General features: G+C 36.7%; 1 protein-coding gene and 1 long non-coding RNA gene across 3 annotated transcripts; both read left to right on the plus strand.

Moving 5' to 3' along the window:
* Positions 1 to 24751: 24751 nt before the first annotated feature.
* On the plus strand, positions 24752 to 32826 carry LOC110928124. 2 transcript variants are annotated; one of them, XR_002586155.1, is made up of 3 exons: positions 24752 to 24841; positions 25475 to 25540; positions 32698 to 32826. It is a non-coding gene; the product is annotated as an uncharacterized LOC110928124 (long non-coding RNA). The 2 variants fall into 2 exon arrangements; XR_002586154.1 differs by lacking the exons at positions 24752 to 24841; positions 25475 to 25540 and adding exons at positions 31396 to 31521; positions 32016 to 32081.
* A 26247-nt stretch (positions 32827 to 59073) lies between these two features.
* Positions 59074 to 61751, plus strand: LOC110930181 (pectin acetylesterase 8). The gene is made up of 12 exons (XM_022173417.2): positions 59074 to 59229; positions 59343 to 59425; positions 59547 to 59676; positions 59763 to 59842; positions 59988 to 60074; positions 60177 to 60301; positions 60391 to 60451; positions 60563 to 60616; positions 60696 to 60773; positions 60881 to 60986; positions 61201 to 61346; positions 61429 to 61751. The coding sequence occupies exons 1-12, from the start codon at positions 59124 to 59126 to the stop codon at positions 61534 to 61536; spliced, it is 1164 nt and encodes a 387-aa protein (XP_022029109.1). The 5' UTR covers positions 59074 to 59123; the 3' UTR covers positions 61537 to 61751.
* Positions 61752 to 72089: the final 10338 nt, after the last annotated feature.

A 72089-nucleotide genomic window follows, 5' to 3' on the forward strand; every position in this document is an offset into this window, starting at 1 on the left:
TGTACTTACAAAAACAACCGTTGGGTTATGTTTAATAAAACTATTTACATATTTATTTTATGCTTTTCAAATTATGCAAATATAACGATTGGGTTTTACCTAGCCGGTCACAATGTGTCGCAAACCGCCAACCACACCACTATATATAGTTTAAATGTAGCTTAAACCAATTGACCCGCTTATAAAAAAACCAAATTACTCTAGCTTACTTTGATTTTCATTCTACCTTTATATATAAAAGAGGGGATAATACAATATAGTAGGGTGTATCCTTGAAGGTAAAAGAAGTGGGAGAGTACTATTGCACACCTTGATAGGGTGTATCCTTGAAGGTAAAAAAAGTGTGGGAGTACTATTGCACACCTTGAGGAGGAGTCAAATCCACATGAAAAAAATAGTACTTGAAAACTCATAGGCGTGCTAGGTTGGAAATTACACTTTCAAATCAAACTAGCACCCCACTCACTCACCCACCCCACCCCACTCTTAGGGGCCCTAATTTATGATCTTCACTATTCAATACCATATTGGACTATCAAAATGAAGTACCAAAAATCATGTTAGCATCAAATTGGGGAAATCACAATAACTTTTTTCCTTCAATTTTGTGTTTCTTTCTAGTACTTTTAACTTTTTTTACACCAACCGGTTTAAATGCATTTTCTATTATTGAGTGAATGCAATTACCTAATTGTACATCATAGGAGGACGGTTTGAACATGCGTATGTTTGAAGTGATTATATGAGATAGCTTCGTCAAATATTTAGCTATTTAAGTAAAGTACAACGGACTGAAACATAGTAGAACGGAGTAAAAATATAATGTTGAAAGTGTTTTACATGTTTCAAGTTACAATAATCAATAATTAGTTGTTTAAATATGGGATATGATACATACGCAAAAAAAGTTTAGCTATACATGATGGAAAACTTTTTTTTTATTTTTGGGAAAATGATATTCGTGTAAGGTCCTAAATGTCAAGTTAATTATAAATTGAAAATGTTATATCTATAGTGTTTGGTAAAAGTGTGCTTGAGATTGCATTGTGGACATGGTATGAGATGATTACAACTAGAGAACTAGTTGGAATAAAACACCTTGTGACTTCACTATTTGATATCATAAAAAGTTAATTGCTTATATATTGTTAATTTATTGAAGTATTTAAGAAATAACAAGGATTATGATTAACCAGTTAATTGTTCATTTATACATAAACACATCTCAAACTACCTTTACATCTCTATTACTAACTAGATGATGAATGTCGTATTTCCTTCACTTAAAAATATTACACAGTCGAATGACACGTTTGCAAAAGCAATCCCAAACATCATAGAGTTGCTTTTGGGTACAAGTTTATGATGTTTGTGCATAGTGGGTTTGTACATGATGCTTAATGAGTTTTTTGTGTATAGTTGTATTGTACATGATACTTAGTGGTGTTGTACCCCATGTCTTGGGGGGTTTTTAAAAAAAAAAAATTGATGTTTCACTTTAAACTCAAAACTACTCGATTTTGTACTTTTAACCCAAAAGTTTTTAGTTTTTCCAATTTAACCTCACAAACTTTTCACTTTCAACTTTGATCCCCTATGTTTTTCATATTTTGCAAAATTTTTCGTTTTACGTTTAGATATAAATTTTGCGACTTAACATGACACAATGTGTGTGTGTGTGGTTCAACGATTTTACGTTTTGTTATACGCTTCGCTCTAAATTTTGCGAGTTAACATGGGGCAACGTACGTGTGTGGTTCAGTGTGTTTACGTCGTCTATTTTTTCCCGTTTAATAAGTTCGTCATAACGTGCGAGTCCTAAATCGCTTTAGTTATTATTTTCTATTTTTATATGTCGGTCTAATTTTTCTATGTTAAGACGCCGCAACTTCAATGTTGGTGGTCGTTGGCTATAGTGTGGCATTGGTGCTATTTGTCATGGTTTTACACCCCCGCCGCAACGTGGGGAGCTTAATACGATAGGTTATTTATATGGATACAAGTCATGTAACGTAGTAATTATGATACCATTAATTGTATTGAGATTATTTGGTGAATTACTTATTTGTATAAGATAGTAATGCAGACTTAACCGACAAAAACATCTTTAACACATTATAAATGTGAACTGGTCAAACAACATGTGAATTTCATTGGCCGCGACGCAACGCACGCAAATCAATCTTCTAGTTAAGATTAAATTTATAGCAATCACATACATAATTTGTATACTTGTTTCAATAACATATGAACATTTTTCATATATCTATTCTTCACGAAAAATGTTTTTATATGCAAAACTTTTTTCACGGTGTAAATGAGTCAAGTCGTTCGTAAGATACTCAAGATTAACAAATTAAAACCCGAATCAAGATCAAGCCTTAAACTAAAGTTGTTTAATAAACGTGCATGGTGCAACCGGATCTCGGTATATGCATAAACACCTCAGGTACTTGTAGTGCAAAAACCAATTCGATAGTTCAATCAGTATCGATTTGGTACTCCGTATAGTGTATCATACAAAAAAGAACATTTTATCTTAATTATAACTTTGTCTTTGTTTATGTTTTCAATCAGAGTGTTAACAAAGAAAAATGATCAGGTACTAGTACCGAAAATACAAAAACAGAAAATAAGTACAAATACAAATCGAACACCGTACCTATTATAGCGGTACATTACTAGTTTAGTAGCCCGGACAACTCAATTCGGTTTAGCGATATCGGTACAGTACTAGTACCCGATATAATTTATGATATAAATAAAACAATTTATTTTAAAAATAAACTTCGTTTTCAATGAATTTAGATCAGAATCTTAACAAAAGAATATGAAACATAACTATGTATTTAGCTTCTAATATATTATATTATATAAAAACTATTATTATCAATGTATATATAAATAATTTTATACGTATATAACTTTAATTAATAAATAACAAATTAGTCGAGCCCGAGCAAAGCTGGACTTGAAAGTTACTTGAATTTGCAACCAAAACCCGACCTATATTATTATTATTCGTGTCAAATATTTTTACTTAGTCCCACATACACAAATTCAGGTCAACCTAAACATGACCCGTTAAACACATTTTTTTTAAATGAGTCAAACATCTTAACTAGTTGTAAGTGGGTTGTTGGGGTGTAAGCACATTATTAGTAATGTGTTTAATTGGACGAGTATAGGTGTGACAGGTAAATAATGTGGCGTGACAAAACTAGCATTATTATAACATTATCTGACATAGTAAATTTAAAGGTTTTTTTAAAAACAAAATGGAAATAATTTAGAGTTGATAGATTAATTGAGTGATATGAAGTTTGTTTTTTTTTCTTAAATATTGAAAATGGAAATGTATCTTTATAAAAACAAATATTAATTTTTTATAAAGTTAAAAGAACCTAAAGAGGTTAACGGGTCAACTTGTTTTTTATATAGGTCAATCCAAACCTGACTTTTCTTTTAGTGGGTCAACCTGTTTTTTATATAGGTCAATCCAAACCCGACTTTTCTTTTAAAATGCGTTAACCCAATACGACCTGTTTTTTAAACGCATTGTGTTAATCGACCCAAAAACCTGTTGTTTTTTCAGGGATCATTTTCTGATTGTGACAAAGATTTTGCTCGTAGAAATAAATTACATTAGTATCAATTGAGTGGTGGTCCATTGACAATGACAAAGTAGGGATGCACATTTGGTATCGGGTATCGGTATTGAACTGGTATCGTATTGAGTAAATTCGGTACCGGTGCCCATTTTCCTGGTTTTTCTGTACTGGTAAAACACTTGTAAATACCAGTATCGTACCGGTATATTCGGTACCGGTCCCTATTTTCTCTGTTTCTCGGTACTAAACCAGTACCATGTAGGGGTGTTCAGAATTCGTTTCGAATTCGAAAAATTCGAAATCCGTTTAAATTCGATTCGATTATCAAGAATTCGTTTCGATTATAAGAATTCGAATTCGAATCCGATTCAATTCGAGTCAAGTAAATCGAATACGAATCGAATACGAATTTACAATTTCAAATTCGATTCGAAATTCGAATAAAAATTATACATTTTTATTTATTATTTTTACATATAATACATATATAACTTTTATTTGGTTATACTACAAATTATTTTCAAAATTTATTCCCAAGTATTAAAATTACCCATTACCAAACTAACTACATGTCACACCCCGATTTCCACGTGTCACCGGTGGGCCCGGTGTGGGGTACAGTGACGTAGTTGGCATCGTCATAGACAATCAACACAATATAATAATGCACAGCGGAAGCAGAATAGAAACATTTCAACTTTTAAATAAAGTGTAATAATAATATCACAGTAGTTGAAATGGATCCACAGGCGGATCAAATAAAAATAGAAATAAATAGTTCAACAGATAAATGTCGTCCGAGTTTGCGAGACTATTGTGGACGCTCTCTAGGAAACAGCCAGCCTATTTCCGTATAGTACCTGCACTTAATCTTTTGGGAAAAATACGTCAGTTTACACTGGTAAATACAAATCAACCGACTCATTTTGAAAATGATTTAAAATTTATTTAAATGCACAAGGCATAAATATTTTATTAACTTGGGATAATTATATAATATAAACTTGTGAACGATTTACATGCACTTATATCTCTGGTGGCCCGGGATCTACTGTCCGGGCTAGAGATTTAATTGACACACCACATCAAAGAGTTATACACGACGGGTGTACGCCTACACCCCGTGCTCTGGTCGTGGCCATCTCGTAAGATAATGCCAAGGATATCCGGGACATGGTCAATAACCCCCCAAAGCCTTTAAGTAAGACAAGACTGTTTAAACGAAATCACACAAGCTATTCAAGACTGAACACCCATAGGGAGCAGGACTTGTGCGCCCGATCAAGCGGTATTTTAAATACCGTACCCCAAGCCCGTATAGGGAAAATAAGTCAAAATGTATTTACCTGAGCAAGTATAAGTCACAAACGATAAGTGGTGATAGCTTTTACCGGGCTTCCTAATCTGGAACAAAGGTTTATAATTAACCTATTAGATTCCTAACGGCCTTTTATTTAAGCTTAAGCTTTGACCGGTTAGTTTTAGGAGTGATACGGTTTACGCACGATTAAGCGAAAGACCGGATAGAATGTGATTTAGACCCGACAAGTTCGAATACTTGTATAATACGGGTATACTAAATACATTCTGGATTTTGAAGCAAAAACGATATCGTTTGACCCGTTTCGGTCAATTTACGCAAACTAGTTACGTAAGCCGAACCGAACGCGAAAAGGGCGATACGGGTAGCCAAAAGATTCAAATGCAAGTTTCCTGAAGTAATATGCTTAGAATATGATATTATATCAGTAAGTTATGTCCTATATTGCCCGGGATAATTTTAAACTCAATTTATGCCTTAGAAGGGCATTTTGGTCATTTAAAAGATAATAAAAGGGTAAAATTAGAAATCTGAGTTTCGGATCTGGTTCATACAGTAAATACACTTAATATATCATATTATATCAGTAGGGTATGACCCATATATCAAATCTACCATTTAAAACCAAACTATGCACCGTAGGGGTATTTTAGTAATTTCACAAGGGCTAAAAATGCCAAAACTGGAAACCTGAGTTCAAAATATTATACTTACTGTTATTATATAAAAATATGTGATTTACATCAGTAGGTATAAGTTTTGTGGGTTTAAAACAAGCACAACGCTTACTATGCGTTAAAATGCTAAAAATACGGTTTAAGGGCGTTTTCGGGTTTTCACAGTAAATCTGAGATTTTTATATTCCCAGAATACTTAAAATAATTTATTCATCATATAAAATCAGTAGAAAAAGGTTTCGGGTCAAACGGAGGTGTAAAACTCTTTTTATGGCTAAAACGGTCAAAACCGACATAAGCCGAAATGGCTAGGTGATCTAGGATCCGTTCAGCCAAAAATTAATTAAAAATCACCAAAATTCCCAGAATATTATATATAATCAGTTGGTAAAAAGTTTCGTGTCAAAATGTGGCCAGAAACGGGTTCTACGCAAAAAGGACCGTTTATGTAAATTTATAATATAGTTTTACGCTAATGGCCATAACTCACAATCTGGACCACCAACTGATCCGAAACTTTCGGTGCAAGTTTATATAATAAAAATAAAGATTTCTATCCTTTCACTTTTCCAAAAATCCCGTTTTAAATCAAAAAGGGCAAAATAGTCAACTTTATGCATAAACCGGAAACAAGCATTCGAATAGGCTAAACATAGACTCAATCAACGAAAGTTCCAGAAAGTTTAACTAAAATAATAATAGTCAAAAATACTTTCCAAAACAGATCTTGAACATGCATGTACGAATCCGAATCGATAGTCTACGAAATAATCGTTTTACAAGACTTTCGGTTCCGATTCGTGGCTATACTATAGAGTGTCGAGTTGATGAGGATTAAAACACATTTATATATATGTTACAAGTTATTTTCAATGATCAATCAGGTTGCATGTCATCTATATCATTAATCATGTCATTTTTCGCAAAAATCACTTCTGTTGACTTTTTAGAATTAGGTTTGACTCGACATTAAGCATGCATGTAGTGGGAATCAGTTAGTACCCTTTAGAGGGTTTGTTTCCCACATAAATACTAATCTATAACAAGTTTCAATTCGAGAAATTACTGAAAGAAATCCGTTTAATCAGAAAGTCAAAGGTTATGAACACCCAGTTTGACTTTTAGCAATTAACACAACAAGAATGGATCAAAGAACGAATTGAAGGCTTACAAGAGTCCTATAGATGTTAAATGGTCACTAGGAGTCGGCCTTGTTGATCAGAATCCCTCCAGAAAGCTTGCTTGAAGTGTTCTTGAGAGCTCTTGAGAGAATGCTCCTTGTTCTTCACTTGCAAATGATCAAAATGAGATCAATTCTTGTTTTAAATCAGTATTTTCGAGCTTACTGTAGTTGTAGGCTTGCATGAAATGTTATTGGTGATTGTGGAGGCAAGTTACAGCTGTTTGTCACTCAAATTCGGACCCAAATCAACCCAATTTCGATTTTCTGCACCTGATAGTCCCACGCGGCCCGCCTGGGTCTGTCCAGGCGGGTCGCCTGACCTGCTGTTCAGCCAAACATCTTTCAAACATTGACAGCTTTGACCCCTGAACTTGTACGTGATGTTTCGGCTACTTTTCTCGACCCGTAAACCCCCAAACTTGGTTTTTAAGGACCTTAGGACTTTTACCAACATGGTAATGCCCTCGGATAACTTTGCGCTCAACCGAAAAGCCCTAAATTCGACGTTGACGCTTTTAGTCCCTTAAGTACGGTTTTGGCCATAACTTTCTCATACGTTGACGAAACTTCATGAAATTTTAACCACATATTCTAGTGAGTATATTTTAGCTATACAAAGCTTCGGGTCTGCCAAAAGTTCACTCAGAGGTATAAATTAAACATGTTGACACTTTTGGCCCCTATAGTTTACAATACTTCACTTTTGGGCAATTTCCGCGTCGTATGATCCATGAACCAACCGTTAAAGGTTATAAACATTATGTGGGGTTATCATAGAGCCTATTTATCCATTGTTGACACTTTGGACCCTTACGTTCCATAGTTTTCACTGTTTGTCACTTTTAGTCCCTCTAAAGTATGTTTTCACATAACGGAACCTTATGACACGTGTCAAGACATTATTGGACGAAATTTTTCGAGGTGTTACATCCTCACCCCCTTAAAAGAAATCTCGACCCCGAGATTTAATCAAACAAATGGGGATATTTTTCTTTCATCGTGGATTCCACTTCCCACGTGTATTCGGGACCTCTACGGGCATCCCATTTGACCTTTACAATAGGCACGTGCTTCCTTCGAAGCTTCTTTACCTGTCGATCCTCAATCGACAAAGGTTTTTCAACAAACTTTAGACTTTCGTCTATGTGTATATCTGTATGCGGTATAACCAGTGAATCGTCAGCGAAACACTTCTTCAAATTACAGATGTGAAACACATTATGAATGGCACTAAGCTCTTCTGGCAAGTTTAACTTGTAAGCGACTGCCCCGACACGTTCGATTATCTCGAAAGGTCCTATATATCTCGGGCTCAGCTTGCCTTTCTTTCCAAATCTCATCACACCTTTCCAAGGCGATACTTTGAGCAACACTTTTTCACCCACATCAAAGTGAAAATCTTTGCGCTTAGGATCCGCATAACTTTTCTGCCTATCCCTGGCAGCTTTCAAACGATCACGGATCTGAACGATCTTGTCTGTCGTCTCAAAGACGATTTCTGGTCCAGACAACTGGACATCTCCAACTTCTGCCCAACAAATGGGCGATCTACACTTCCTACCGTATAGGGCCTCAAAAGGCGCAGCCTTTATGCTGGAATGGTAGCTATTGTTGTAGGAGAATTCAATCAGTGGTAGGTGCTTATCCCAACTACCACCTAAGTCGATCGCACATGCTCGAAGCATGTCTTCCAGAGTTTGAATAGTACGCTCACTCTGACCATCAGTCTGAGGATGATAAGCCGTACTGAAATTCAAACGAGTGCCCAACGACTGTTGGAAACTCTTCCAAAAATGTGACGTATATCTAGTATCCCTATCAGAGATGATAGATATAGGTATACCATGTAGCGCTACTATCTTATCGACGTATAATTGAGCTAACATATCCGAGCTATACGTCTCTTTGATGGGTAGAAAATGAGCTGACTTAGTCAGTCTGTCAACTATGACCCATATGGTATCATTTCCCTTTTTCGTCTTTGGCAACTTGGTGATGAAATCCATTGTCACCATTTCCCATTTCCACTCGGGAATTTCAGGTTGTTGAAGCAAACCTGACGGCTTCTGATGCTCAGCCTTGACTTGCGCACAAGTCAAACACTTGGCCACATACTCGGCCACGGACTTTTTCAAACCAATCCACCAGTAGTTTGACTTCAGATCCTGGTACATCTTATCCGCTCCAGGATGAACGGAGTATTTAGAGCTGTGGGCTTCCTGGAGGATAACATCCCGAAGTCCTCCATATACTGGAACCCATATTCGTCCGTTTAGTCGTAACATTCCATCTTTGTCGTGGGATAACTGCTCCTCAGTTACTCCCAACTTTTCTGCAGGATAGTTAGCTTCCAGCACAGCTTCCTTCTGTGCAGCTAACACCCTTTCATTCAAATTATTTCTTATTTCAATGCGCTTGGCATTGATTCTGATCGGTTTAACCCTTTCCTTTCTACTTAAGGCGTCGGCAACCACATTTGCCTTGCCTGGATGGTATCGTATCTCGCAATCATAATCATTTAGAGTTTCCATCCATCGCCTTTGACGCATGTTCAATTCCTTCTGATTGAACAAGTGCTGAGACTCTTGTGATCCGAATAAATTATACACTTGGTTCCATACAAGTAATGTCTCCATAGCTTCAAAGCAAATACAACCGCACCCAATTCCAAATCGTGGGTGGTGTAGTTCTTCTCGTGCACCTTGAGCTGGCGAGAAGCGTAGGCAATGACTTTGCCTTTCTGCATGAGTACGCAACCCATGCCAGTGTGTGATGCGTCACAGTACACCACAAATTCATCTATACCATCGGGCAATGTCAACACTGGCGCATTGCTCAGCTTCTGCTTCAGAATGTCAAAGGATTCCTGTTGCTTAGGGCCCCAATCAAACTTAATCTTCTTACGGGTCAATGAGGTTAGGGGCGCAGCAATCCTTGAGAAGTTCTCGATAAATCGCCTATAATATCCTGCCAATCCGAGGAAACTACGAATCTCGGTAGGCGTCTTCGGCTCCTGCCAATTCATGATTGCTTCGACTTTAGCGGGATCTACTTGGATACCACGCTTGCTAACAACATGTCCAAGGAACTGGACTTCACGAAGCCAAAATTCACACTTCGAGAATTTGGCATAAAGCTTCTCTTGATTCAGAAGTTTGAGAATACAACGAAGGTGTTTCTCATGATCAGCTTGGCTCTTCGAGTAGATAAGGATGTCGTCAATAAAGACAATGACGAACTTATCTAAATAAGGCTTGCAGACGCGATTCATGAGATCCATGAATGCGGCTGGTGCGTTGGTGAGCCCAAACGGCATCACTAGGAACTCGTAATGTCCATAACGAGTCCTAAACGCGGTCTTGTGTACGTCTTCATCCTTGACCTTCAACTGATGATAACCTGACCTTAGGTCAATCTTGGAGAAATAACTTGCTCCTTGCAACTGATCGAACAGATCGTCGATCCTGGGTAACGGATACCGATTCTTGATAGTGACCTTGTTAAGCTCACGGTAATCGATGCACAGGCGCATCGAACCATCCTTCTTCTTAACGAACAAGATTGGCGCTCCCCAAGGAGATGAGCTAGGTCTAATAAAACCTTTAGCTAATAGATCATCCAACTGCGTCCTCAACTCCTTCATCTCCGTTGGTGCCAATCTGTATGGTGCTCTTGCTACAGGTGCAGTGCCTGGAATGATATCTATCCGAAACTCTACTTGTCTATCCGGTGGCAATCCGGGTAGTTCTTCAGGAAACACTTCAGGATATTCCGAGATAACAGGAATATCTTCAATCTTCGGCTTCGGCTCATCTATGGTAACTTGTGCCATATAAATGACACATCCCTTCTGCATGCACCTGGATGCCTTGAGCATGGACACTCGCTCAGGCAATCCATGCTGGGTATCTCCTTGAATAGTAAGTGACTCACCAGACGGAGTCTTAACTATTACTTGCTTTCTATTGCACAAAATCTGGGCTTGGTTACTGGACAACCAATCCATGCCTATCACTATATCGAATCCAGCTAACTTAAAGGGAAGCAAGGATAGCGGGAAAGAATGATTCCTAATGGATATAACACATCCATCTAGGACAGTTGAGGCGGTTTCTATGGTTCCATCGGCTAATTCCACCTCATATTTCACACTTAAGGTTTTAACAGGAAGGTTCAACAGTTTACAAAACTTATTATCTACAAACGACTTATCAGCTCCAGAATCAAACAAGACTCTAGCAAAAACATCGTTTACAAGAAACGTACCGGTAATGACGTTATCGTCAAGGACTGCTTCCTTTGCGTCCATCTTGAAGACTCTCGCATTAGTCTTCTTTCCTTCCTCGGCCTTCTTTGCAAACTTTGGACAGTTGGGCCGAATGTGCCCTTTCTCGTTGCAACCAAAACACGTTGCATCCTTCATCTTCTTGCAATCCACAGCCTTATGGTCGGTGGACTTGCAGATCCCACATCGCTTCTCCGAAGACTGGGATTTTGTTTCAAACCGACACCTCCCAAAGTGGTGTCTCCTACAAAACTTGCATCTGGGTTTTTCACCCGACTGATGATCACTCTTCCTGGACCCCGACCCTTTCCTGTGGTCGTTGTTCCCTCTATGTCGCTTTTCAGATCTTCGTGAGGTGTCATCCTCACGTTTTCGTTTGTTCTCCTCAGAGCTCTTCATGGCTCTCAATCTGACCACGTCTTGAGTGAGGGAGAGGGATAGATCCGCTACGGATCGAAATGTTGTAGGTCTTGAAGCTTTAACACTCGCCTTTATTTCCGGTGCCAGACCCCCGATAAATCGAGCAATCCTACGCGGCTCCGGGGTCACCAAGTAAGGCACTAAACGAGACAGCGTGTTGAACGTAGTAAGATACGTTTGACAGTCGAGGTTCTTCATGACTAAGGATACGAAATCCGATTCGATTCGCTCGACCTCGTGCTGCGGGCAGAAGTTCTCTTTAATCAGGGCCACAAACTGTTCCCATGACAAACCGTACAGTGTGGCCTTACCAGCAGCTTGTAGGAGTGACCTCCACCATGCTAACGCATCTCCTTTGAATGACTGGGACACGTACTTAACGACGTCCCTATCAGCACACCCGCTGATATCAACTACAGTGTCCATCTCGTCGATCCACGTCATGCAGTCGACGGCTCCTTTTTCCCCAGTGAAATCTCTGGGCTTGCAAGATACAAAGTATTTGTACGTACAGGACCTGTTGTACGTGTCACGCTTCAGCTCAATCTCCTGCTTCGGGACGCTGCTGTGGTTGGAGGAATGATTATCATCCTCAACCTTCTTTGGCTCACTCTTTTTAGACGGCGGCTTACTATGAGCCCCAGAATGAGTCTTAGCCTTGACATGCGTCACTGAGCGGGTTCTACTCTGAGTACCACTAGATTCTCTGAACTGCCTATCCATAGCCTTGGCGACAGCATTATCAATCAGTGCTTGCAATTCTGCACCGGTAACGTGAATCTTTGCATTATCTGAGCGTTCCCCAGAATGACTGTTGGTTTCTTCCGATTTGGCCATCGTAGCGTTAAGCTACAATAAAGGACAAGGTCTTATTTAGAACCTAACAGTATTATCGTCCTAGACGATTTATTAACCATGGTATCAAAAACCTTAGCAGTTAATTTAATAAATTTCATTCAGGCTCTGATTAGCAATCAAGGAATGAAAATATATATATTGGCACCATAGGCCTAGTCACAAGGACAATCACTAAATTATAAATTTAGATTTTTATAGGACTATAAATTGTATAATTAAACAAATAATCCTTTACTAGACAGAGAGTCATAAACCACAACTGTCCTTATATAACATAGTTATAACCCGTAGGTATCAAGCCATTAATAGACTTGTGTACAGATATAATCTGTAGATAATTCTTTACTAGGCAGGGAGTCATAGACCACAACTGCCACTTTATGACCTAGTCATAACCCGTAGGTATCAAGCCATTAATAGACTTGTATACAGATATAATCTGTAGATAATTTATTAAAAAGGGTGGCTTGTGTGATTCTACAGATCACGCTTAGCCAGAATGCTAACATGTTCTCAGATGTTAACAGGGAGTTGAATCTTTTCAACCAGGTTTTACCATCAGGGCCAGGCCTGTTAATAAGGCATTCAGGCTAGGTTATACCTTACTAAGATTCTTATAAAATGGCAAATCAAATAAAAATTGATATTTTCCATTATTTTAATATTATTCATGCATATAAATAAAATGATAAATTCAAATTAACCATTTAAATTTCCAATAAAATACCAGTACATAATTGCCCTAAACGGGACTTTGAAATAACATAACTAGCATGAATAACATGCCCGCGCAGGGGCTAAACTAGTACAACAATAACAAAACAAAATAAAATAAAACAAACCCACGCAGGGGTCAACAGAATAGCATACCCACGTAGGGGTAGAATAAGATAGATATACCCACGCAGGGGTAGAGTACTGGAATAAATGTCCACGCAGGGACATGAGTACATGAAATGGTAATCGAAGGATTCAACGATCCTTCTTGCTCTTACCCTTGAGCAAATCGAATACCTTCTTAAACATGCCACTGGTGCGTCGGCGATCCTCTCGCATATTGTGCTGAAACTCGCGTCGCATGCTATCAATCCCCTGCAGGATCTCCTGAACCTGCGGCGGCGACATCATAGGCGCCGGTGGTGGTGGCTGGTAGTGCTGCGGCTGCGGCGGCTGGTAAGGCTGCGGCTGCGGTGGCTGCTGGTAACCCGGAGGGTAACCAAAAGTAGATGGGCCAGCAGCCCAAGGGTCTCCAAGTGGACCACTATGTGGGAGTGAGCTGTAGTTCACAGCTTGCCAATAAGGGTCTCCCGTGTAATCATAACCCTGAGGGAATACCTGCTCGAACGGGTTGAACTGAGCGGCACTAGCATAAGCCGGAATCGGCTCTCCAAAATTCTGCGGCGGCAGAGGCGGGATCGGAACAGAAGTAACCTCCGATACTGGATGCTGAGACTCCCCTGTCTCAGACTCCCCGGGTAGGGACGTGTAGCGGCTGCTACTAACACGTGGAGGGGTGCCTATGCGAATCCCTCCGCGCGTAGACATGCGCGCATTCCTCCTAGGCCTCTGAGGCGGAGGAGGTAAGACTGGCGGCGGCGGTGGTGACGGAGTGATCACGTCACGCCACAGGGCCTCAGATAGGTCCTGCGGTAGAGGCGGCTGCTGCTGGAGCTGCTGCTGCTGCGAGTGGTGCTGTGAGTGCACCGGCGAACCATGGAGCGATTGGAGCATCGGAGTACCATGGAGTGACTGAAGCATAGGAGAGTTGTGGCTAGGGGTGAAGTACCAATCATGCTGCTTGAACCTCTCCTGGAAGCTGTCCACACCATTAAATGGTGATCCTGTGTATGGCGGCGACCCATCCGATATCTCAATCGGGTGGTTTGGTGTACCTGATGGTGGGAGCGAAGGGTCCGTCTCCTCGTCCACGTCCATCCCGTGACCACCAGAAAAGTGGTCCTCCTGCCCAAGTGGGTTATGGCCCACTGGCTCCTCCACATAAGCATTAGGGTTATACAAACCCTGGTAGGCTGGCGCTGGGTGCTGGTGCGGTGACTGGTGCAACGGTATGTATGATCCAAGCGAATCATGGGGCCCGTTCTCCGAATGGGGCCCAAACGAGTGGGGTAATGACGGAGAAGTGCTCGCGGAAACCGAATGCCTAGCAGGCTCGGCAAAAGACCTCCAAAGGTCGTTAGCGGCTGTGTGGTGTGTAGCAGATGGGGCCCGCCTATGCGAGGGACCAGCCTCATGATCGTGCGATGTAGGAAATCCTCCACGACCTCTCATCCTTGGCGGCATCCTGATCCTGTCAAAAATCAAACAAGTTGCACAACATATATATGTAAGACAATGCAATAATAATTAAAAATAAATTAAACGAAATGTTGAACATTTCCTAAGTTCTTTGTCTAGACTCGAAAATCGAGGAATGTGCAATTGTGTAACTGAGATTAAACACAAAAGACTAGTGTTTAATTCACTCAGCGTTGGCTCTGATACCAACCTGTCACACCCCCGATTTCCACGTGTCACCGGTGGGCCCGGTGTGGGGTACAGTGACGTAGTTGGCATCGTCATAGACAATCAACACAATATAATAATGCACAGCGGAAGCAGAATAGAAACATTTCAACTTTTAAATAAAGTGTAATAATAATATCACAGTAGTTGAAATGGATCCACAGGCGGATCAAATAAAAATAGAAATAAATAGTTCAACAGATAAATGTCGTCCGAGTTTGCGAGACTATTGTGGACGCTCTCTAGGAAACAGCCAGCCTATTTCCGTATAGTACCTGCACTTAATCTTTTGGGAAAAATACGTCAGTTTACACTGGTAAATACAAATCAACCGACTCATTTTGAAAATGATTTAAAATTTATTTAAATGCACAAGGCATAAATATTTTATTAACTTGGGATAATTATATAATATAAACTTGTGAACGATTTACATGCACTTATATCTCTGGTGGCCCGGGATCTACTGTCCGGGCTAGAGATTTAATTGACACACCACATCAAAGAGTTATACACGACGGGTGTACGCCTACACCCCGTGCTCTGGTCGTGGCCATCTCGTAAGATAATGCCAAGGATATCCGGGACATGGTCAATAACCCCCCAAAGCCTTTAAGTAAGACAAGACTGTTTAAACGAAATCACACAAGCTATTCAAGACTGAACACCCATAGGGAGCAGGACTTGTGCGCCCGATCAAGCGGTATTTTAAATACCGTACCCCAAGCCCGTATAGGGAAAATAAGTCAAAATGTATTTACCTGAGCAAGTATAAGTCACAAACGATAAGTGGTGATAGCTTTTACCGGGCTTCCTAATCTGGAACAAAGGTTTATAATTAACCTATTAGATTCCTAACGGCCTTTTATTTAAGCTTAAGCTTTGACCGGTTAGTTTTAGGAATGATACGGTTTACGCACGATTAAGCGAAAGACCGGATAGAATGTGATTTAGACCCGACAAGTTTGAATACTTGTATAATATGGGTATACTAAATACATTCTGGATTTTGAAATAAAAATGATATTGTTTGACCCGTTTCGGTCAATTTACGCAAACTAGTTACGTAAACCGAACCGAACGCGAAAACGGCGTTACGGGTAGACCAAAGATTCAAATGCAAGTTTCCTGAAGTAATATGCTTAGAATATGATATTATATCAGTAAGTTATGTCCTATATTGCCCGGGATAATTTTAAACTCAATTTATGCCTTAGAAGGGCATTTTGGTCATTTAAAAGATAATAAAAGGGTAAAATTAGAAATCTGAGTTGCGGGTCTGGTTCATACAGTAAATATACTTAATATAACATATTATATCAGTAGGGTATGACCCATATACCAAATATATCATTTAAAACCAAACTATGCACCGTAGGGGTAATTTAGTAATTTCACAAGGGCTAAAAATGCCAAAACTGGAAACCTGAGTTCAAAATATCATACTTACTGTTATTATATGAAAATATGTGGTTTACATCAGTAGGTATAAGTTTTGTGGGTTTAAAACAAGTATAACGCTTACTAAGCGCTTAAAACGCTAAAAATACGATTTAAGGGCGTTTTCGGGTTTTCACAGTAAATCTGAGATTTTTATATTTCCAGAATACTTAAAATAATTTATTCATCATATAAAATCAGTAGAAAAAGGTTTCGGGTCAAACGGAGGTGTAAAACTCTTTTTATGGCTAAAACGGTCAAAACCGACATAAGCCGAAATGGCTAGGTGATCTAGGATCCGTTCAGCCAAAAATTAATTAAAAATCACCAAAATTCCCAGAATATTATATATAATCAGTTGGTAAAAAGTTTCGTGTCAAAATGTGGCCAGAAACGGGTTCTACGCAAAAAGGACCGTTTATGTAAATTTATAATATAGTTTTACGCTAATGGCCATAACTCACAATCTGGACCACCAACTGATCCGAAACTTTCGGTGCAAGTTTATATAATAAAAATAAAGATTTCTATCCTTTCACTTTTCCAAAAAATCCCGTTTTAAATCAAAAAGGGCAAAATAGTCAACTTTATGCATAAACCGGAAACAAGCATTCGAATAGGCTAAACATAGACTCAATCAACGAAAGTTCCAGAAAGTTTAACTGAAATAATAATAGTCAAAAATACTTTCCAAAACAGATCTTGAACATGCATGTACGAATCCGAATCGATAGTCTACGAAATAATCGTTTTACAAGACTTTCGGTTCCGATTCGTGGCTATACTATAGAGTGTCGAGTTGATGATGATTAAAACACATTTATATATATGTTACAAGTTATTTTCAATGATCAATCAGGTTGCATGTCATCTATATCATTAATCATGTCATTTTTCGCAAAAATCACTTCTGTTGACTTTTTAGAATTAGGTTTGACTCGACATTAAGCATGCATGTAGTGGGAATCAGTTAGTACCCTTTAGAGGGTTTGTTTCCCACATAAATACTAATCTATAACAAGTTTCAATTCGAGAAATTACTGAAAGAAATCCGTTTAATCAGAAAGTCAAAGGTTATGAACACCCAGTTTGACTTTTAGCAATTAACACAACAAGAATGGATCAAAGAACGAATTGAAGGCTTACAAGAGTCCTATAGATGTTAAATGGTCACTAGGAGTCGGCCTTGTTGATCGGAATCCCTCCAGAAAGCTTGCTTGAAGTGTTCTTGAGAGCTCTTGAGAGAATGCTCCTTGTTCTTCACTTGCAAATGATCAAAATGAGATCAATTCTTGTTTTAAATCAGTATTTTCGAGCTTACTGTAGTTGTAGGCTTGCATGAAATGTTATTGGTGATTGTGGAGGCAAGTTACAGCTGTTTGTCACTCAAATTCGGACCCAAATCAACCCAAATTCGATTTTCTGCACCTGATAGTCCCACGCGGCCCGCCTGGGTCTGTCCAGGCGGGTCGCCTGACCTGCTGTTCAGCCAAACATCTTTCAAACATTGACAGCTTTGACCCCTGAACTTGTACGTGATGTTTCGGCTACTTTTCTCGACCCGTAAACCCCCAAACTTGGTTTTTAAGGACCTTAGGACTTTTACCAACATGGTAATGCCCTCGGATAACTTTGCGCTCAACCGAAAAGCCCTGAAATTCGACGTTGACGCTTCTAGTCCCTTAAGTACGGTTTTGGCCATAACTTTCTCATACGTTGACGAAACTTCATGAAATTTTTACCACATATTCTAGTGAGTATATTTTAGCTATACAAAGCTTCGGGTCTGCCAAAAGTTCACTCAGAGGTATAAATTAAACATGTTGACACTTTTGGCCCCTATAGTTTACAATACTTCACTTTTGGGCAATTTCCGCGTCGTATGATCCATGAACCAACCGTTAAAGGTTATAAACATTATGTGGGGTTATCATAGAGCCTATTTATCCATTGTTGACACTTTGGACCCTTACGTTCCATAGTTTTCACTGTTTGTCACTTTTAGTCCCTCTAAAGTATGTTTTCACATAACGGAACCTTATGACATGTGTCAAGACATTATTGGACGAAATTTTTCGAGGTGTTACATTTAGCCGGTTATTATAGACGGTTTATTAAGGATTTTTCCAAGATAGCTGTACCATTAACTAAGCTAACCTGTAAAGCCACTAAGTTCGAGTGGGGACCAAAACAAGAAGAAGCCTTCCAAATCCTAAAACAGAAATTAACCAATGCGCCAATCTTAGCCTTACCAGAAGGAGCAGAAGATTTTGAAGTATATTGCGATGCTTCCAAATTAGGATACGGATGTGTGTTAATGCAACGCAAGAAGGTAATTGCGTATGCCTCCAGACAATTGAAAAAGCACGAAGAAAACTATACGACTCATGATTTAGAATTAGGAGCTATAGTTTTTGCCCTTAAGATTTGGAGACATTATCTGTATGGAAGTAAGTTTACTGTGTATACAGATCACAAGAGTTTAAGGTATATATTCGGGAAAAAAGAGTTAAACATGAGGCAAAGAAGGTGGATGGAAGTATTGAGTGATTACGACTGTGATATTCAATATCACGAAGGAAAGGCCAACGTAGTAGCCGATGCCTTAAGTCGTAAGTATCATGAAAAGCAAAGGCGAGTCCGTGCTCTCAGAATAGATCTACAAGTAGATTTAAGAGAACAAGTGAAGAAAATCCAGAAAACGGCAATCAAGGATGATGCCGAAGGAATGAAAGGTTACCTAAAAGAATTGGAACAAGGAAATGATGGAATTTGGAAATTCCACAAAAGCAGAATTTGGGTACCTAAACAAGGAAATTTAAGATCGAAAATTTTAGAAGAAGCTCATAAATCTAGGTATACGATACACCCAGGAAACAATAAGATGTACCAAGATTTAAGAAAGAATTTCTGGTGGATAGGAATGAAAAAGGATATAGCAGAATACGTATCTAAGTGTTTAACCTGTTCACAAGTTAAAGCCGAACACCAGAAACCCTCAGGTTTACTACAACAGTTAGAAATGCCTGTATGGAAATGGGAACTCATAACAATGGACTTTGTTACTAAGCTACCCAAAACCAGAAAAGGTAATGATGCAATTTGGGTAATTGTGGATCGATTAACCAAATCAGCTCATTTTCTACCAATAAAAGAAACCTTTAGCATGGAAAAATTAGCCAAGCTGTATGTGGATGAAATAGTATCCTTACATGGAGTCCCACTCTCCATTGTATCGGATAGAGATAGTCGTTTCACTTCCCGATTTTGGACAAGCTTCCAAGAATCAATGGGAACCCGACTCAATCTAAGTACCGCATATCATCCACAGACAGACGGACAAAGTGAAAGGACGATTCAAACTCTAGAAGACATGCTCCGAGCATGTGTAATTGACTATGGAGGTAATTGGGATAACCATTTACCATTAATTGAATTCTCTTATAACAATAGTTATCACTCAAGTATTGAAGCCGCTCCATTCGAGGCACTGTATGGACGCAAATGCAGAACACCTGTATGTTGGGCGGAAATAGGAGAAAGTCAATTATCAGGTCCGGAAATTGTGCAAGAAACCACAGACAAGATAACTCAAATCAAGGAAAGATTGAAAACAGCCAGAGATCGCCAGAAGAGCTATGCAGACAATTGTCGCAAACCACTTGAATTCCAAATAGGAGACAAAGTACTACTGAAAGTATCTCCTTGGAAAGGCGTTGTAAGATTCGGTAAGAAAGGGAAACTGAGTCCCCGATATGTTGGACCATTTCCAGTGATTCAACGAATCGGACCAGTTGCTTATCGCTTACAACTACCAGAAGAACTAGCTGGAGTACATGATGTATTTCATGTATCCAATCTTAAGAAATGTCTATCAGACGAATCCTTGGTAGTACCTCTTCAAGATGTAGAGGTAAATGAAAGGCTGAGATTCATAGAGAAACCTTTACAAATAGAAGATAGGAAAATCAAGTTTCTCAAACACAAGCGACTGGTACTGGTGAAAGTCAAATGGAATTCAAAAAGAGGACCAGAATATACTTGGGAACTGGAATCAGAAATGAAACGCAAGTACCCTCATCTATTTTAGTAAATCTCGAGGACGAGATTTTTCTTAAGGTGGGGAGGATGTAACAACTATTATTAAAATCAATAACTACAATGATAATTAGTCAATAAGGAAACCCTAATTGAAACACCCAAGTAATTCTGCACTAACCCTAAAATTTTCGAAACAATCAGAATCAGGATCAGGGCCCCTAAAACTCAGGGGGGGTTAAACCCTAGTGGACGTTTATCATCTAAATTTGCTGTAGAATTGAAATTAATTCGTTCAAATTACTCAGCAAGGCTATCTAGGACACGAAACAACCTAGGCTAGAAAATAGACCCGTCGCGCCACGCGACGGGTACATATGTCTTCTTCGCGTGGCGCGAGGGAGGACAAATTTCAGATATAAATAGGGGGCAGTGGCACTTGAATTTTGCTGGAAGTTCGACGTTAAAACTCGAATTATACACTGAGTTATAGCAGAAATAGTTCACACACCCACTAATATCGAATCATTGCTGCGGAACAGGGTAATTACTCGATCGCTATTACGATTCATTTTCCGGGATCAATATATCCAAAGAATGTCTAAGTGCCGCCCACATTGGGTTATACTTTGTCGTTTGTCGTTAATTCGATAAATGAGTTGAAGTATTATACTTTGTCGTTTGTCGTTAATTCGATAAATGAGTTGAAGTATTGCACTTTGTCATTCATTGTGAGAATTTGATCTCGTGAGTTATCGTAACTGCTGTATTGATCACTAACCCTGTTTTGTGTGCATTATTGTTGAAATTAGGTTAACAGGGCTAAAATTGTATTCTGTCAGTACTAAATCTGCAATGTGAGTTATTCTCTTTTATAAACTTTTTCTCACCGTTTGTGAGTTGTTAACTGTTTTACAATACTCCAAATTATTTTCAGAATTATAACTTACAGTGATTAAGTTTATGTAATCACCAAATTACAGCCGGTATGTGGGGTATTGTGCACATTATTTGATAATCTTCACCATTGGGGCAGCCATTGGGTTATATGACCATAATCACAGACACCATTGGACAGATGGGCCAATGGGTCGAGTGGTAAAGTACTGTGGGTAGATTGGTTGATATCAGAAACATTGTAAAAGATCTTACCACTGTGAATTATAATAAACGTGTCATTTTTCAATAACTGGAATAATTCACTCAGTATTTCCCCGCTGACAAAAATCTTTTTCAACATGTTTCAGGTGATCTGCTGTAATTCAGGAAAAATGCAGGGGAAGCATTTCAAGCTTAAGATAGTGGCTCAATATAAAATAAAGAAATATGTTTTATCAGTAAAATCTTGTTATTGTAAATTATCGGGGTTTATTCCGAATTGTGAAATAAAATAATCGGGAAAAGTTTTAACTTAGCCGATCCTGTAAAATAAATTTTCCGCTGCTAAACTCATAATCAATCAAGTACCGCAGGATTTCTGTCCCGCGGCTCCTGGAACGGGTCAAACCGGGCCGGGGGCCGTGACAAACAACCTCCACACAACCACACCACCACCTTCGCATAACCACCACTGCACTGCACCTCTGTACCAAACCAACCACTGTCCTTACTTAGCCAGAATCTGACATTTCATCCCCCAACCCCAAACCCCCTCTTTCACCCTTCGGATCTGAGTACAAACGTCGCCGCATCAGATTAAGTACTGTAACATCCAGGAAATTCGTCAAATGAATATTTAGACGAAACGACTACCCGAATTTATCTAATGATCCGTTGACGGGTTTAAAGCGCGTAATCTTTTCAGGTCAATAAAAGCTTTTCTTGGTTTAAATATGTTAAGGGACCCAAGTGTTATTATTGAAAGACGATATGAATACTTTGGAAACAACTTGTGATGTTATTAGGTTACTGTTGTAATTGATCAGTTCCCGAACTTTTGAGTGTAGTTCTTTAGAATTCGAATTAACTGGTGAATGGAAATGGAATCATGGTTTGGGTGTCATGGTATGCATCCCCATGGCAAAAATAAATAAATTAATGATGGTGATGCTTGTCTGCCAAATCTAAGGTGTAAGGGGCACTCCTCTAAGTGGGGAGTGACCTCTCTTACCCACAGCCAATCAGCACGCGCCACGTCAACTCCCCACACCCTCAATTTGATGGCGGCACTCCTCACTTGGGGGACTTTGTTTTTTTATTTATTTAATTAAGTAAATATCGTTCAAAAAATCAATTTGATGTGTGGTGAACCAATGCCGCTCCCCACTCCCCGCTTAGCCTCCCCGAGGGGTCGGCGGCGGTATTCCCGAGCGGGGAACTCACTCACCGCACCCCTCCCCGCAGACGCCCCGTTCACCCTAATAAAAAGCATGATCGCGTGATGATGGGAACTCATGGGATTTTGTTGTTGTTTGAGATGCACGCATGCATGGGGTTATGCAAATTGATAAAGCAAATTACTGTACGAGGTGGTCAAGGTTTGGAAAATAAAAATAAAAATAAAAATAAATACTCCCTCCGTCCCACTAAAAGTGTCATATTTTGAATTTTCAAAGTCTTTATTTATAAACTTTGACCTTAAATAATTTTGTTTGTGTTAGATAATACTTGATGAAAGTTATATGGTTTGAGTGTGTTTTACAAGTGTTTTTATTGGGTTAATTTTCATCAAGTTTTATATAACACAAAAATATATAATTAAAGTCAAAGTTTATAAATAAAGACTTTGAAAATTCAAAATATGACACTTTTAGTGGGACGGAGGTAGTAATAAGTATGGTGAAGATGTTGACTATAGTAATGTGCATGGGGAAGTGTCATGGGTATCATTATAATAATCTCTGTAGAAAATTTAAGACGCACACATGATGGTGATGATCATCTTATGCATAGTGGCGGACTCAGGATTTTTGGACAATGGGGTCCCATTTTTCCGGTGTTCAAATTTTTGGGATCGGTCGTTGTTCGGGTCAGGTCGAGAAACATAATAGAAAACAATATCATAACTAAATTACAAGTTTCATTTACTACACATTCAGGTAAATATAGGTGAGAAAAAATTGAAATAGAAAAAAAAAATAGAGTGATTAATTTAAAATCAGGTTTAAAAAAAACACAAAAAAAAGAAACAAACAAGTATCGAACCCTGGACCTTTTGTGTAAACAAGGGGGTTTACCACTGCACCAGGCTCACTCTCATTATTATGGGGTCCATAGAAAATTTTATATACCGCTTCTACTATTTTTTTTTTAAAAAGATTGGGGTCCGAGGACCCCGTTCCACTTAACATGGGTCCGCCCCTGGTTATGCATGAGATATGTGTTGTGGGTGATAGGGTTGGTTATGTGTGGCAGCTAGTGACTCGCTAACTGAGTGGAGTTAGATGTGGTGTTGTTGAAAGACTGAGTCTTAGGGGTAGGGGTGGTCATCACTCACTCACAACTTCCAATCAAGTTTATCAACAATTATTCCATCACTAGTGATGGATTTTAGTGGAAATGGTCATCACTTGTGATGGAATTCTATCACACACAATTTTTTTTATTTTTTTAAAATTATAAATTAACAATGAAACACTAAAATTACAAATTATAAATTTCATTTAAATTAAAACATACTAGTTAAATTAAATGTAACACCCCAAAAGTAATTATAGCTAAAATACCATATGATAAAAAAATGATGGTTTAACATAAGCCAATTAAAGAAAACTAGAGGGACTAATTCAGCAAAAGTGGGAAACTTGGTTTTTTAGTAAAATAAATAAAAGTCAAAAAAATCACACACACACATACGTGCGTGGGTGTGTGCGACCAGAGGAAAAACCCTAGTTCTTGATCTTGTCCATCAAATTCAACCTTTAAATCACATGATTCTGATTTGCATGTTGCTGAATTAGAGTGCCTAACACCTTCTATTCATAAGGTATGTTGGGAATTAATGCATACTTGTGTATTGAGTTCTTGATGAAGTTATGATGCATGATTGAGTAATAATCTGCTGAAATTATGTTAAAAATAGTATAATCTACATAATTTCAAGTAAGGTTTTGATAAATATGAGTAGAATATTTGCTATGACTAAGTAATCGGTTGAAGGTACAAGTAGAAGCAATTGGGTTTTTGATGTATAATCAAACTCATGAAATCTGAAAGTGAATAATGATGTTTAAAACAAGTTACAATCAGAAATTAGATGTAAAAAGGGCATAGTAAACATTCTACTTGTTAATTAGGGGTTTTTGTGGTTACAAGACTTCAATAACAAGAATAATATGACTAGTTGTAAATCATGCACATAAGATGCTCGATAAAATGCCTAAAAGAAATTTGTAGACACAAATTGTGGTGTTTGGCTAAGTTAACAAGCTTAAGTCATGAGCCGAAAGGTTCTAATGATAATTGGCTTGTATATTTTAGGCAACACGAGTGAGGCGTCGGGAAGTCAAGCTGGTGCGGACACTCGCTTAAAAGGGAAGCTTTGAGGTACGTGGCTAACGCTTCGACAATATTGATAATTTAGTTTTCATTGTTAATGTTTGCTAGTTATGAACAATATAGGGTTGTAGTGGTTTGGTTGCTTGAATGAGGGACTTCATGATGGCAAACCAAACGGGTTATCAATGGTGGGTACAAACCGGGTAACAGGAGTACCTTATCCGTAGACCATAAACCCGGGTGTCGGGTAATGGGAAGAATAGTATTAAACACGCAAACCGGTAATGGGAGCGTGGGTGTTGAAACAAGGGACCCAAAACGGGTCATACTTGTTGCAAAGAAATGTCCCGTATTGCGCTTTGATGTCTTAAAAGTGCAAAAATTGGAATAAACGGGTCAAAACAACAAAACAGCAAAATATGCAGAAGCTACCGTAAGTTACGGTAGCTGCCGTAACTTACGGTAGAGGATGATCTGTTACGGTGGTTCTTTACTGATTTACGGCAGGCCATAGATGCCCAGTGGCCACCGTAACTTACGGTGTCCACCGTAAGTTACGGTGGAGCACAACCAATTTTGTTAAACTTTGTATATTTTCATAGATTGAATCCGTTTTAAGCGTACTTTCGATTATGCGTAATTCCTAAGGATTCTAACACTAATATTTGTTAAATTTTCCAGCTTCAAACATGTCAAGTGAACGGATGATGATCAATTCAAGGCTCACGAACCGAACACATTCAAGAAGTAGTTCCGCAACTTTTTATCTTAGTTAAACATTAGTGAAACCTTTGTAATAGAAGGAATACTTATGTATCCTATTATCGTTTTTGGAAGATTGATAAACTAGTATGTAGTAAGTTTAAATTAATATTAATGTTTTGTTTTAAATTGATCATGAACATTCTTATCTTGCTGGTAAGAATTAGTATAATTAAAATTAGAGTGTTATAAGTTGGTATTCAGAGCTAAGGTTAAGGAGAAATGTGTTCGGTTTAAGGCTTGATCAACATCCGGTAAGAATTTATTTAAAGCAAATTTAATTTAAAAGGATTAAAAAGGATAATAATTTATTGTGTATGGGAGGAGTATAGTAATATACTCGAACCCGGGAAGTACACTTAGTATAAACGGTAAGGCAAAGTTATATACTTGGCCGAATAACGAGTACGAAGTCTCATGTAAGGCATGAGAGTGATTGAACAAGATTATTTATCTTTTAATATTTCAGTAAGAAGATGTCGGGAGGTGCTAGTGACAATGTCCTATCCCTCACTACCGACGAGTTGAAAGAGAAGATTGCCGAGGAAGTCGGAAGGGCAATTGAAGTTAGCCTACCAAGATTTGTGGAAAGGATGCAAAACACCTTACTTTCGACTATGGAGGAAAAGATTGGTGAATTAAGAGAAGACCTTACCAATGATAGAGGCAAGGCTAAAGAAAAGAAAGGTTGTTCTTACAACAAGTTTATGGCGTATAAACCCCCGATCTTCAATGGAGAGGTAGATCCAATTGCTTGTCAAAGGTGGATAAGTGATATCGAGGGTGTTTTCGAACGAACGCATTGTGATGAAAGTGATTTCGTGGCTTATGGAACTGGCCAACTTAGAGCCCAAGCCAAGGATTGGTGGGACAACCTCAGAAACGAAAGGGGTGTTGAAGCAATAAGGGCAATGACTTGGGAAGATTTCAAAACACCATTCCTCAAACATCATAGCCCCAAGGCAGTGATAAATAAGATAAAGGAGGAATTCATGCAATTAAGGCAAAAGGGTGAAACCGTTGATAAAATTACGGGGATGTTCATGGATAAGCTCAAGTTTTGTGATGACTTGGTCAAAACTGAAGAACAGAAAATCTATTACTATCACACCATGCTTAGGGCTGAATATAGGGAGTTCATGACTCCCTCACATTATGAAAGCCTCACTGATATAATCAATGCGGCGCGGGAACACGAGATTGAACTAAAAAGGCAAGTCGAAAGAGGTGAGAGAAGGGCCTTGGATGAAAACCCGAGTCCCGCAAAGAAGCCAAAGGTAGCTGAATCTTCAAAGAAAGGAAGTGCAAAAGGAGGTTCTCCGAGTTGCAAAACATGTGGACGCACTCATAAGGGTGAATGTTACTTCAAAAACAAACCTTGCGTGGCATGTGGCAAGATGGGGCATGGGGTTGCAAATTGCCCAGACAAAGTAACGGTGTGCTATAAATGTTACCAACCGGGTCATAAAAAGTCAGAATGTCCGGAATTGATGGGAAAGAAAGAGAGTGCCGACTCTAGGGATGAAACCCCAAAAGCTAAGGCAAGGTCGTTCCAAATCACTGCTGCTGAAGCAAAAATGGAACCCGACGTAGTTACAGGTATATTTACTGTAAATTCGATCCTTGCACGTGTTTTATTTGATACGGGTGCGAATAAGTCTTTTGTTTCACATAGATTGATTCAAAACCCCTTGTTTACATTAACGAAATTACCTATGCCAATGGAAGTAGAAGTAGGTAATAACAAAAGTTTCATTGTTTGTGATGTATGTTGGGAATGCAAATTGAATATCGATGGCGAGGAATACTCCATTGATTTAATACCCATGTCCATGGGTGAATTTCAAGTGGTCGTTGGAATGGATTGGCTACCACGCTACCATGCTAAGGTGATATGCCTACGTAAGGAGATACACCTAACGTCTCCGAGCGGAAGGCGTGTCATCATCTATGGGGAGAAAGCTTGTAATCCCATGATATGCTCGATGGTAGAAGCCCGCAAGTTTATACTACATGGGTGTAAGGCATATTTAACTTACGTACGCGATGTGGAAAAAGAAACGCCAAGGATTGAAGACGTACCTGTGGTGCGTGAATTCGAAGACGTCTTTCCCGAGGATCTTCCGGGAATGCCACCGGAGCGCGAAATAGAGTTCGGGATTGAACTGACTCCGGGTGCTAAACCAGTAGCTAAGGCACCTTATAGATTGGCACCGTCGGAACTGCAGGAATTAATGTCCCAGTTACAAGATTTACTTGAAAAGGGATTCATTCGGCCTAGCGTGTCTCCATGGGGAGCCCCAGTGCTATTTGTAAAGAAGAAGGACGGGAGCATGCGGATGTGTATTGATTACCGGGAGTTAAATAAACTCACGGTAAAGAATCGATACCCACTCCCGAGAATCGACGACTTATTTGATCAATTACAAGGCGCTAGCTGGTTTTCAAAAATCGATTTGAGATCGGGTTACCACCAATTAAGAGTAAAGGAAAACGATGTACCAAAAACGGCATTCCGAACACGATATGGACATTTCGAATTCCTTGTGATGTCTTTCGGATTAACGAATGCGCCCGCGGCTTTCATGGACCTCATGAACCGGGTTTGCAAGCCGATGCTCGATAGATCGGTGATTGTCTTTATAGACGACATCCTCGTTTATTCAAGAAACGAGGCGGAGCACGCTAACCATTTACGAGAAGTATTGGAGGTATTAAGGCGGGAAAGATTATATGCGAAATTCTCAAAATGCGCCTTCTGGTTACGAGAGGTGCAATTCTTAGGGCACGTCATAAGTGCCGAGGGAATATTGGTGGATCCGTCGAAGGTGGAAGCGGTGTCAAAATGGAGCCCTCCAAAGAATCCATCCGAAATTAGAAGTTTCTTGGGGTTGGCAGGTTACTATCGGAGATTCATTCAGGATTTCTCCAAAATCGCATCGCCATCGACCAAATTGACCCGCAAGAATGAGAAGTTCGTCTGGGGGAGCGATCAAGAAAAGGCATTTCAGACATTAAAAGAAAAGTTAACTTGTGACCGGTGTTGACTTTACCGGATGGTACGGAGGATATGGTAGTGTATTCGGATGCATCACACCTAGGCCTTGGGTGCGTGCTAATGCAAAGGGGAAGGGTGATCGCATATGCCTCTAGACAACTTAAGCCGCACGAAACAAAGTACCCGACTCATGATCTTGAGTTGGCGGCCGTGGTCTTTGCCTTGAAAATCTGGAGGCATTACTTGTATGGTGTGAAAAGTACTATTTTCACTGACCATAAGAGTTTGAAGTACTTCTTCGATCAGAAGGAGTTAAACATGAGGCAGAGACGTTGGTTAGAAGTGGTGAAAGACTACGACTGCGAGATCCACTATCACCCCGGAAAGGCTAATGTGGTGGCAGATGCCCTTAGCCGAAAGGATGAATGCGCTCCAATTCGAGTGCGGTCTATGCAGTTGGTAGTAACTTCAGGCTTGCTTGAGCGAATCCGAGAAGCCCAAACCAAAGCGGTAAGGGAAGAAAATTAGAAGAAAGAACGTATAAAAGGGATGGTAAAAGACCTCACGGAAGGAAGTAATGGGATGAAATACCGGAATGATAGGATTTGGGTCCCAAACACATGTGGTGTGAAGAGACTCCTGCTTGACGAGGCTCATAAGTCTCGCTATTCAATCCATCCCGGAGCGACTAAGATGTATAGAGATTTGAAGCAAAGCTATTGGTGGCCGGGGATGAAAAGGGGTGTGGTTAAATATGTGGAGAAGTGTTTGACTTGTTTACAGGTCAAAGCGGAGCATCAGAAACCATACGGTAAGTTGCAACCATTAGACATTCCAGTTTGGAAGTGGGAACAAATTACAATGGACCTGCTAACCAAACTGCCCAGAACCAGCCGTGGATTTGATGCCATTTGGGTAATTGTGGATAGACTAACCAAAAGTGCCCATTTCATCCCTATCCGGGAAACCTATACGTCAGAAAAGATGTCGGAAGTGTACACTAATGAGATAATAGCACGCCACGGAGTGCCGGTATCCATCGTGTCCGATAGGGATACCCGGTTCACTTCAAGTTTTTGGTGCGATTTCCAAAAGCAAATGGGAACTAAATTGTTCATTAGCACCGCGTACCATCCTCAAACGGATGGTCAAAGTGAAAGAACAATACAAACTTTGGAAGATATGTTATGGGCGTGCATTATTGACTTCGAGGGTAGTTGGGATATTCACCTGCCGTTGGTTGAATTTTCATATAATAACAGTTACCACGCAAGCATCGGTATGGCTCCGTATGAGATGCTATACGGTAGGAAGTGCCGAACTCCGGTATGTTGGGGTGAGGTTGGTCCGCGTGAACTTGCACATAAGGATATAGTCGGACACACGAATAAAAAGATTGACATAGTCCGAGCTCACCTAAAAGCGGCTCAAGATCGACAAAAGGTGTATGCAGACAAACGAAGAAGACCAATTAAGTTTCAAGTTGGTGATAAGGTGATGCTGAAGGTATCACCATGGAAAGGAATAATCCGGTTTAGATAAAGGGGAAAGTTAAGCCCAAGGTTTATTGGGCCTTTCAGAATCATCGAGCGGGTCGGTAGGGTGGCATACCGTCTCGAACTGCCTGCGGAGTTGAGTGGGATACACAGCACGTTCCATGTATCACATCTCCGGACATGTCTAGCTGACGAAACCGCGTATATCCACTACGACGACATTGAGGTGGATAATAGTCTCAACTACGCGGTGAGACCAATTGCGATTCTAGACCGTAAGGTGAAAAGCTTGAGAAACAAGGTGATTAATCAAGTAAAGATCAAATGGGAACACCAGAAGGGATCAGACACCACTTGGGAGTCTGAAGAGGAAATGAGACGACTCTACCCTACACTTTTCGGTACGTGTATGCATTATAAGTTATATACGTAAAGTGGTTTCGGGGACGAAACCCTCTTTAAGGGGGGTGGACTTGTAACACCCGAAAAGTAATTATAGCTAAAATACCATATGATAAAAAAATGATGGTTTAACATAAGCCAATTAAAGAAAACTAGAGGGACTAATTCAGTAAAAGTGGGAAACTTGGTTTTTTAGTAAAATAAATAAAAGTCAAAAAAATCACACACACACATACGTGCGTGGGTGTGTGCGACCAGAGGAAGAAATCAGGGATTAAAACCCTAGTTCTTGATCTTGTCCATCAAATTCAACCTTTAAATCACATGATTCTGATTTGCATGTTGCTGAATTAGAGTGCCTAACACCTTCTCTTCATAAGGTATGTTGGGAATTAATGCATACTTCTGTATTGAGTTCTTGATGAAGTTATGATGCATGATTGAGTAATAATCTGCTGAAATTATGTTAAAAATAGTATAATCTACATAATTTCAAGTAAGGTTTTGATAAATATGAGTAGAATATTTGCTATGACTAAGTAATCGGTTGAAGGTACAAGTAGAAGCAATTGGGTTTTGATGTATAATCAAACTCATGAAATCTGAAAGTGAATAATGATGTTTAAAACAAGTTACAATCAGAAATTAGATGTAAAAAGGGCATAGACGACTCTAACCTACACTTTTCGGTACGTGTATGCATTATAAGTTATATACGTAAAGTGGTTTCGGGGACGAAACCCTCTTTAAGGGGGGTGGACTTGTAACACCCCAAAAGTAATTATAGCTAAAATACCATATGATAAAAAAATGATGGTTTAACATAAGCCAATTAAAGAAAACTAGAGGGACTAATTCAGCAAAAGTGGGAAACTTGGTTTTTTAGTAAAATAAATAAAAGTCAAAAAAATCACACACACACATACGTGCGTGGGTGTGTGCGACCAGAGGAAGAAATCAGGGATTAAAACCCTAGTTCTTGATCTTGTCCATCAAATTCAACCTTTAAATCACATGATTCTGATTTGCATGTTGCTGAATTAGAGTGCCTAACACCTTCTCTTCATAAGGTATGTTGGGAATTAATGCATACTTGTGTATTGAGTTCTTGATGAAGTTATGATGCATGATTGAGTAATAATCTGCTGAAATTATGTTAAAAATAGAATAATCTACATAATTTCAAGTAAGGTTTTGATAAATATGAGTAGAATATTTGCTATGACTAAGTAATCGGTTGAAGGTACAAGTAGAAGCAATTGGGTTTTTGATGTATAATCAAACTCATGAAATCTGAAAGTGAATAATGATGTTTAAAACAAGTTACAATCAGAAATTAGATGTAAAAAGGGCATAGTAAACATTCTACTTGTTAATTAGGGGTTTTTGTGGTTACAAGACTTCAATAACAAGAATAATATGACTAGTTGTAAATCATGCACATAAGATGCTCGATAAAATGCCTAAAAGAAATTTGTAGACACAAATTGTGGTGTTTGGCTAAGTTAACAAGCTTAAGTCATGAGCCGAAAGGTTCTAATGATAATTGGCTTGTATATTTTAGGCAACACGAGTGAGGCGTCGGGAAGTCAAGCTGGTGCGGACACTCGCTTAAAAGGGAAGCTTTGAGGTACGTGGCTAACGCTTCGACAATATTGATAATTTAGTATTCATTGTTAATGTTTGCTAGTTATGAACAATATAGGGTTGTAGTGGTTTGGTTGCTTGAATGAGGGACTTCATGATGGCAAACCAAACGGGTTATCAATGGTGGGTACAAACCGGGTAACAGGAGTACCTTATCCGTAGACCATAAACCCGGGTGTCGGGTAATGGGAAGAATAGTATTAAACACGCAAACCGGTAATGGGAGTGTGGGTGTTGAAACAAGGGACCCAAAATGGGTCATACTTGTTGCAAAGAAATGTCCCGTATTGCGCTTTGATGTCTTAAAAGTACAAAAATTGGAATAAACGGGTCAAAACAGCAAAATATGCAGAAGCTACCGTAAGTTACGGTAGCTACCGTAACTTACGGTAGAGGATGATCTGTTACGGTGGTTCTTTACTGATTTACGGCAGGCCATAGATGCCCAGTGGCCACCGTAACTTACGGTGAGTTACGGTGGAGCACAGCCAATTTTGTTAAACTTTGTATATTTTCATAGATTGAATCCGTTTTAAGCGTACTTTCGATTATGCGTAATTCCTAAGGATTCTAACACTAATATTTGTTAAATTTTCCAGCTTCAAACATGTCAAGTGAACGGATGATGATCAATTCAAGGCTCACGAACCGAACACATTCAAGAAGTAGTTCCGCAACTTTTTGTCTTAGTTAAACATTAGTGAAACCTTTGTAATAGAAGGAATACTTATGTATCCTATTATCATTTCTGGAAGATTGATAAACTAGTATGTACTAAGTTTGAATTAATATTAATGTTTTGTTTTAAATTGATCATGAACATTCTTATCTTGCTGGTAAGAATTAGTATAATTAAAATTAGAGTGTTATATTAAACATGCTAGAAATATTTTAGACTACAATGAAAAATAAAAACATACATAAAGAAACTCTACTCCTCGTCCGAATTAGGAAATTCCAAACCTAAAGAGCATCCCTGGAAAATGCCATCTAGCCTCATGTGCGGCATAAATACGTGAGATGTCGTGTCTCGTCGGTTTACGTAAAAACTCTTTACCATACAATTTAGTGATCGCGTTACTAAAAAATGGCAGACATTCACGTGAAGTTCTGTCCGACATAGCTAAGTATTCATCAAATTGATCGGGAGGGTTACCTGTCGCAAGTTGGCGAATGGCGGGCGTGCATTTTTGTATCGGCGTGAAACTTGGTTTGCCCCTCGCATCGTAACGTTCTTGAAACCATTCTTCAGTTGCTTCGATGTCTCCAACAATCTTTAAAATAATTCTTTTGGTAAACGAAACCGATCTCTAAACGTTTCGGCATTGTAGACCGGAATCAATCAGAAATCATATGATGATGTTTCGGTTGTCCAACAAAGTGGTATCAGAGCCACTTCAAGGAATCAATCAGAAATCAAACCAAACTCTACCACTCTCCCTTGTCAACACTGCATCGATGAACAAAATGAAAGAAACAAGCGAATCCCTCGCATAAGGCTTTGTTATTATTGTCACTTACCGGGTCATCAAATCTATAACTGTAAGGCCAAAGAAAATGATGAAGCAACACAACTGTTAAAGCAGGCTATCAATGCCGGGATTAGATGACAAGAAGAAAATGTACACTGCCAAGATGAAATGATTGTCACTGGTACCGATGGTGGACAATGGGCAGAAATATGGTACGTTAATCCATCGTTTAATCATCATTTTTCGGGCAATATCAATGTTTTTAAAAGGGTAAAACATATGATGGGAGTAGAAACAAGATCTGGTATGAACAATTTTCTGTTCATAAGAGGGGTAGGATCGGTGGAAATGAAAACAGGAAATGAAACACTAAACATACAAAGTGTTTTTTATTCACCGGAAATCGACCGGAATGTACTTAGTCTTGATCAGTTAACGTTACAAGGCTACACGGTCAAAAAGTCCGGTGATTAATGTAAGATATATCCTATGTTTTCGTCACCAGTTGTAAATTCAAAAAATGAAAAAAGCGGGTTAACGAGAGAAGAGGAATTGGGTCTGTATGAAAAACGGAGATTGCAAGATCTGAAAGATGTGGATGATGAATTCAAGGAGGCATATCTGAACTCTTACTTCGAAACATTAAATGTTTCGGGTGAAGATGATAATGATTGGAATAGATTGATTTTAAAATCACTAAAATTCCATGAATTTGCTGATTGTAAGGCTTTGATTGACATGCTCGACGACCGTGAGTATGTTTTCAAATATAAAGTTGAACTTCAAAACAAGTTTGAAGAGATGGTTCGGTGGTTCCTAAATGGTTACATGGGAATCACTTCAAGACCTGTTCCTCCCTACACTACTGATCAAAAGAAAATAGACCTGTTAAGTCTATACATTCTAGTAGCAAGTGATGGTGGATACCGAGAAGTTACAACTGAAAACACATGGCCAATCATAGCAAAGGATTTAGGTTTCGGATATGAAGATGGAGATTACATGAGAATCGTATACGCCATGTACCTTGATGTTTTAGAATACTACTATAAATTCAAGACAGTTCAAGATGTGGCACAGGAGAAGGAAATGATGAATGATAATGCTGGTTCCTCTCCAGGCTGCTACAGGAGGACCAAAAGTGCAGATAAAGTTCAAGAAGGTGCTGCACGTAATGATCAGAATGATGCTGGTTCGTCTCGATGCTGTTATAGGAGGACCAGAAGTGCAGAAGATGTCCGAGAAGATGCTGCAAGGAATGATCAAGTCGGTACTGGTTCAACGCATTATGCATTATATGCTGAAAATGGATGGGCAGACAACTGGAACTTGCACAAGAGGAGGAAAAGATTTAATTTCAATCACATGAAGAAAGCGGTAGACGATGCCAACAGAAGTGTGATGCAACAGGGATTAAACATAACCAAAGTTTAAGGGGGTTGTGTTAGAAGTATAATCGTTGCATTCGTTATTAAACTTTAGTTATGTTTATTATTATTATTATTTTTCGGACATGTAAGTATTTATGACATGTAATTAGGACTTTAACTTATAAGGTTAGATGATAAGCGGTTTAGGAAGATAAGCGGGTCAAGCATTCAAATCAAACTGCGAAGGCAGTTACCCGCCAAGAGTTAATCGCCAAAATGTAAGTTTATATAGTTATTGCCGGGAAACATTACCGGCTATCAAGACATTTTCTCGTTCACTGAAATTTTCCATTTATTCGTTTTGAATTCTCTGCAATTTTCTTTGCATTTGTTTCTTGATTTACATATGCACATCAAAATGTCTGCAAGTCACAACCAATCTTCCGCTGCAAATGCATATGATGATGTTTCGGTTGTCCAACAACCTCCACACAACCACACCACCACCTTCGCATAACCACCACTGCACTGCACCTCTGTACCAAACCAACCACTGTCCTTACTTAGCCAGAATCTGACATTTCATCCCCCAACCCCAACCCCCATCTTTCACCCTTCGGATCTGAGTACAAACGTCACCGCATCAGATTAAGTACTGTAACATCCAGGAAATTCGTCAAATGAATATTTAGACGAAACGACTACCCGAATTTATCTAATGATCCGTTGACGGGTTTAAAGCGCGTAATCTTTTCAGGTCAATAAAAGCTTTTCTTGGTTTAAATATGTTAAGGGACCCAAGTGTTATTATTGAAAGATGATATGAATACTTTGGAAACAACTTGTGATGTTATTAGGTTACTGTTGTAATTGATCAGTTCCCAAACTTTTGAGTGTAGTTCTTTAGAATTCGAATTAACTGGTGAATGGAAATGGAATCATTGTTTGGGTGTCATGGTATGCATCCCCATGGCAAAAATAAATAAATTAATGATGGTGATGCTTGTCTGCCAAATCTAAGGGTGTAAGGGGCACTCCTCTAAGTGGGGAGTGACCTCTCTTACCCACCGCCAATCAGCACGCGCCACGTCAACTCCCCACTTAACTCTCCCCACACCCTCAATTTGACGGCGGCACTCCTCTCTTGGGGGACTTTGTTTTTTTATTTTTTTAATTAAGTAAATATCGTTCAAAAAATCAACTTGATGTGTGGTGAACCAATGCCGCTCCCCACTCCCCGCTTAGCCTCCCCGAGGGGTCGGCGGTGGTATTCCCGAGTGGGGAACTCACTCACCGCACCCCTCCCCGCAGACGCCCCGTTCACCCTAATAAAAAGCATGATCGCGTGATGATGGGAACTCATGGGATTTTGTTGTTGTTTGAGATGCACGCATGCATGGGGTTATGCAAATTGATAAAGCAAATTACTGTACGAGGTGGTCAAGGTTTGGAAAATAAAAATAAAAATAAAAATAAATACTCCCTCCGTCCCACTAAAAGTGTCATATTTTGAATTTTCAAAGTCTTTATTTATAAACTTTGACCTTAAATAATTTTGTTTGTGTTAGATAATACTTGATGAAAGTTATATGATTTGAGTGTGTTTTACAAGTGTTTTTATTGGGTTAATTTTCATCAAGTTTTATATAACACAAAAATATATAATTAAAGTCAAAGTTTATAAATAAAGACTTTGAAAATTCAAAATATGACACTTTTAGTGGGACGGAGGTAGTAATAAGTATGGTGAAGATGTTGACTATAGTAATGTGCATGGGGAAGTGTCATGGGTATCATTATAATAATCTTTGTAGAAAATTTAAGACGCACACATGATGGTGATGATCATCTTATGCATAGTGGCGGACTCAGGATTTTTGGACAATGGGGTCCCATTTTTCCGGTGTTCAAATTTTTTGGATCGGTCGTTGTTCGGGTCAGGTCGAGAAACATAATAGAAAACAATATCATAACTAAATTACAAGTTTCATTTACTACACATTCAGGTAAATATAGGTGAGAAAAAATTGAAATAGAAAAAAAATAGAGTGATTAATTTAAAATCAGGTTTAAAAAAACACAACAAAAAGAAACAAACAAGTATCGAACCCTGGACCTTTTGTGTAAACAAGGGGGTTTACCACTGCACCAGACTCACTCTCATTATTATGGGATCCATAGAAAATTTTATATACCGCTTCTACTATTTTTTTAAAAAAGATTGGGGTCCGAGGACCCCGTTCCGCTTAACATGGGTCCGCCCCTGGTTATGCATGAGATATGTGTTGTGGGTGATAGGGTTGGTTATGTGTGGCAGCTAGTGACTCGCTAACTGAGTGGAGTTAGATGTGGTGTTGTTGAAAGACTGAGTCTTAGGGGTAGGGGTGGTCATCACTCACTCACAACTTCCAATCAAGTTTATCAACAATTATTCCATCACTAGTGATGGATTTTAGTGGAAATGGTCATCACTTGTGATGAAATTCTATCACTCACAATTTTTTTTATTTTTTTAAAATTATAAATTAACAATGAAACACTAAAATTACAAATTATAAATTTCATCTAAATTAAAACATACTAGTTAAATTAAATGTAACACCCCAAAAGTAATTATAGCTAAAATACCATATGATAAAAAAATGATGGTTTAACATAAGCCAATTAAAGAAAACTAGAGGGACTAATTCTGCAAAAGTGGGAAACTTGGTTTTTTAGTAAAATAAATAAAAGTAAAAAAAAAATCAAACACACACATACGTGCGTGGGTGTGTGCGACCAGAGGAAGAAATCAAGGACTAAAACCCTAGTTCTTGATCTTGTCCATCAAATTCAACCTTTAAATCACATGATTCTGATTTGCATGTTGCTGAATTAGAGTGCCTAACACCTTCTCTTCATAAGTTATGTTGGGAATTAATGCATACTTGTGTATTGAGTTCTTGATGAAGTTATGATGCATGATTGAGTAATAATCTGCTGAAATTATGTTAAAAATAGTATAATCTACATAATTTCAAGTAAGGTTTTGATAAATATGAGTAGAATATTTGCTATGACTAAGTAATCGGTTGAAGGTACAAGTAGAAGCAATTGGGTTTTTGATGTATAATCAAACTCATGAAATCTGAAAGTGAATAATGATGTTTAAAACAAGTTACAATCAGAAATTAGATGTAAAAAGGGCATAGTAAACATTCTACTTGTTAATTAGGGGTTTTTGTGGTTACAAGACTTCAATAACAAGAATAATATGACTAGTTGTAAATCATGCACATAAGATGCTCGATAAAATGCCTAAAAGAAATTTGTAGACACAAATTGTGGTGTTTGGCTAAGTTAACAAGCTTAAGTCATGAGCCGAAAGGTTCTAATGATAATTGGCTTGTGTATTTTAGGCAACACAAGTGAGGCGTCGGGAAGTCAAGCTGGTGCGGACACTCGCTTAAAAGGGAAGCTTTGAGGTACGTGGCTAACGCTTCGACAATATTGATAATTTAGTTTTCATTGTTAATGTTTGCTAGTTATGAACAATATAGGGTTGTAATGGTTTGGTTGTTTGAATGAGGGACTTCATGATGGCAAACCAAACGGGTTATCAATGGTGGGTACAAACCGGGTAACGGGAGTACCTTATCCGTAGACCATAAACCCGGGTGTCGGATAATGGGAAGAATAGTATTAAACACGCAAACCGGTAATGGGAGCGTGGGTGTTGAAACAAGGGTCCCAAAACGGGTCATACTTGTTGCAAAGAAATGTCCCGTATTGCGCTTTGATGTCTTAAAAGTGCAAAAATTGGAATAAACGGGTCAAAACAGCAAAACAACAAAATATGCAGAAGCTACCGTAAGTTACGGTAGCTACCGTAACTTACGGTAGAGGATGATCTGTTACGGTGGTTCTTTACTGATTTACGGCAGGCCATAGATGCCCAGTGGCCACCGTAACTTACGGTGTCCACCGTAAGTTAAGTTACGGTGGAGCCCAGCCAGTTTTGTTAAACTTTGTATATTTTTATAGATTGAATCCGTTTTAAGCGTACTTTCGATTATGCGTAATTCCTAAGGATTCTAACACTAATATTTGTTAAATTTTCCAGCTTCAAACATGTCAAGTGAATGGATGATGATCAATTCAAGGCTCACGAACCGAACACATTCAAGAAGTAGTTCCGCAACTTTTTGTCTTAGTTAAACATTAGTGAAACCTTTGTAATAGAAGGAATACTTATGTATCCTATTATCGTTTTTGGAAGATTGATAAACTAGTATGTACTAAGTTTGAATTAATATTAATGTTTTGTTTTAAATTGATCATGAACATTCTTATCTTGCTGGTAAGAATTAGTATAATTAAAATTAGAGTGTTATATTAAACATGCTAGAAATATTTTAGACTACAATGAAAAATAAAAACATACATAAAGAAACTCTACTCCTCGTCCGAATTAGGAAATTCCAAACCTAAAGAGCATCCCTGGAAAATGCCATCTAGCCTCATGTGCGGCATAAATACGTGAGATGTCGTGTCTCGTCGGTTTACGTGAAAACTCTTTACCATACAATTTAGTGATCGCGTTACTAAAAAATGGCAGACATTCACGTGAAGTTCTGTCCGACATAGCTAAGTATTCATCAAATTGATCGGGAGGGTTACCTGTCGCAAGTTGGCGAATGGCGGGCGTGCATTTTTTTATCGGCGTGAAACTTGGTTTGCCCCTCGCATCGTAACGTTCTTGAAACCATTCTTCAGTTGCTTCGATGTCTCCAACAATCTTTAAAAATAATTCTTTTGGTAAACGAAACCGATCTCTAAACGTTTCGGCATTGTAGACCGGATTCTCCACAAAATAATCGTTCATTAACACTTCGTTGGCATGTATACGATCACGATCCACCATTTTCTTCTTTGGGCGGTTCGAACTTGCTTCAAGTTCGTTATTCACCGACACGAAAAATTCAAGCACCTCATTGTCAGAAGACGATTGGCTATCGCTATCGCTGTCAATCAGAAACGACGAAGATGTATGAAAATCCATTTGTGAAATATGTAGAATGGGTGATATGTGCTTGTATTTTGGTGTGGGTGAAATGGTATAAAAATTGTGAAGTATATATAGATTGTTTAAAGGTTTTTTTTTATTGAATCTAACGTTCAAAAATATAAAGGTCAAAACAACAAATAACGGTCGGATTTTTTGACTTTTCACGCGTGATATTAATCACGCGTTATAAGTTTAACGCGCTAAAAATGATGGGTGGCGGCGGTGTATTCTAATGTTTCACGCGTGGTGGGGGTTGAAAACGGACCACCCCAGGTCCCCTTATGTTAATTATTTAAATGAAGTGTAATCATGGGTTATTCGGTTACGGGTTTCATTTAAGCATCCGGTACGAGACAGTTAGTTTTAAGGATTTGGAAGCTTTGCAACCAATGAGTTCTAATTTCCCATTTTAAGTGTTTATTTTATGGCTAGCATACATGCGTAATGATGTGTTTTACGTATATTTTTATACGAGCTTTCTTGCTAAATTAATTAAAGAGTTTTGAGGTAAAAATGTTTAATAAATGTTTTCTCATGGCTGGGTAGATTTCTTGGTGTATGAGTTGATAGAGTTTTGGTAGCCTTGCTTAGGCATGTCATAAGGGTATGGTGATGCTACAGTTGTAGTATAAGTGGTATTATTGTTGCGAGTGAAGAGGTTAATTTATAGTCTAGTATGACAATGATGTTTTATACATTGTGTGTGTTGATGTGCTTTTGTGTGATGTAACATCCTAGAGGTGCTTGATGGGGGATCTCTTGTGACGGGGCCGTTACCTTCGGGGTGGCGTCGGGTCACGGGAAGCACCCTTGTGGTGCTTGATGTGGGATTTCTTGTGATGGGGTCGTTACCTTTGGGGTGGCATCGGGTCACGAGAAGCACCCTTGAGGTGCTTAGTTGATGGTCACGGTTTGTGACAATGTTTTTGCCTTAGTGGCAATGATGGTTTATGCAGGAGACGATGGTTGTTGCAGTTTAGTAACCTAGCCTAAAGGGGGGGGGGGGTTACATGCGGCAATATGAGACGAGCTATGGTCACTACTTAGTGATTTGACATAATTTTGTGTTAGATTCCCACCTTATATGTTTTATGCGTTCGCGTTAGATGAATCAGTGGGTATGTGGTGTAATTGTGGTATGGTGTTTAATTAGTGTGGTTGTGGTTTGTTTTAAGGATTCCCTTATACGATTATTTATTTCAAGACGAGTATATAAGAGCGCTACTACATAACGATGGATGGAGGTAATCTGTCGCATAGAGGGGGATTACGGGTTAGAGTTGGGAGTCGTGTGTCTTGAATGGTGGGTCGTTTGGCGTAGTATGAAGTGGCTTGGGGGTTAACATGTTTTAAAAGTGGTGTTGGTATTTTATAACTACTGTGTTTTGGCTATAAACTAACGTGATTTGATTTATCGTTTATGTTTAAACTAAACAGTTAGAACTCACTCAGCGTAGCTGACTTTGCATTTATGATAGTTTGTTCGCAGGTGAGTGGTTCGGGTCGGTAGCACTCTTGGCAAACCGATGGCATTACTCGTGACTTAGAAGGCAGGCATTCGTGATATTTTAATTTAATAATGGTTTCTAATTTTCAAAGCAACTGGTACTGTTTTTAATCTAATTTCCTTTGCGACTTTTTGAAAGAATTACATTTTTTAAACAGTACCCTGTGATGTGACCCGACTGTAGGATGCCCGGTTTGGGGGCTTTACAAGTACAGACACCGTTGTCGCATCAAATCTGAGTACAGACATTGCTGCCACTGTTCATGTCGGAACCTTAATTCATCACCAAAACTGACGCCACGTCCTCTCTAGTCTTTCTCTCTCTCTCTCTAACATCCTCTTTTGTTCTCTCTCTAAGCTTGAGAGAAACCCCATCATGTTTCTCTATCTAAGGTATGCAAATGAGGGTTTGGTGTAAGTGATTATGCAGTGTTGAACTTTTATTGGGTGGCAGAGATGGTGTAATGGTGTTTGTGTTCAGAGATGACCATGGGCGGCGAAGTATTGGTGGTAGGGTTTGAAACGGGAAGCGGTGGTTTGTGGGTATGGAAACAGACACACACACATAGAGATGTGGTGGTGGTGGTGTAGTAGTAAGAGAGAGAAACGAGAAAATTAGAGAGCAAATAGGTGTTTGTGTAGAAGAGAAACTGTAAATTTGGACTCAAATAATTAAAAAAAATTGAAAAATTAGGTACTCAGGTAGTTAAAAAATTTTATTTTGGTCTTAGGTGATTAAAACTATTAAAACACAGGGACTCAAAAAACAGTTTACTCAAATAAATATGAGTTAGGTTTTGCATTTATTCTATAAACTTTATTATAAGTAATAAAAATGCTTATTTTTGTATTAAACTATATTATTTTAATTATAAAAAGTTGAAAAAAAACTAGATTCATCAAAATCAAAATACTTAACTACATAGATAAATCAAAAATCAAGTTACAATTGTAACAGTGAATATAGAATTACAAGTACATAAGATACTCACTACATGATTCTTCATCAAGGGAATTTTATTTGCCTTATATGCTCAATTAGATATAGTAGTATGTCAGTTGAGTATTGAAATGATTGCCCATCATCTTTAGTAGAGCTTGTTTGTTGTCAGTTTGTAGGCGTGCCACTTAGAAATTCAGATTGATCCTCAACGATCATATTACGAATGAGTATACATGCAATCATAATTTCCCCCATCATATCCTTGTCCCACACAAGCCATGGGTTTCGAAGAAATGCAAACCGAGCTTCTCCAAATGCAAACCCATGAATGATATATTCCATAAGTGAGATAACATGTCCTATTATATTCCCGACCATTTACGATGTAACTCACATTTGGTGTTGGACCTGACATTAATGTTATGGCACGTACATGGTTTTTCGAAGAATGCGTGCCACATTTGTAAGTCATATGATGCAACGACTTCCAAAAAAAATTTGGTTTACCATTTCTACCTGTATATTGCCTAGCCCGAGCGGTGAGGCAGTTTTGTCATTCCCAGGGAATACACCCAATGCTGCCTACCATTCCTGGGAATCCACGTTCTGCCCTATCATGGAGTAATCTTGCTAAATAATGATCATTTGGCCTTCTAAGTTACTCTTGATCGAAACATGAAATAACACCTACTTCGAACTTTATAGGAGACGCCCTTGTTACAGTTTCACTCATCTGAAATATTCATCAGGTGCATCAGGCATCGGCTGATCTCCTATATGCTAACACTCGCAGAGTTCCAGTACACTTCGCAATGGTGAAAGGCCTTGTCTACCCGTGGCATCACGTTTGTGTTGAAAATATCTATAATTTGTTGTAACAGCGGCTACTATATGCAGGACTAGTGGTTTTTGCATTCGAAATCTACGCCGAAAGGTTGCTTGATCATGTCGAGTTTTCTTTTGACATTGTTTTTCTTGCTCCATGTCAAGATTTCTTTTTAAGAGTTCATTCTCGTTGTCTCTAGCAAGCATTAATGCATAGAGTTGTTTAACAGCTCCATTAGAAACCTTACTTTTCCCTTCTTTTAGCTGCATCTCTATGTGTTGACACTAAATTGTTGAATCACCACTATATGGCATTTCTGGGTTGGAATAGTCCTCTTTTTTAGTACTCCTTGATCTTTTCGTACGACCACCAATTCATTCGTCCTCTACTTCACATTCAAGGCGATAATGTATTGTATCACGATGTATCTGTAACTCCCACTTCGGGTGTTTACACATAACTTTATTAAAAACAACAGGATCAACAAACTTGCTTTTAACTTCATGCTCATAAATTTTACGAGCTTCACCCTCAACATCTTTCAGGCTCATTCCACTTTTTATGCGGCGATATGCTTCCCTATACACACCAACCCACTTTTGGACACTTTCGTTAAGCCGTTTATAATGACCATTCATTTGTCCTACATTCCTCTTACCAAGCTTTTCTAGATTTTTTGCATGAGCTTCATCATACAACTTCTTTACTTGTGCCCACAACGATGTAGATGTATGGTTTCACAGATTTTATTTTCACTAGCAATATGGCATGATGGCATTAAAACAAAATCTTCAACAATATCCCATTTAGTACTTTATGTTAGTTTTTCCGTATTTATGTGAGGTTTGAAAATTTTTCAGTGACATGAACATGACTCGGGTTTGAATAAAACATAGTATTTTCATTGTATTGACTATTCGGGTAATCTCTAGAATCTCTAAGATTCAAATAAAAGTTTGGAAATGAAAAATTCATTGTAGAAACTACAAAATCAAAACGGATTAGAGATAGAGAATCAGGAGTGAATATGAAAGTATACGAGTTTTATACAATATTTATAATACATCTAAAAGGTCTCGTCAGATTTTATACTTTTTAAATCCCATTTTAAATTAGACAATGTTAGATTTTTTAAATAATAAATTTTATAAAAAAATCTAACAAACTAATAGAATGTTGACGAGTGGCAAATAAAATAATGTTAGATTTTCATAAAAAAACCTTGAAAAAAGCAGTTTTTTAACAAAATTTATGTATGAATGTTCACCAAAAAAAACTAAACAAGATTGTATTTTAGATTTTAAAAACAGCTATATATATATATATGTATGTATGTATGTATACAGAGAGAGAGAGAGAGAGAGAAGATGAGGTTTTTGTAAAAATGGTGATTTTTGTGAGACGTGTAAAAAGAAATATGGTTAGGACATGTAGCACTAATTAAAATTAAGATTTATTGGTATAATTGTAAATGCATCAACAATTCAAATATGGTAATGAATCTCCGGTTATGAATTTGGAGAGAGAGAATCTTTGATTTAAGAGTTGATAAGCGTTTATAACATCATTCCTACTTTATTTCAAGTTTATCGTTCATAACATCATTTCTACTTTATTTCAAGTTTTTTTGCACCATTCACAAAATCAGAGCATGTTCATAACATGGTGTTTTAAATAAATTAATAGTTCAATTCATGGTGTTTCTACAACATGCATTCCAGAAGTTGCTCTTGGTATGGTGTTTTAATTGCGTATGGTGTTTTCCATCGTTCACAAACATCAGAACACATTCATAACATGGTGTTTTAAATTAATTCGTGGTTCAATCCATGGTGTTTTTACAACATGTGTTCCAGATGTTAAAACACCATGTCTTGAATCACAAATACAATGTTTCATGTTGTTTAAAACACCATGCTTGAATCTTATTACAGTTCTTTCAGATGTTAAAACACCATAACTCGCATAGCAATACAATTATTCTAAATGTTAAAACACCATGGCTTGAATCACAATATAATGTTTCTAGATGTTAAAACACCATGACTTGAATCACCATACAATGTTTCCAGATACTAAACACCATGCCTTTAACCTTAAAATATTTCTTCCAGATATCAAGTAAGAAACACTTGCGTGAACACATGGTGTATTGTACCCAAGCGCAATCAAGCAATGAACAATTAGGAGATGAGGAAATCATCGAAGAAAGAAGCCGTGGATGTTGTTAGAAGGACGTCTAGGGTTTTTTTTGGTGTCTGGATGTCGAAATCTACGATCGAGTATGGTGGGGAAGGAGAGAATTCCTATTTTTTTGCATAAAAATCGTGGAAATAGGATGTAACTGATATAGTTTCTTAATTTAAATTATGTTTATTGACACTTATACCCCTATCAAGTCAAATAAATCACAAAAATTAATATAATTTACTTTTTTGCCATTGTGATCTCAGCCATTAAAAGTTAGATCTAAGGGTGTAAAACATTTCTTACACTTCTCACAAACTTGTCATTTTTAAAGGATCCTTAATATATATATATATATATATATATATATATATATATATATATATATATATAGGGAGGGGCTCATGCGAGAACCACCCTTATTGTGAGAACCTTGAGAACCAATGTGAACACAACCTAAAATAGCTAAAAAAACCTAACCCCCACCCCCCCTCCCCAAAAAACCTAAACCCCCCCACCCCCCCCCCCCAAAAAAAAAAAAAAAAAAAAAAAAAAAAAAAAAACCTAACCCCCCCCCCCCAAAGCTAAATGCTAAAAACTAAAACCCCCAAAAAAACCTAAAAAAAACCTAACCCCCCCCCCCAAAAAAAACCTAAACCCCCCTCCCCCACCCCCCCAAAAACCTAACCCCCCCCCCCCCAGCTAAAATGCTAAAAACTAAACCCCCAAAAAACCTAAAAAAATCTAAAAAAATCAAAAAAAAATCTCTAAATTTTTTTTTAATATTTTTTTAAGCTCAAATTGCTACTTTTAGTGGCAAAAAAAATTAAATTTTTTTTTTTTTGCTTCGAAAAGTAGCGATTTTTATATAAAAATATTAAAAAAAATGTTTTTTGTGTGATTTTTAGCTATTTCGGCATTTTTGGTGTGTTCACATTGGTTCTCGCGGTTCTCACAATAAGATGTGGTTCTCGCATGATCTTCTCCCTATATATATATATATATATATATAGGGGATGGTTCAAATGAAAACCACTTTTATTGTGAAAACTCGAAAACTAACTAAAAAAAGCCTAAAAAACACACAAAATTTTTTTCAATTTTTTTTATAAAAATCGCTAGTTTTTATATATAAAAAAAACTTTTTTTTCAAAAAAAAAAAAAAAAAATTTTGTGTAGTGCACATGTGTAATAATACACATGTGCACTACACAAAAAAAATTTTTTTTTTTTTGAAAATTTTTTTTTATATTAAAAAACCTGCGAAATTTTGATTGCAAAAAAAAATTAAAAAAAAAAAAATTGTATGTTTTTTTGGCTTTTTTTAATTAGTTTTCGAGTTTTCACAATAACTAGTGGTTTTCATTTGAACCTTCCCCTATATATATATATATAGGCAGAGGATCCTGTACATTAATCTAATTTTGTGAGAAGGATGAGAAATAATGTGGTGATGACAAGTGTCCTATATCTAAATTAATTCAAAAGGGTAAATTAGTAATTTTCTATTTCTTTCAATTAATTGATTAAAAGATAACTGACCAAAATAACCACCACCCTTTATTATAGGAATTCGAATTTAAGAATTAATCTATGAATTTGTGTCATCTCGTTCACCGGTTATTAATTCTGTAGTGTTATATAATTCTGTAGTGCAACCACCATTCAGAACTGTATAGTGTTATATATTTTTATATAGTGTTATATAGTGTTACATGGTGTTATATGGTGTTATATAATGGTTTTTAGTGTTATACAATTCTGTAGTGTGATATAATTATGTAGTACAACCACCAAAAAACACTATATAACACCATCAATTATTAATTCTGTAGTGCAACCACCATTCAGAACTGTAAAGTGTTATATATTTTTATATAGTGTTATATAGTGTTACATGATGTTATATGGTGTTATATAGTGTTCTTTGGTTTATATAGTGTTATATGATGGATGCACAGTGTTGTATTTTTCTGGTAGCATGTCTATGATGGATGTATAGTGTTATATAGTGTTATATAGTATTACATAGTGTTATATGGTGTTATATGGTGTTACATATTGTTATATGGTATTATATGGTGTTATATAGTGTTATATGATGGATGTATAGTGTTATACATTTCTTGTAGCAGTTACGTATTTCTGTATTTTTAGAATTTAGGATCGATAGAATTTAGCAATTAAATTTGAATCGCTAGAATTTAGGAATGAATCACTAGAATTTAGGAGAGATTACCTAATTTAAAACATATACAAAGACACTATTACCCTTACAATTTTCAAATCAGTCCATATAATTAAAACACAATTTATAATTTGGTCCCTATTGATTTCAACCATTAGATCAAAGATCGAATGGTTTAAAACACTTCTTACACTTCTCACACTTTGTACACTATCTCTACCCTATATATATAGGGGAAGGTTCATTTGAGAAGAAAATTTAATTGAGAAGAAAAAGAACAAAGGGTAATTTTATAAAACATTAAATAGTTTTTTCACCTATCTCATTTATTTTCATTTTTTACTAATTAATTAGTCATAAAGACTAGTATCCTCCACACTAACTTTTTTTGCCAACACACATCAAAAGTTATCTTACATATTTCGAAATTCATCTTACACGTTGAAATTTATCCTACACAACTCGTAATTTATCCTACACAACAAGTAATTTATCCTACACTTTAAATTATTATTTTTTTATTTTTTTGAAAAATATATATTTTGAAGATAAGTTACAAAAAAATTAATGTAGTTAGCTATTAAAAAGGAAGACTACAAATTAATGACCTATGTAGATTTACCAATGTACCCTTATAGTAACATTAAATACTTATATTAAATGAAGTAAAATACAGCATTATTATTAGTTGAAATTTCTTCTTTTTTTTCCTTACAAAAAAAATTTTCTCATTTAAACTCTCCACTATATACATATATAGGGTAGGAGTTGGCTACAAAGTCTGTTTTTCTTTCCTATGAAGTGTAAAAAGTTATAAAACGCCATAATGTCAACCATAAAACACACTCAAAACCCACAAATAACAAAGTGAAGATTACTAAAACGCCATATTTGTGGGTTTTGTGTTGTGTTTTGGATGATAAGGCTTTAATTATCGAATGACTAACATTAGCGTGTTTTATGTTGATTATCATGTTGTGTTTTATATTCATACTTCTATGATGGTGTGTTTGAAGTTTCAAAGTTAGGGTTTGGATATTGTGTTTTAGTGATCTTCACTCTGTTATTTGTGGGTTTTGAGTGTGTTTTATGGCTAAAATTGCGGTGTTTTATGACTTTGTACACTTTGTAGGAAAAATGGACTTTGTAGCTCAACCCCACCCTATATATATATGGATTGGGTAAAATAAGAACCGTACCGAGTTGTGAGAACCGTAAGAACTCTTGTGAACCATTGATCAAGATGAGTTAAATGACTAAGGGGGTGTTTGGGATTGCGTTTTCAACCTGATTATTTGATTATTGTGTTTTGAAATCGCAAAAAATCTATTTTGAGTGTTTGGTAAAAAATTAATAAAAAGTGATTTTTTACGTTTTGTAGAGTTCAAAACGTGATAATCCATAAGTAGGTCACCCCTTGCTACAGGAAAACGTGATAATCCAAAAACTGATTTTTTACGTTTTCACTTATTTATTTTTTTGAAATATATATACTTGCCAAACACTCAAATAGTTGATTATCTGATTATTGTGACATAAAACAACATAATCAAATCCAAACAATGTTGATTATCTGATTATTGTGATATCAAACAACATAATCAAATCCAAACACTATCTTTCTGTAGCACGTTTTGTTACAGCTAATTATCTGATTATGATTATTCAAAACGCATAATCTATTTTCAAAACTCAACCCCAAATACCCCCTAAGATTTGTTTTGACTTTTGACAGGGGAAATGTGTTTTTAATATAAAAAAGTTATAAAGTACAGTCAAAGAAATTTTTGACATTTTACAATTTTGTAAAAAACAAAAACATCAAATCAAAAATTCTAATAATCTTATTAGATAACATTATCAAATTTTCATATTAACATCATCAAAAGATAAGAACATTAAGAAATATTATATTTTACACTGTATTTTTGAGTAGCTTTGCCAATCCCCCCTCCCATCAAATTTTATATATAACTAATCGTTTTAAAGAAGAAACAGGAAACCCACAATATATGGCAATCGCGTATGTAGGGCTAGCCCATTTGGTAGATACATATGTCTTTCAGATGTAAGGTCCCAGGTTCAAACATGAGCAAAGGCGATTAATTTAGAATTTTTGTGATAGAGTAGAATAAGCGTTGTCATTCAAAAAACAAAAACATAATACATGGATACCAATATGAGATGAACATGTGTCAAGCTTATGAAGATAAATGGGTTGTAAGATCACATGGTCTGGGCGTGGAAAAGTGAAGTGGTGGCCCTTCCACACCGGGAACACCACCCCTTATGGTGGTGTGAATATGGCGTGGTGGTGAGGGCGGAAAGTTTTCCACCGGCGTGGGGGGTATTTGGGTTGTGAGGTGTGTTTTTAATTGGTTGATGGTTTTTTTATGAAAAAGCCACACTTCCACGCCTCGTCCCACTCCTCCCGTTTTTGCAGCACGCCACTATTCTGCTAAAGTGTCGTCCACATGTCGCATAACATCCATCTTCATGCCCCTCCACACCGTAGTCTAACCTGGGTCGCTGGAGTGATTAGGTTGTGAAGGTTTGACGATTTTTTTTCTTAATCTCTTTTGCCGACCAAAACTTTGGAAAGTCCACAATGGGAATGATCTAAGACTATACGGAGTGGGCATGAAGGAATGGCGTGGAAGCCACTCCACGCCAGGTAAACCAGCATGTGGGTGGCGTGGGGGAGGGGCGGGAGGTTTTTCACCGGCGTGGAGGTGCTTGTGGGGTGTGACGTGGTGGATGTTGATGTCTCTGGAATTATATTAATGTTTTTTTTAAATTTAATAGATTTCTTTTTTTTAAATATAAAATAAATACAAAAAGTGTGTGTCACGTGTCGAATAACGCCACTCTTTCACGCCCCATCTCACTCCATTTTTTGCACCGCACCACTTTTCTGGCGCATGTTGACGTGATTACCACATGTCGATTAACGCCGCCTTTTCAAGCCCTCCACTCCAATTTTCTAAGTGCGAACCGATCTCCTGAAGTCAAATTTGTCGACATTTTTTCTTCTGTTACCTCTAACGTACTTATTGTCTTATTGAGTTATTTCTCGTTGGCCTTCATGGACTTTTAGCAGCTCCGACATATTAATTATTGGCCCATGCGAATTAATTTAAACCCAAATTTAACTGTTTGTTTCTTTTAGTAGGTCTCTACTCATTCTCCACAAGAGTTACTGTATGTACTGTAATCAAGAAGAAATTTCTTTTTAATGCCAGCTTCATTTGAGAACTTTAATTAAATTCAAACTTGATTGATAGAGTTTTTTTTTTCCATTTAATTTCATTGGTTTAACTCAAATTATTTCAAACCTCTAAAATAGAAAAAAATAATACACAATAATATATTATAAAATATCCAATATCTATACATTTCTTAAAAAAGTTAATAACAAATATGTAGTATATATTAAATTAACCAGAGTATGGGGTTAGACTCTAATGGTACGAAGGGAGTTCCATAACCAAGAGGTTGTGAGTTCAAACCTTACCTAAAACAAAATAGAGGGAAACTCGTCGTTCAAAAAAATAAAATAAAAAATTAAACATCTCAAAATGTTTCGGCTTTAAACAGTTCACATTGTGTCAAGTTAATGCCTTTGCCATGCATTTTCACATTTTTTATAAATCATCTTAAAAATTATAGACTAAACTATTAGCTCATGAGTTTCTTCTTTGGCGATTAACACTACCACAAATTAGGTTTGGCTTCAATGATTCTAGTGATTTGACTTCGTTTCATTCGTGTATGCTTAAAACCCAATCTTGAGTTTATAATCGCAAAAACAAAACAAATAAGTAAGATAAACAATGAATTTAATATGCAAAAGAAGACATATCGCCTAAACATATATGTATAAATATAAGAACATATGTATAAATCATGCTATAAAACTAATAACGTTATTTTCTAGATTCATGCCCATAACTTGTAGACATGTTACTTTCCTGGCAACTCAAGTTGACATGTGTGATGGGAGACTCATTAAATTTGGTATGTTAGGTTTGAAATTAAATATATTACAAAATGATTACGGTCAGATGTTACAAGTTGTCATGTTCACATATCTGCCTAATATCTTTGAAAAGGTCAATATATGCACAATTTTTTTGGCAAAAAGTATATCAACCTCATTCCATGATTTCAAAATTAACCGAAACTATTTAGATAATTTTAACTAAGTAAAAATCTTAACAAAAACAACTAGAGTTGTCAAATACAACACAATATAAGACTTCAAACCCGACTTCTGATTTGTAAACACCTACATCATCCTTTCACCATGATAAGCCATCTTATTATACCATCTTATATGTCATCTTTCGACAACTCGCCGTCTCTCTCTCTCTCTCTTTCTCTCTCTCTCTCTCTCATACATGCATATACCTCTGATTTGTAAACACCTACATCATCCTTTCACCATGATAAGCTATCTTATTATACCATCTTATATGTCATCTTTCGACAACTCGCCGTCTCTCTCTCTATCTCTCTCTCTCTCATACATGCATACACCTATCCTATGCATGACTCCGGGTTGAGACTCCTTTTGGAGCAAGCTCCCTCACCATCAAGACATGGACTCGATCATTTGGTTGTCAAAGTTTGTAATTTAGAGGCTTGGAATTAGGGGTGTTCTTCGGGTTATTTTTCGGGTTTCGGGTTTTTCGGGTCGGGTTGTTCGGGTTTTTGTTAGGAAAATGTGACCCGATAACCAACCCATTTAAAGTTCGGGTTATTCGGGTATGGGTTACTCGGGTTCGGGTTAGTTCGGGTCGGGTTGTTCGGTTTTCGAGTATAGATGTAAAATGAAAAAAAAGAATGTTTTTTTAGAAAATATCATCATATATATCATGTTGTTAAAAAAAATATCATCACATGTTCAAACGTCATTTAACAATATGGTATGATAATATTCAAAAGTCTTAAAACTTAATGTTTCAATTACAAACACTCCAAATCAAATCGCATCTATAAAAAAAGACAACTAATGTTCGGGTTTTTATTCGGGTTTCAAGTTTTGGGTTATTCGGGTTTTTGGTTGGGAAAAAGTGGCCCGATAACCGACCCATTTAAGGTTCGGGTTGGTCGGGTTTGAGTTGTTCGGGTTTGGGTTTTTTGGATATTCTCTAATTCAGGTTCAGGTGACTTAGATTTCGGGTCGGTTTTCGGGTTTCGGATAAAAAAGATCAGCCCTACTTGGAATGATCTCTCTTTAAGTCTAGAATAATGCCGAATTGACTCTAACCAGCTAATATGGAGAAACTTTCTTTATTCAAAATATGTGAAAAGTCTAACTTGCTACCAATATCTTGAAAGACCTTTATTTACCACACTAGATAAACATAAAGTGTTAAAGTTAGTATATACTTTGTGACCCGTTACCAAACAATATATACATAAACGTATACAAACTAGTGGGATTACACGTGCTTCGCAGCGGGTTTCGTCAGTATCAGTTTGGTTTGATACGGTACCAACACTCAGAATAGCAACCGAAAGAGATACGCACAAGAAGATATCGACACATGTTTTACATTGATAGAAAACCATAAAAAATGAATACGTTCTTCGGCTGTAACGGTTCGATTCGTCACACTGAAGTTATCATACCGCCACTCGTTATAGCAACGGTATAAAAATACTCCATTGCGAATACAACTCTATTTTCAACAAACTTTATACCACCACGTCAATAAAATTAGAAAAATAAATACGGTACCAGTACCGATGTAGTTCAGATGGTATCGGCCCAATTTTTCTCACGATAAAGAAATAAAATCGGCTATATTTACTCGTTCAGATATAAAGTTATAAACGAAAAACAAAATATACTTAAAAGTAGTAGTAATAGTAATACAATAAAGAAAAATCAAAGTTAAAAAAATAATAAAAACTATTAGTAAATGTAAAAGTAAAAAAAATAACAATAAAATAGTAATTTATTGTTAGCTAAAATTTCTTGATACTTAATAAAATATATTATAAATGTTAGTGTACATCCTCTTTGAAAATGTTAGGATATATAACATAGTGACGGGTTCTCTTGTGAACTTCATTTCTAGATAGAGCTTAAAGAATTAATATTAACCACTCATTTTTCTTAATTTTAAAAATTTAAAAGTTAACAAAAACGGTAAAATAGTATTTTATCAATTGGTTTCAATCTCATATTAATTAAATAATCAACTAAATGATTAATTATTTTTATCTTTATTTCCTCTTTGATTCATTATCTCTAAAAGTTGTTTTTTACGTTGTTATACATATATTAAAATCAAACTAATCAAACTAATCTTCAATCTTATAGTTAATTTTATTTAAAATCATCCATTTACATGTATGTAAACGCTTTACATATATGAAATCACTAGGTTAGAACCTCGTGTATTACACGAATTGAATAAATGTAATTTTATATATTAAATAATAAAAAGTTATATCTTTATGAACCCCGTATATTATACGGGTTAAATAAATATAATTTTATATATCAAATAATAAAAAAGTTATATCTTTAAAAACCATGTGTATTACACAGATTAAATAAATGTAATTATGTATACTAAATACTAAAAACGTCGTATATTTAAAAAACCCGTGTATAATCGGGTTGAATAAATCTACCAAATAATAAAAAATTGCATCCTTAAAAACCCTGTATATTACACGTGTTTAATAGATCTAAAAAAGAGTTATATCTTTAAAAACCATGTTTATTACACATATTAAATAAATGTAATTTTGTTTATTAAATACTAAAAACGTCCTATCTTTAAAAACTCGTGCATAGTCAGGTTGAAAAATCTACCAAATAATAAAAAAATTATATCCTTAAAAAACCTCGTTTATTACACGTGTTAAATAAATCTAATTTTACATAGTAAATGATAAAAAAGTTATATCTTTAAAAACTTCGTGTATTACACGGGTTATATAAATGTAACTTTGTATAGTAAATAATAAAAAAAATTATATTTTTAAAAACCCCGCGTTTTACACTAGTTGAATAAATATAATTTTGTATACCAAATAATAAAAAAAATTTACATTTTTAATAAATTAGGATAACATTTAATATTAATTTCTGATTTATATATTTAGTTTTATACGAGTTGAATAAATATAATTTTGTATACCAAATAATAAAAATGTTATATTTTTAATAAATTAGGATAACATTTAATATTAATTTATTATTTATATATTTAATTAATATAATATAAGTAGGAAAGAGAGGTATTTGTTTTAAAATTATATTAAATTAATAATTTAGATTTGAGGATAATATTTTATTAATGTATGATAAGATTTAATATTAATTTATTATTTATTTAGTTAATATAAGATAAGTATAGATTTGAGGATACTTTCAATGAATGACACGTGTACAAAAGTTAATTTCTTTTATTATAGTAGATAGAATAGATACTATTTACATATTCTTGAAACTGATCATCAAGTTCTTAAAAGACTACCGTCTATCTATACTATATAATAAAAGAAACCACTTTAGGAACAAAAGTCATCATATTAGGCCATCTCTTATAGATAATTATTATTTTAGTTTAATCTCTTCTAATTAATTATAGATAACCCTCCTACTAAATATTACTTAATTTAATATCTTATATTATAGATAACTCTTCTACTAAATATTATTAGTTTAATATCTTATGGATAATTATTATTTTGTTTAATCTCTTTCTCATTTATAATATTTAAATGTTTTGTTTAGTTTGTATCAAATAAATTTTACGAAACTTAAAATAAAACTAACTAATATTATTTATCAATTCTACATTTATGGAGTTTTAAATAGAGAGTTAAATTTATTGAAACTTCGTTAACAAATTTTGCATCAATAGAATAATCTATTTTTATCACGAAAACCAAACTTTGTATTAATATATTAAATATTTTTATTTTCACTATACAAAATTATATTTACTCGACCCATGTAACACATGAGGTTTTTTAAGATATAACTTTTTATTATTTGATATATAAAATTAGATTTATTAAATTTGTACATTACACCGGGTTTTTTAAGGATATATATTTTTTATTATTTAGTACAAAAAAAATATATTTATTCAAACCGTGTAATGCGCATATTTTTAAAGATGTAATTTTTTTATTGTTTGGTATATAAAATTACATTTATTCAACACGTGTAATAAATGAGGTTTTTTAAAGATGTAGTATTTTATTATTTGGTAAACAATATTACGTTTATTCAACATGTGTAATACACGTGATTTTAAAGATATAACTTTTTTATTTGTTATATAAAATTACATTTATTCAACCCGTACAATATGCTTCTTATAGATATAACTTTTTATTATTTAATATATAAAATTATATTTATTCAACCCGTACAATAAATAAGGTTTTAAAGATATATTGTTTTATTATTTAGTATATAAAATTTATTTATTCACCCCCATGTAATACACAGGGTTATAACCTAGTTTATATATATTTAAATCTTCATATTGATCATCAATTATATCAACTTGATCAATTCTACAAATATAAGATAAGACTTCATACTAATCGTCCACTTTTCAAAGTGATAGCTGTTTTACATATATGTAATCTTCATTCGTATCGGTATTGTCGTGTTTTAAAATATACATGGGGAGGGTTATCTTGAGAACACTAAATATTGCGAGAACCGTGAGAACGAATGAAAAAACCAATCAAAACCAATTTTTTTAATACAAACCTCATTTTAATTAAGATACAACATCAAAAAAAGAATTTACAACATTAAATAATTCATTTCTCCTTTCAAAATCACTCTTTTTAGATTTTTTACACATGTGTAAATGTAACAGATTTAAACATGTGTAAATGACAAACTTACACATGTGTAAATTTTCTTTATTTACGAATTCACGTAAATTTAAACGTGTAAATTAAATTTCTAATATTTTAGAATTCACGTAAATTTAAACGTGTAAATAAATGTAACAGATTTACACATGTGTAAATGGCAAACTTACACATGTGTAAATTTTCTTTATTTACGAATTCACGTAAATTTAAACGTGTAAATTAAATTTATAACATTTTAGCGTTCTCATTTCGAATGATGTAAACTTACCTTGAAATTGTGCTCCAAACGATGAAAAGTGTTTCAATTCGGGTGTTTAAACTTTCAATTAATAAAAATCAAGTCGTTTGAAGCACCATTTCGAGTTAAGTTTTACATCAATAGACTTGTATCCTCGTTCTGATCAAAAGCCCTAATACGTCAATTTGTAATTCGGAAAAAAAAAAAAACTTAACTACTGAGAACCAGTGGAGGAAAAATAGGTAAAAGCTGAGACTTGCATGTGGAATATTCAAAGATAAGATTGACAATGGCCAATAACATCTAGTTGGGATTATTAAAGGCCAATTCCCCAACAAAATACGGAGAAAAGGTAGATAATAAACTTTTGGATCTTCTCAAAATACCCTTTAAATTTATTAAAATGTATCTCAAAATTCCTTTAACTATGATACTGTCATTAGTGTTTTGAATCATTGATCACATTGTGATGAGTTTTGAAAGTTCCCAAAAAAAATATAGAGTACTCAAATGATAATTACAATATATATAACACGTACAAATATACATGCATGCTTGTATCTCTCTCACACATGCACACATATCCATAGATGCATGATACATTTTAAATGCTTCGTTTAAATACTTACATGTTTAACCCTAAATTTATTTTAATAAAGTTATTATATGATTTCTGAACTTTGATAATTTTTTAAATAATTTATGTTTATACCTCTGAACTTCAAAAGATTTATCATACAAGTTTGATCATATGACGCGTTCAATGTTTATTTTCATAAAGTAGTTGGTAAGAGGGTCATTTCGGTGATTATTTTAAATGATACACTTAGATTTCACATTTGTGACATTGTTAATATATCTCTATATATTCTACCCAGAATCAGAATCGCTCTACAACTTTTTATGGAATCAACAAAAAAAATTATTGAGAAATACATTGGCAATAACGAAACAAATAAAGAAAAGATTAATAAAACAAAACAAAATCAAATTGACTTTATTTCGACTACGACTATAAAAAAGGCTTTTGATAATCTTAGAAATAGTAAGCGGAAGTCAAATATTTTTTTTGAGTTATCTTACTTGTTACAAAAATATGTATTTTTAAAATTATCACAAACCCAGGGTATTAACTTCAATAAGTTAAGATCTATTCTTCAGTACAATGGAATGGACCGTCTTTAGAATTTTTTTGGAAGACAAGGAATCTTTGATTACGAAACATATCTTTCAGACTCTGAGCGTTAGCAACAGTAAAATAATATAATACAGTGTTCTGCACTTAGATCCACTTTTCTGGTTCGGTATGGGTTGAAGCTGTCTTTGTTTTTGACCTTTTCAATGCATGGCCGTCGGTGCCCGTTTTTATTTGAGCGTCAACGGGACACAACCACGTTCCCGACGACTTTACTAGTATAAAAACCAAAATCCTCCCACTCCGAACCTCGTCACTGAAAGCTACCCTTCAATTTTCTGATCCACAGTTGCATGCATTTACGTTCAACTGTCTGAAGTAGCTGTTCACATATATATACATATAATCCAAGGTATGACTCATTTGATGTTGGAAATTTTGTTGTAGATTGCTAGATACAATGTTCATGTCATTTATACATATAGTCACTGAGTGTTGATTTTATTTCGTAACACTCGATATTGCTGGCTATATACTAGTAGACTTTTGAATACGAATTTAATAGAGTTCAACTGAAACCTGTTTACATCTTTTTATATCTTAACGTCATCTTTGAAGTCTCGACTCGTATCACGTTAGTCATCAATCAAAAGCACATTTTTTTTCCAATGCTACGTCTCTTTAAAAAAATAGAATTAATATATATATATATATACACACATATACACAAACAAACATTTATAATAACAAAAACATAATTTTATATAGTTTTAAAACTTTAAGTAATTACTATATCTAAAGCGTAATATTAACTTTTAAACTAACTTCCACTCACAATATTTGAACGATGGTAGCTTTTTCATAGGTTAATATATATTTTTTTAAATTACACTGTACAAACGAGTATTATATTCTCATTAATTTGAGTACTATAGTTTTATAAATTAAAAAAACTTGACATGCTAGGTTATTATCAGTATTTGTGTTCCCGCCGCTTCTTGCGAGCACCCCACTAGTGTGTGTATATATTATAAAAATGTTGGTTGTGTGAGAGAGGGCCCACCATCTCTCGTCTACACCCATTTGTATTTTGTGGAAGAACGTACAGCCAAATGTCCCTCTTTGGACGTCTCCTCCCATCCAATGGTGCCGTCCTCTTTTTTTTAAGTCTTTATATATGCATATGTATTTGATAAACTTTAATACATAGTTTATCTTGAAATCTTTAGGCAGTAGAAGGTATGATGAGGGTATGCATAGTTTTAGTGGGCTTACTATGCCTGTTGAGCATTGAAGCTTATGAAGTTGGACTCACTTTTCTGGACAGTGCTGTTGCTCAAGGAGCTGGTAAACTAACTACCTTTATCTTTCCACTATGAAATATTTGATTTCATTTTATACTTTGTTATTTTAAATTGATATGCACTGGTTGACTAAAAGTTCATGATCATTTTGATCAGTTTGTTTGGATGGAAGTGCCCCTGCATATCATATGGACAAGGGATTCGGTGCAGGAATCGATAACTGGTTGGTTTTCTTCGAGGTTGGTCCATGATTACAAATTATAATGACTACAATATGCTTCTCACTTTGAATATTTATGGGTTTGATGATATATACTTATTTATACATTTGGTGTATAACAATCCATAATGGTTAATCAGGGAGGAGGTTGGTGCAACAATGTCACGAATTGTCTTGCTCGAAGAGATACGCGTTTAGGTTCCTCCAAGCAAATGTTGACAACCGAGACCTTCTCAGGGATGTTTCACAACAAGCCTAAATATAACCCTGGTACACAGCCTTAATTTAGTTATCTTGTTTAATTTTTGGAAAAGCAACATGTGGTTTGTTTATATATATTTGTATTTTGTTTTCAGATTTTTATAATTGGAATAGAATCAAGGTTCGGTATTGTGATGGAGCCTCTTTTACCGGTGATGTGGAAGAAGTTGATCCTGTAAGTCATAGTTTTAACATCAACTACTCACAGAAAAGAAAAGAAGTGTTTGTGGAAGCACTTAGTAAAAATGTTGCAAGTTTTGACGTGTTGCCCGACCCGGCCATTCATCTAAACCGCCCATTTCATATCCTTTATTTTCCAGAAAACCAATCTTCACTTTAGAGGAGCAAGGATTTTCCGTGCTGTTATTGAAGATTTATTAGCAAAAGGAATGAAGAACGCGACGAATGTAAACTCATTTTTTAATTTTAACCATTTCTTCCCCTTTTTCACATATATTTTGTTTTTATTCACATATATTTTGTTTCTAATTTAGACTTTTATTTTGCAGGCCATGCTTGCTGGCTGTTCAGCTGGTGGACTGACCTCCATACTGCAGTGCGATAACTTCAGATCACTTTTGCCTGCAATCACTACAGTGAAATGCCTTTCGGATGCTGGTTTCTTCATTAACGCGTAATCTTTCATTAAAATTTGATATCTTAGCTTCACTTCATTGTTAACTTCAACAATGTAACAAGTTGGCATTATTGGTTCATAAACAGGAAGACAGTTATTGGAACAAGTCACATTGAAGGCTTCTATGCAGATGTTGTTAAGACACATGTACCTTCTAATCCCCTCTAATTTACTTTTTTTTTTTTGTAATTCCTTAAACCATTAATTTGTCATTAATTTTTCTAACTTATTGTTTTTTCTGTAACTGTCGATATGTAGGGATCGGCTAAAGTTTTGTCACCAGCCTGCACTTCTAAAATGAGTCCTGGTTTGGTAAGAACAGATATCATGAAAGCTACCTTATTTGTCGGTATTTTTGTATGCCTTAACTAACATTTTGTTGTTTTTGTAGTGTTTTTTCCCACAAAACATGGTGCAATACATCGAAACTCCAATTTTTTTGATCAACGCCGCTTATGATTCATGGCAGGTTAGGCAAACCTCCATATAAACAGTAGTAACTAATGTATGCACTTGATTTTTAATAGGTTAATTTCGAGTCTCTTTGATTTAATTGTGATATATAATATTTTACAGGTAAAAAATATATTGGCTCCGGGTATTGCTGATCGAAAAGGAACCTGGCGCGATTGCAAACTTGATATAACAAAGTGTTCATCTGCTCAACTCAACATCCTGCAAGGTTCACTCTTGTGTCTTTTAATACCTTTAGCCCACAATATGGATGTGTTGGGTAACAGGTCATTCTATTACGGGTTGAAACATGTTAATTCATTTTATAAACAATTAATGAGATAATTATGCTTATAAACATTATTATTAAAAACAATAGTCTAAATCTTAAAGTAAAACAATGTTATTAACGTTATAGTGCATGTTTGTGGCAAATTCCACAGGCTATAGACAAGAGTTCTTGAAGGCGTTGACTGGATTCGATAGTTCTCCATCGAGAGGAATGTTCATCAACTCTTGTTATTCCCACTGTCAAACTGGAATCCAAGAAACATGGTTGAGAAATGATTCTCCGTTGTTGAGCAACACGGTATATAGCATAATAACATAAGTTCCATGTAAAGTTATCGTTTTTGGATGTAATGTGTGTTATGTGTTAACCTTTATAACAGACTATTGCAAAAGCTGTTGGAGACTGGTATTACGAGCGGGCTACATTTCAACAGATAGATTGTCCATACCCATGTGATGAAACATGCCATAACCGTGTTTTCGACTAGAAGTTGGCATTGTTTGTTGATTTTGAAGAACATCACCCAAGATATATGATTCAGTATACAGTATTCTTTGACGTGCTATAGACTGGATTATATGCATATATCAAATATTCAACCTCTCAGTATGGTGGGGAAGTTTAAGTTATTAAAATTTAAGATATGTTTGTAAAATTATGTATCACCAATGTATTCATTCTTCTTTATAATTATTCTAATTAATAAATTTTGTTCTTTGTTGGCCCAGATTTATATTAAAAACACACACACCGATATTTCCTGGAAACTTCCATGACTGCTTTCTGATTTATCATGAACGAAAACCACAAGACAAAACAATGATCCTAACCCCTATTTATAACACCAATAACTTGCATCCTCCTCCAACTCTAATTCCTGATAATACTCAACATATTGTTATAATAAACTCTTTAACATATATCTCCTAACACTTGAACAATAAATCAACATATATCTTGACTTTCATGCTTTATCTTGATCTTTTTTCATTTTCACTTGTGAAGCGATTCAACCACCCTAACTTCTTGGTTCACCCATATAGACCTTTTTACAATCAAGATTAAGTCTTCATTCTTCTTGTTAATCTTGATTTTACCTCCAAGATCCTTTATTCCAGGTATTAGCCATTTTTGATCCATTGATCTATTCACAATCCTCAACTTCTTGGACTTGCCAACAGGAATCATAACTTGCTTTTCATGTCATCTCAGCAACCTTGCTTCTTTCATCTTCCTTTTCCTTAACTTGCTTTTATTCTTGTTATTTCTTGTCGATCAAACTATGATTGAACTCAGTTAGAAAGAGTTCTTAATCACCTTTAACTAGTAAGAGTAAGTAGGGTATTGTATCCACGAGAAGTTAGTGGAAAGCACAAGAAGTTAATTGATTTGTTAAACTGGACATAAAAAGTTAAATTTATCATGTGAATGATTTGTTTGTTTGCAAATAAGGAAAATGATAAATTAATTGAATTTGAAACAATAATGAGAAAAAGGGGTACTCATGGGTTTTAGATATATGAAGTTAACTAGGTTAGTTCCCCGTGTGTTACACGGGTTGAACAATTTAAACTATATAATAAATATTTATTGTAAATGGAAATTAAAGACGGAGACATTTATATATATTTGATAAATAATGAAACTAATAATAATAGTAAAAAAATCTCATACATGTGTACAGAGTCGTCTGTAAGAATTCATGTACCCTGTTTGAGCTCAAAAAAATATGTTCTTTCGTAATGTTTTAATATTATTATTTAATTTTAAAATAAAATGGGCATTGGGCTTAGTAAGAGCATGTTTGGTTATGTTTTTTGAACAACTTATAGACTTATTGGGGTTTTGGAAAAGTCAGTATGCAGTGACTTATTGACTTATTGGTTTTTTCCTCTCACATACACCCATATTGTCAAACATCATTTTGTAGATGCCAATGGGTATTGGGCTCACTAAGAGCATGTTTGGTATGCTATTTAAAAAAATTAACATAGATATCGGGTTTTTTTTTTATAAAAAACACCTGCCCCTCGAAATCACAGACCCTGTGCGGTGGTCCTCTCCGCACACCCTTATCACCGCCCATGCATGTGTATACTCATTTAAGTAATTGATATACATTTGATGAGATCCTATATTTTTTTGTATTCAATTAACATTTTTCTATTTAGTATTATTTGCAATTATTAACATTTTTCTAAATGTATATATAGAGCATTTGATGAGATCCTATATTTTTTTTGTATTCAATTAACATTTTTCTATTTAGTATTATTTGCAATTATTAACATTTTTCTAAATGTATATATAGAGTATGGATGTTACTGAATTTTCGAAGAATAATTTTTAATTTTGACATATATATTCAAACTTATAATTATATAATGTAGTCATGAATTTTAATAAAATCCAAAAAAGCGTGAAACCCTTTTCAAATTTCAATAAAAGGGTTATAATTATCAGATAAACATTTTTCTATTTAATATTATCTACAAATTAGAAGATAAATTATTAGAAAATAAATATGAAAGAAAGGCGGCAAAACCCAAAAATAGGTGCATCCAATGAATGACATGTGTCACACATTAGTTTACTTTATTATATGTATAGATTGGATAACCTAATTTGCACCAGTTGGAAATCACATCGACATAATTCGTTGAACTATTGTTTTGATATAATTTAAAATATGAATTATTTGACTGCGATGATTAACAATTTCAAACCACATAATTGACACAGTTGAATATCCTCCTAATTGATTACCAGTTTTAAGTAGTGATCAGTTTCAATGGTTAGTGACAAACATGTGGTACCCGCGGAAAACCCACAGTCATTCTGATCGAACACTTTACTATTTTGGGTTATTTATCAAATTTCGGGACGAAATTTCTTTCAAGATGGGGATGATGTGACAACCCGAACTTTCAAGGTTAATGTCCTTTAGTTTTGTGATTCCGATTCCTCACTACTTTCTTTACACGTTCCTTGCCCTAGTGAGTCTGTGAAACATTTGTGACCTTAATAAATATGCGTAACGTAAATACGATTGAGTGTGTAATGGGTTAGTGTTATGTCTAGTGCTTTTGGGCCTATTCGGAACCGATCGAGAAAGTCTTTGGGCCGCCACCGTTGTTTTAATTAACATAATTTGGCCCAACCTCTTCTCCCTATATGCGTACGTAACTTATGAATGGGTTATACAAGAGATTGCAAACCCTACGACTCCATCCTAGACACAAGCGACGATAGCATTGCGGAGTAGGCAAAGCCCTCTTCTCCTTGTCCTCCTTCCTCTCGTTCTAGCGCGTCTCCAACGATCTTCCGGTTAGTGATTTTATTGGTGCTGATCTCGTCATTTATTCTCAGTTATATGCAATTAATTGTGGGTTAGAATAATGCTCAGGATGGCTATGTGATAATATGAATGGCATATAAGAATTGAGATACCATTAATAAATTTGTCATGATGATCATATGATTAAACTGTTATTCATGCTTAGAGAATATTTGGAGTCTTGTGAATGTTGGAAATCATCGTTCTGTTAATCCGATGAGAATGTTTCAAAGAATGATTTGTTAGATTAATTACATGTTCATGAATGCTTAGCACATGCCATTGTCTGACAATATAACAACTAGCCTTAATCACCATTGGACCTCCTCTATATGTTTAAATGATGCACATGGGATATCAGATATCACATGTGATATGTGATGACAACAATTGATTTTTAATTGAATCAAGAATAGGAATGGCCGACAACTTTTCCAATTCACTTCACATGTAAATTTTGCTATTGGAAAAGATATAATTAATGCATTCAATGTTAACTAAAGATCACTCTAACACATTTGATTTGGCCGCACTACATCGAACAATGTAAACAATTCAGTATTGGACTTAATTTTGAATGGGCCACTATTTTTGATGCACTTTATTGGGTCGTAACCTTTTTATGTATATTGTTCGATCTATGTGTTCATATGTAGTTCAAACAGATAATTGGTTCATGGGAATGGAGGATTATATGTCCTGTAAGCATGAAATTATGATACGAATCTACTTGTGAACTGATTATATGCTGAATGATTACATGGTGATACTGATTAACTGTCATGACATGAATTACACATGTGTGTGCTACATGGTGTATTATGTGAGTAAGGGATACATGAATTATTCGTACATGAAACGTGTGGATTATGTGCAACTGAAACTGATTGTGTCGGTAACCATGATAGGACGCGTGTACTCAATTGATAAACAAGTAACTAATCATACCGAGCAAACCGAAGGTGAGTTCACTGCACTTTTCTAAGCATGCGTCCCGGTGGTTTGGGACATCTGGTAAACGTTTCTGAAGGGAATACTGGGTAAACTGTTTATTTGGGATGTTGGTTATTGAACACAGTATAAATCATGTAAGACCCCATACATCTACCGTGTTGCTGAAGAAGCAACGAGGTATTTAGTTGATAGCGCTATTAGGTTTGGCACCCTCACACCGGGCCGAAAGGACGGGCGTGAACTAATTACCTGGACTTCATGACCAATGCCTAGTTAGAGGCATTGGGGTTGGGCATTCTCATCGTGTACATATAAGACCCCTTACATCTATTCAAGGTTGTTTGATACCTTGACCTCATGACCAATGCCTAGATGGAGGCATTGGGGTTGGGCATTCACATCTAGTCGCCATATACGGTAATCGAGTAATAACAACATCAAATCAAACCATTGAACTGTCTTATACATATATCTGGTAACTAAACGCGTTAACAAAACTTTGAACTCACCAGCGTCGTCTGACACACTTGTCTGCATGCTTGCAGGTCTATAGGCTTATATCATTTGGAACTTGCTGTCTGGGAGGCTGGAGTGGTCATGGGTCGAGATACATGGAATCCTAATACAAGCTTAATGGTTTATGTACACATGCTTTACAAAACACTTAACAAATGAATTATGCTTCCGCTGTATGCAATGAATGACATGTGACGTTTGTAACACTTTATGTTAATGAATGAAAGTTTTATTTAAATATATTTATGAGTTCGACGTGATTGGTGGCTTGGATCCTGGCACGTCACACGCCTCGCGGAGGTTTCCGCATGTGGTATTTTGGGGGTGTGACAGTTTGGTATCAGAGCCACTGGTTATAGTGAACTTGGTTTTAAAACGTTTTTGTAAAACCAGACTATAACCGAACAATTCTGAATACGTGAATACGACCATGACACTCAGCTCCAGATTGCAAGGTTCGTCTTTCTCACTTGTTGCATATATTACATGTCTAGTACACATTCGTTTATGACGTAGCATACGGATACACACTTGTCACTGTAGTATGATTACATGAATTGCTTGCTTACATTATGATGCATTGGTAGTATGACATAGTCTTGGGATTTATGTGATCTTATCGTTTTGGATAACCTCTGTTTAGCACTCGAGTTTGGGGAACCAGTTGACATGAGTTAGGAGGATCTGAGATGAGCATGCAATCGCAATATTATTATGGGTGCACACATAATAATAATGTGGGGTGCATGTGAGTCCCAGTGAGGCTTAACAAGTGAAGAATGGGTTCCTCTTTGTTATTTGATCAGTGTGAAATGTAACAAATTTATAGGAGTCCTAACAGTGATCGTCTCCTGTTTGAATGTGACCTTTTCACCTCTCTCTGAATCCTTTCGAATCTCGATGCTATCGAGTATTTCCTGAACACCCCTCTGAACGCCTAGTGAATCGTGTAGAATGTTAGGTGCTGGTACAAACGTCCCTGAGTTGGATGTTGCAACGTCAATGATTAACCTTTCTCACTTCTCATCGTATGGTGGAATTCCATGATTTGGCGCATTAGATCCAGAAGTGCGTTCACTTCTGCAACGCTCTCGCAGCAAACCGTGTAGTATATAATCAACTCGGAAGAACGATGGACAAGAGGGTGAATGTAGTATTCTACCAACTTCAGCATTTGAACAACTCTAGTTTACTGGCAACGAACATCAGCGATTTGACTCCAATTGAATCCTTAACCCTAGTCAACAACTTATGGGAGCCGACTTTTACGAATCAATCGGGACATAAACGATGACAATTGACCATGATGTGGAATGTGTAACTGCCAGCACAATGAGTAGCGCCTCGGAACATGGCACGGAATGTGAAGAGATGGACATTGTTGGTGAAAGATCGCAGGACCTCATTTCGAGCAACAACACTAAAAGTAACAGTCACGATGACAGCAAGGTACTCGCAAATCACGACTTTCGGTATGGAAATGATGGTGGTTTCAACAGGGAATGGCAAGACGCCAACAACCCAGGGAGCAATGACAGTTTCGGGAATTCTAGTAGCAGTAGCAACAACACTGGATATGGTACTCGCGAAGGACATTTAGGATTGGCGTGGGCGACGCCAGGACCATAACAACACGGTGGCCTACACGTTCTTAGTAACTAATCGCTTCGTCACTGTTTTGCTTAACCTTGATGCTTCTTGAAACCGAACCTGCTGCGGTATTGGCTGATGGCAAGACAGATGGAACCGCATATGTTAGTTGGGATGCAAACTCGACCTTGTGGGGCAGGCATTCGACACTGATCTTCTAACTACTATCCTTGGTGACTGCAATGCAGTAGTTAGTGTGGACTGGTTATCCAGAACTCGCGCGGATGTACACAGTGGGGGAAAAAAGAAATTGTGTGGTGAATTGTTATTTGTTCTAAAGCGTTAGACTTGTGCAAGGGTTAGCGCCATTTTTGGCTATGAGGGCCCAGAAGTGTTTACGGAGGGATGACCCCGCTATATTAGCAACCGTTTCTGATGATAAGGTTAAGGAAAATAGGATCGAGGACCCACCAATTGTTGTGACTCATCTCAGTGTGCTATTCGAGGAACTTTCAGGTTTACTGCCATAACTGTTAGTCGGAATCTCAGTTGATCTTACGCCAGAGGTGGCTCCGAGTACTTGTACTCTTACCGTCTTGCACCGGGAGGGTTGCAAGAACTGTATAAGCTACTACGAGAACTATTGGACAGGAGTTTTGTCGAACCCAGTTTTCGCTTTGGGAAGCCCGAGTTTCATCCGTGAAGATAAGCCTTTTTGTGTGTGGGTACTGACTATCGAGAACTCATCAAGGCGACAGTTGGAAACTGTTTGCTTCGACCATGTATTGACAACCTGTCGACTAGTTGCAAGGGACGAAACTTTCATTCGAGGATTGATATACGAGCGAACTACTAGCAAATGCAAGTCCAAGGGGAGAATGTTCTTAAAGCGACTTATCGGACGCAATTCGGCCATACGACTCTGTATTCCATGACCATTGGGGTAATTATCACCAGCAGCTTTATGGATCATGTGAACCGACCATGCTATTGGGTGACGTTTTGAATCCTTTCAAGGAGAAAAGAGCATCATGGACAACCTTGTATCTTATTTGAGAGCTCCTAAGGGAGGGGCCACACCGCGCGAAGTCTTAATAAATGTAACTTCTGAATTCGAGGGGTAACCTTTTTGGGTTATTTAATCAACGAAGTGGGAGTGCACGTGGATCTCGCTAAGACCCGTCCGAGGATACAGCAATTTCTTTGTCTCGCTTAATGTTATCGCAGATTAATCGCAGGATTTTCGGAGGTCGCGCAACTTAAATCTCTTTACCACAGCCGGGTGCTGCGTTCGTGAAAGGTAGGACAAGAGGACGTTTTTTTAAGCTTTCGAATCCCAACTCTGCAATGCGCTGAAGCATCGTCCCTACCCGAGGGTGCGGGTGATTCGGTGGTATATCACTATGGTTCGAATCAGAGTCCCAGATGCACACCGATGCAACGCGAGAGAGTGATGACTTACGTAATGGAGTTATAAAGAGGAACTGCACGACACACAACCTGTGGTGGGAAACCGTGGTCTTTGGAATTACGTTGGAGGCATTACTTGGACGATACCAGATGCACTACTTAGATCGATCACAAGAGCCTCCCGTGTACCTATGTTTCGAGAGAACTACTGCTAATGGCATCGCTGGATGGAACTCTAAGATGATTACGTCTGTGAATCTTGAACGCAAACGAGCTTAGCAACTCACTATCGACTCTAACCTACCTGATCAGACTCACTTAGTTCAAACTGGAGAACCGAAGGAAGAGAAGTTTTAAGTGAACCCATGCGGGGTATGGAGAAGCAACCTTAGGCATGTCAGACGATATGCGCTATCTCCTGGAACGCATGTGGATCTTATTTACGCGGCAACTGTAGGGAACTCGTGTTACAAAGCACACAGACCTCGATATTCTAGTTGTCTGTGTTTTGATAAGAGATATTAGGATCTATAGGATCTCGTACTGGTGATCGGGCATGAAGGCCCGCCTAGCTGCGTATGCGAATGGTGTTTAACTTGTGAGAAAGTCAAGGTGGAGTATCAGTAACTAGAAACACCCATATGAAAATGAGAACAGACTGCCATGAATCCTGTCACTACTCTACTTACAACTCGAAGCGGAAATAGTATCACCTAGGGGATCGTTGATTATTTCACGTTACCAGTACACTCTCTTGCAATCAAGGAAACTGACGAGTCTTCACAGCAGTGAATGTTCCACTGAGAGAGGCGGCTTTTAGGAACGAGGTGCCAGCTCCTATTAGCTTTGAATTTTGAGCCACACCTGATTTATGACCAACAACACACAACACCCTTGGCTCACACCTAGACATGAGCATTACTTATCACTATAGGACAACCGGACAGAGTAACGAACCATCCTTACACGCGAAGACATGCTGCGAACATTTGTGTGATTGGCTTAGTGAAAATTGGATGGGCGCATACCTTTGGCTGAGTCCCACTGCAGCAGTTACCATTCTAGTATTCAGACAGTTCTGTTTGAGGCATTGCATGAGTAGTAACGTTAAAGTCCCTCTTGGATTAGGGTGGGTGACAACCTATTCACGGGTCCAGGAATTGTACTCGAAACTCTTGGGAAGATTCCTGGGATCGGAAATCGTTTGGCGGCAATGCGTCACCGTCAGGAAAGCTGATAAGCTTAAGAAACATTGGGAGTTCGCTGTAGGAGAACGTGTAATGATCGAAAATCTCACCCTGGGAGAGTGCGGTACGTTATAGAAAACGTGGCAAGCTGAGTTTACGATACGTTGGGGCGTTCAGATTTCTGGAACGGATTGGTGACATGACCTACAAACTCGAGTTAACTGACGAATTAAGTAACGTTCGCGGTGTCTCTGGTGTCTCGAATTTAAAAGAAGCGGTTGTGATACCCTAAGAATAACGACAAGTTGCAGTTGGTTCAGAAACCATTGCAAACATGGACCAGGAAGTCAAGGTTCCTTAACACAGTCGAATTTCAGAGCTCCTTGGAACAAAAGGCGTGGACCGGAGTTCACGTAGGAACGCAATGATCGGAGTAAGCTCTGGTACCCTCAGTTGTGCAAATGATTGTATCAACTTCTGATATCACTGACAAATTTCGGGACGAAATTCCCTTTCAAGTTGGGGATGATGTGGTACCCGCGGAAAACCCACAGTCATTCTGATCGAACACTTTACTATTTTGGGTTATTTATCAAATTTCGGGACGAAATTTCTTTCAAGATGGGGATGATGTGACAACCCGAACTTTCAAGGTTAATGTCCTTTAGTTTTGTGATTCCGATTCCTCACTACTTTCTTTACACGTTCCTTGCCCTAGTGAGTCTGTGAAACATTTGTGACCTTAATAAATATGCGTAACGTAAATACGATTGAGTGTGTAATGGGTTAGTGTTATGTCTAGTGCTTTTGGGCCTATTCGGAACCGATCGAGAAAGTCTTTGGGCCGCCACCGTTGTTTTAATTAACATAATTTGGCCCAACCTCTTCTCCCTATATGCGTACGTAACTTATGAATGGGTTATACAAGAGATTGCAAACCCTACGACTCCATCCTAGACACAAGCGACGATAGCATTGCGGAGTAGGCAAAGCCCTCTTCTCCTTGTCCTCCTTCCTCTCGTTCTAGCGCGTCTCCAACGATCTTCCGGTTAGTGATTTTATTGGTGCTGATCTCGTCATTTATTCTCAGTTATATGCGATTAATTGTGGGTTAGAATAATGCTCAGGATGGCTATGTGATAATATGAATGGCATATAAGAATTGAGATATCGTTAATAAATTTGTCATGATGATCATATGATTAAACTGTTATTCATGCTTAGAGAATATTTGGAGTCTTGTGAATGTTGGAAATCATCGTTCTGTTAATCCGATGAGAATGTTTCAAAGAATGATTTGTTAGATTAATTACATGTTCATGAATGCTTAGCACATGCCATTGTCTGACAATATAACAACTAGCCTTAATCACCATTGGACCTCCTCTATATGTTTAAATGATGCACATGGGATATCAGATACCACATGTGATATGTGATGACAACAATTGATTTTTAATTGAATCAAGAATAGGAATGGCCGACAACTTTTCCAATTCACTTCACATGTAAATTTTGCTATTGGAAAAGATATAATTAATGCATTCAATGTTAACTAAAGATCACTCTAACACATTTGATTTGGCCGCACTACATCGAACATGTTGGTGCACTTGTGTTTGTACTTTGTCTGTATTCGGTCTCGATGTAAAACGTTGTCTATGTTAGTCTTGTAAGTTTGACCAAGTCAACTATCCTCCTAGTTTGACTTGGCCAAACAGTTAGTTTATGAATGTACCATGTCTAGTTCGAAGGATGCCTCATCGAAGGATAGTTTAGATCCTTCGATGAGCTCGAAAGTTGAACCTTCGATGGATAGACCTCGATAGATCACCCTTCGAGGTCACTGTGAACCCTTCGATGGAAGTATGATCAAAAGATGATCTTTCGATCAGCATTCCTGATCCTTCGACAGGTTCAACATCGATAGATGATCCTTCGAGACATCTATCGGATCCTTCGGAACAGACCTGCTGTGTATGGGTATAAATACCCATGCAGTGTGTTCATTTCAGGTAGACAGATACACACACAGACATTTGGAAA

The sequence above is a fragment of the Helianthus annuus genome, chromosome 3 (genome assembly GCF_002127325.2).
Source record: "Helianthus annuus cultivar XRQ/B chromosome 3, HanXRQr2.0-SUNRISE, whole genome shotgun sequence".
NCBI classification, from domain to species: domain Eukaryota; kingdom Viridiplantae; phylum Streptophyta; class Magnoliopsida; order Asterales; family Asteraceae; genus Helianthus; species Helianthus annuus.

What these genes read in the sequence shown, in the direction of transcription:
- LOC110930181 (XM_022173417.2), top strand. Translation starts at nt 59,124, where the DNA reads ATGATGAGGGTATGCATAGTTTTAGTGGGCTTACTATGCCTGTTGAGC. An exon ending in ATGTGGAAGAAGTTGATCCT is followed by an intron (nt 59,843 to 59,987) that starts GTAAGTCATAGT and finishes TTTATTTTCCAG; the next exon opens with AAAACCAATCTTCACTTTAG. An exon ending in GAATGAAGAACGCGACGAAT is followed by an intron (nt 60,075 to 60,176) that starts GTAAACTCATTT and finishes TTTATTTTGCAG; the next exon opens with GCCATGCTTGCTGGCTGTTC.